The 71,456-nt window shown below is 43.2% G+C and overlaps 1 protein-coding gene across 2 annotated transcripts; it reads left to right on the top strand.

Moving 5' to 3' along the window:
* Nucleotides 1–24,494: 24,494 nt before the first annotated feature.
* On the top strand, nt 24,495–57,196 carry BARX2 (BARX homeobox 2). 2 transcript variants are annotated; one of them, XM_066203550.1, is made up of 4 exons: nt 24,495–24,992; nt 52,340–52,637; nt 55,031–55,115; nt 55,880–57,196. In XM_066203550.1, the coding sequence occupies exons 1-4, from the start codon at nt 24,782–24,784 to the stop codon at nt 56,135–56,137; spliced, it is 852 nt and encodes a 283-aa protein (XP_066059647.1). In that variant the 5' UTR covers nt 24,495–24,781; the 3' UTR covers nt 56,138–57,196. The 2 variants fall into 2 exon arrangements, with proteins under 2 accessions (XP_066059647.1, XP_066059648.1); XM_066203551.1 differs by lacking the exon at nt 24,495–24,992 and adding an exon at nt 50,967–51,023.
* The last annotated feature ends 14,260 nt before the right edge of the window (nt 57,197–71,456 follow it).

The raw sequence follows: 71,456 nt of genomic DNA, 5'->3' as shown, positions 1-71,456 counted from the left end.
CTTTTGAGCAATTTGGGGCAATACAAGCCCAGACTTCAGTTAATACTTTTATTGCTGACTGGCTGCCACATTGTCACTCTGACAGTGTTGTCTTTCAGGTCCAAGCACTGCCAGAACTCTGCTCTTTGTACAGCAAAAACCAGGCTTGATGGAAATAGCCTCATTCTCCTTTATTTGGGCAATAAAGTGAGTGTGTAGGGAAAATCTCACCCCAGTCTTGTTTTGGGTCTCTTCCAAAGTTTGGCATAAATGTTGAAGCAAGATATTTTTCTTTTTATCACTATGAAACTCCAGATCTTGATGGTTTTATGCATGCTGAAGGCTTTCTTTGAGTCTTGCTACCACAGCTTTGACTCGTTTAAGTTGGTCTGGAGCTTCTGCCTTCAATAAAATACTGGTAAATTACACCTGGTAAGATTTCAGTCCCTTATTGCTGTGTGATTTTTGCCTGACAATAACTGGTAACTCAATCTCAGCAGTCTGTGGTCCAGCACCCTGCGTAACCTCAGGTATGACATTGCGAGGTTTAGCATTTTAAGCACTGCTTTGGAGTGCAGCGTTGGGGATTGATGCAGTCTGATGGTCTGTGGGTTTGGAAGGGAAAGGAGAGCAGCAGGGCATAAAGTACACCTGCTTCTTATAAATCAACACACTAGAAACACTTTAATTACTAAGTCGAGAGGAATAAAGAGAAATTAGGCCTTGCTACAATTGTCTGGATATTTGGATTCTGTTCCTAAATGCTTTAGTAACTCCTGTGACACCTGTAAGTGCTTCTTAACACCGTATGGTTGAGATTTCCCATTTACAAAAACACTGGCAAGGGTGTAAGACTTAATTAATGGTGAAGAACACTGCATTGCTTTGAGAGCTGCTGAAAAAAAAAGGACAAGTCTTACCATTATTATTATTAGTATTGTTCCATCTTTAAGGTGTCAGATTACACAAATCTAGGCAGATGCCTTAAAGCATTGCATGCAGAGTAAAGCTCTCTAAGGGAACAAATTTCATTTTGCTTTGTCTTGGACTAAAATATCATAATTGTATGTGATAGAACAGCTATTACTGAAAAGGAGGTACAAAAGGGTAGGAAAGAAGCTAATACAGCCCTAGAAAAAGAAGAGATGGGATACAGCTTCATCCAAACTGATAGTGAAACATAAATTATTCCAGAAGTTTTGAGGTTTTGAGAGTATGCCACAAACGTTTAGACATTAAGGGGCTGTGAGACAATGGCTGTTGTTCCCTGAATGCCAATGTAATACCCTGGAGTCTGAGATATTAGTACTTCCTGCTCTTCCTTTTTTAGCCTGTAAGTCTCAAAAGTGTTTTGAGCATCAGCTGGACACACAAACTCATTTGCCTTTTCAGGCAATCTTGTCCAACTGATCTATAAATTTTGTTTCAAAGGCTGGAAGCCTTGACTGTTTCTGTGGAATTTGGAGATCAGGGCTCCTGTCAGATTCTACAGGGTATTTTAACCTAATGTGAACATGATGAACAGAATTGTACTGGTGATTAATGGATCTGTAAAAGAGAAGTATTAAACCAAGTTGCCCTGTAGTATTATGAGTTACTGATATACATTCTCCTTTCCTTAATCCTACTCCGGGGCCTCATACACAACTTTTTAGGCTCTTTCTCAGGCTGGCACCATTTGTTGCATTGCACTACAACTGATGTGACATATCTGCTGCATTTTGATGAAATTATCGGCACCAGAATCACCAGTGGTGTAATTATTCCTTATACAGATGGTTTAATTACAGCAGCGAGATGTTATAGGGTTAATTAATTGTTGCTTATTAAGTGCTTTGAGACTTTTGAATGAGAGATGTTACATATGGGCAAGGGATGACTTAGTTATTAACAGCAATGCTCCCAGCTCTTTGGAGGGTAAAAATAATTTAGTTTAATTGTGAAATATTAAATTTGCAATCTCGTCAAATCCATGGCACATTTCAAGTTGCAAGTGAAAAGCCAAGTATATACTTAGGTAGTGATGCACTGTGCCTAATTTGGCTTGTGGGAGTGGTTCCCATCAGTTCCTGTTGGAACAGAAAAGAGCTGGAAATGCAGCAGGTTGCAGAAACTGGAGGAGGGGATGGTGTGGGAGGAGGTTTCTAAGCTTTCAGCAAAATCAGTAGGTAATGGAAGAGTTTGCAAGAATATTGAAGCACAGGCTCTAATTTAATTATTTAGCCATGGCTATTGAACAGCATCCATTGCCTTCAGAGCCATCTTCTCCTTTTGAGGCTTTTTCCTAAAAATTTTCTCCACCAGCAGCAACTGTAGGCTTGCCTGAGCCCGTGGACAGTGTTATCTGTGTGAAAAATCAGTATGCCTAAGCTCTGGTATTTATTCTGGCACCTAGGCTGCAGTGCTATGTCTAGAGAAATATTACATCGTTTCTCAAAATTTAATAACTCAGTGTGTCAAAATATGAGCTCTTCAATTACTGAAATTCCTTTATTAATTTCAGAGAGGTCTCTCTTCCCTTTGCTCCTTCTTGCCACACTTATTCTTCCTCATATTGAGGAGTAAACTTATTAACTGATGAGAGCGGAGGAAGAGACAGAATTTTGCCCTCATGTTGCTTCCCATGAAGGAGCACCAAGTGCCTTTTAAGGTTTGTTTCCATTCCTGGAAGTTCAGTACTTGTCTCCATCCCAGAGATGAGCCCACTGACCAGGGGCACTTGTGTGAAGATTCTGCAGTGCCTCAGAGAGGAAGGAGAAAAACACAAAATGAGCTCTGTGAATTGTGTGCCAAGCAACAACAACTGACATAATTGAAATGAAAGTCTGTCTCTAGGAAATTATCTCAGACATGGATAAGTAGCAGCTCTTCAGGGTGCTGACCCATCACAGAGGGGAGGATTGGGCAAGGTGTGAATACAGATGCCTTGAAACATCCCCTGAGCTGGGGAATCCAGGCAGTGGGGGCTGGCAAGGTTGTGATCTGTGGGGGGTTAGTGCCCACAGCTCCTGCTGAATTACACTGGAGGGGCTGCTCAAACGTGGATCTAGGTAGGAGAGAACCAAAGGAGTTGCCAGAGGGTGGAATGGGCCCCTGCAGCATATTTCCAAATTCTTGAACTGTCGAAACCAACCTCTAGATAGAACTGGAGCCCTAAATAGAGTGTCTCCAACTCCTGTACATATTAGGTGCTTGGTTTGTGATTTACAATCTTTTCCCAAGTCCCTGTCACAAGGACAGTGTTTGTCTTGCCAGCAAGATGCAGAACTGCAGCTTTTCCTGCTCAGGTATTTTGTGCAGCTCATTCTGAGCACCATGAGTCACTCTGCATGGATGGGCTGTGAGCTGCATGCTAAATGTCTCCTAAGTTCCTGCATGTCTTTGTCTTGCTCTGCAGGTGCTGTAGGAATGAGTTTTACATACCCAATGGATATGTTCAGGAGTTCTGGAGGCAGAACTGCCTGATCAGAGCTGCTGCAGAATACCCAGAGTCCCAGAAAAATGTGTGTGGTCTTCTGTTCTGCTTCAATAAAATCTCCTGGAATGAAAAACAACAGCAGCAACAACAAAAAAATCACATGTATCTGAGAGCCCTAGATGAAAGCACAGCTTTGGGGGATTTTTCTTTTTTGGGGAGGGGGTGGGGGGTGGGTTTGGGGTTTGTTTGTTTTTTCATCACTGTGCTGTGCAGTGTCCAGTTTAGGCCTGAATTGTGTCATCTAAGTGAGACGATTTTTAAGTGTGCAGGACTGTCTAAAAGGTTCCTCCCAATTAACAGGCATTATCCTCTAGAAAGTTTTGACCAGTTTTAATGGACCTAGACATCTTTCTGTTCTCAATGAGCAAATATCTGGGTCTGTTTTCCAGCTTGGTGGTTTCGGGGAGCTTAATTTTGTATGAACTGGCTTTATTTTTTTGGCTTTATTTATTATTTTATTTTTTTTAAATTTTAAATTATTATTATTATTTTATTTATTTTTATGAAATGGTTTTACTTCCAGAGAGTGAAGATGTCTGTGAATGTAAATCCCTTTCCACTTGTAGGAATTAAATGTGTATATGTGTTTGGGACACAAGAAGGATTCAGCAAGTCTCATCAGAGGAACTTCCTGGGGTGAAGCCTGTTGCTGTTTTTCTGTACAACAGCTGGTTCTGCTGGGCTATGACTAGGATCTGAGATATTCCTGTGACGCTGGTGATGATAATAAAAATACCCCATACATCATTGAGTGAGTCAAGGAAAACTCCACCAAAGATACAGTTAAATCTTTATCTATTCTAATGGTGCGAGCAGGGATTTCTGGCTTCAAAAGCAGGAATGGGGAAGAAGTTAGGGCAAATTCCATTGAATTCCTGCTTACTGTGGGCTGTTATGTAGTATGAGATATTGCAAATGCTGTTGCAAGTAGAGATGTGCATTTGTCTCAGTTACTGCAACAGCCCAGAAATGCAAATGCTTTCTATGCTGCAATTGTTTTGACACTGGAGAATTGTTGCCTTTCCTGTGTTCTGGCTCTTCTGGACTCTGATTGCCTTCAGCCAAGAAATGCTGCTAGGCAAAGAGGAATGGCTTGGTGCCCATCTTTGTGGCTGAAAGATTATTTTATTAATCTTTCTGGACAGTGTGTTTCAGTTTCTATTGCTCCAGGGCTCTGGAATCTGAGCCACTCAGAGAGAAAGGCCTTCTGTTCCTTGAGGTGCCAGGAGTGATCTGAGGGGAAATGAGAGTGGTGACGAAGGCTTGTGTCCCAAGATTCAGCCATTGATTTTCCCACTGTGGGGTGGCTCAGAGACACAGAAATCCCCATGGGGAGATGCTACGTGGGTCGTGTAAGTCACCAAAGAAACACAGCCTCAAAAGACAAGGCAGAAAAGCAAATTGGTTTTCTATGGATGAGTTACCACACAGTGACTTACTAAAGATGATCTATAAAATATGCAGGATCTGGTTTACTATTTTATTCATGAAACTATTCTTTTACTCTTCAGCTCTTTCTCATGAGGTGGAAGGGATGGGAAAAGCATCTGCAGCATTATTAGCCGTCTTAGTGGGAAAGGGATCCTTTAGGTGTTGTGGAAGTCTGTTGTCTCCCTCCTGCTCTAGCCAGCCCCTCCACCCCAATTGCTTCATTCCCCTGCTTAGTCAGCAGGTTCTAAAGCAGATGAAGGCACACAGCCCTAAAAATGCTGACTTCTCAGTGTGCTGCACCCTGTCAGTCAGGCACCCAGGAACAGAAGTACTACCAACATCTTCCTCATTGCAGACTTTAATCTCCTTCTAAAGGCACACATGTAAAAGGGAAAATAATTTACAAACAGTGAAGCTAAAATTAAAAGCTTAGAAGAAATAATTACTTATTCAACCTGAAGTAGTTGGCATGCAGAAGAAAGAGGAAAAAAGCAAAACCAGTCTAATTTTCCCTTTTCTGAATTTATTACTTTTTTTAAAGCTTGGATAAATCAGCCTGGTGTATTAACCTTCCAGAGTGGTGAAAGGAGTGCAAGCCGCAGCCTGGTTTTTGTGTCTCACTCCACTCAAGAGCCTTTGCTCACAGGTCACATCTCTCACAGTTTTGTATTCCTGGGCAGAACAAACTGTCAGCCCTTTACAGCTGGAATGGGAATAGGTCTTGAGGAATGGCTTCTGGTACTATTTTCTCCAGGAATCCCACTGACATTCCTAGCAACAATACCATACTGCTCCTACTATTTTCCATTCCATGAGCTGCTCCAGTCCCAGGGCAGTCTGGCAGCTCAGTGGTGGTGGAGCAGAGAGGAGATCTAAGGCTGCACATCCTGAACTGGCTTCCCAGGAGTGCTTGGAATCTGTACTTGTATGTGGGACACTCGTACAAGTACATGGATTTATTCCACATGAGACTCTTTCCAGCTGCAGAGAGAGGTAAAAGAACCTGGTTAACGTTGATTTAATGTCCGAACTTTTTCTGCCTTTTAGAAAGGCTCTTTCTGTGTAACTCACCTCCCTTTTCTCCCAGAGTAATTTAATTTTAATTGAAAACTCCATTGTACAGTTGTACAGGTACAATTGAGTACAGGTAATATAGTAATATTCACTGAAAAGGAGCTTTATCAAAGCAGACCAGAACAATATTGCGTGGAGGGGTTCTGTTTTATTTGCTTTTGTTTTGCCAGTTGTCTGAGGCACTAGGTTTTGCCTTTCCTGCTGCTGCCCTTCATCCTGGGGCCCGGGCTGTCTATGAACCACTAAATGATGCATCAAGAACACTCTCTTATCTCCCTGCCTTCAGTGGGAGCTTGTTTTTGATGTATCCTAGCTGAATAGGATAAAATAATCCATATTCACTGTGGAACACTACAGCCCAAGCCAGAAAAGGAGCCCAGTAAAAACCCGAACAACAACAAACCCCTTCTTTGAAATTCACTGATGTTTCTTGCCTTCATGACTGCTTGAAGGATCAAAGCTTTTAAAGTCTTGTTTAGAGAAGACTAATAGCACCTTATTCATCCAAAAATGCTTCTTTAAACTGTTTTCCTGTTTTCAGTAGAAAATCTTGGAGTCCTGTACAAAGCAAGGTCAGCATTCTTCCCTGTTGCAGAGCTGAGGAAAATGAGACACAGGCTGAGTGGATGACTTCTGCAAGATCACACAGTGATCACACAGACAACCACAAGAAGATGTCCTGTTTTTGAGCTAATTGATGCAATTTGAAATTCACTTTATTTTCCATAACTGTCCTGGTGTGGGAACTCCAGCCTGCATTGCTGCTTTAATACAAAAGCTGTTTTTTCCTGTTTTTATGGCCAAGATGAGTCTGGGAGATCCTGTGGATCTTTGGGGATGGCAGAGAGCGCTTTTTGTAAGAATAAAGCCTTGTCTTGCTGCTTCCCATGGGTGACCTGAGACATACTCTTCTCAAAACCTCCAAAAGAAGGTAGGACATGAGCCCCTGACACACAGCTTAGGGTGCCAGAAACTAGCCCTTGCTCTGGGACTCTGAAAAATTGCAGAGGGACTGTCAGGAATGGAGGAATGGCTGATGTTCAGGGAAGAGGGAGCTGGAATGGTGGGGGAGAATGAGAAGGAAGAGGGCAAGAAAAATGTGTGAGCACAAGACGTTCAAAGACATTCTTTGACTTCTTCTGCCTCCTGTGCTGGCTCAGCCAGTGCTGGGGCCATGAAGTCACCTCTTAATCTACATTTCCTTTTCCTCTTTCACTGGGAATGGAAGAGTCATGTATAGTTGACCCTGCTCGCCCCCTCCTTCCCTCTCCATTTCCTTTCCCAGCAGCATCTCTCTGGGATACGCAGCCATCTGGCTGTTTATTACAACATGAGCTGAACTCTTAGATGTATCCTTTGGAATTTGGTTCTGGTTTAGTGATTTCTCTGTCATTCGTTTGCATTTTCCATACATCTCGTTCATGCCCTTGGAGCCACTGCTGTTTGAGTGCACTCTGTCCTTTTGTATCCCACATACTTTCATGTTTCCTGTTTGCCCCAGAACTTCTCAACATTCTTGTTTGGTTTCTATTATTGTTATTCCATTTTTTCTCATGTTTCTCTGCTTCCTGTTAGCACAGGGAGCACCGTTCCACTCTGAAACAGTCAACTGAGGGGAGGCATCAGCCTCTCTCCTGCTCTAATCCCATCCACCCTGGGTCAAGACACTGATCTCAGAGGGATTGCTGGAAGCGGAAGGGGAAGGTGCAAACGATTACAGAGGAAGTTCAGCTTGAAAAGCTTTTAAAGTTCAGCACTGGGCTAATCAGCAAGACTCCTTAGCCCTCTCCCTTTGTGCTATGAGTAAAATGCACAGTACAGTCTGCTTCACTCCTTCGCTGCCAGCAGCAAAATTGTTGGTACAGAAATAAGGAAACAAAAAGGAGCATCTTCCATGAAAAATCCATCTGTTCTGTATTGGTAAAAGAGCACGAGATACTGAGAGTATAATGATGCAATAGAAATCTGTCCTGGGTACTTTCATAGTCCTTTCCTTTTCCCGTATTTCTCACAAGAGAATGTTAGCTATTCAGCTCCTGGAAATTGATTTTTTGATGGATTTCTCATGAAAAAATGGATTGATGCTGGGAACGTGTCTGGTGGTGAGATAAATTATGACAGAACCTTTCTCTTCTCTCACTGATTAATTCTCTGATTCTTTGGGATGTCCTGTGTAGGGCTGAGAGTTGGATTTGATTATTCTTGTGGGTCCTTTCACAAGAAAAGTTCACTTTCTATGATTCTGTTAGAGTGTTGTTCTAGGCTCTTTCAGTATGTAAAAGCTTTTCCTTCTCATTTCATTCCTCTTGCTGTAACAGTGAACTTGCCATGGTTGTTTCCTTGTGCTGGACACCATCAGGGCAGGGCTGAAGGTGAAGCTGATGCTGCTGTACCATCACAAGTGTTCCATGTAACGAGGAGCACCGAGGGCTGGAGTGCTGGGATCTGTGCTGAGTAGATTGAAATGGCCACTGACAACTTCTCAGTGGCAAAGGATATGGAATAATTAAACGACTGTGTCTCATTGCAGCTCATGACGTCTTCCAGATGCTGCTGAAAGTGATTCCAGATGTGTTCTTTGGAACCTCTGGTTGTTGAGATGTCCCATGTCTTGGGAGGGTGAGAGCACATCCTCTTCCCAAGATGCACGTGGCATCCCTGCCTTTCTCCCATAGACATGAGAGGTCAGCAGCACTTAGAAATACACTCACAGGGCAAACCCCTGTACCTCCAGTGCCTCTGTCGTTCCAAGAGCTCACAGATGTGCAGTTGAGCAGGGCACAAAGGATTGTCTCTGCCTGTTACCTGTAAACCCTTTTCCTTACGTACAATTACCTTTTGGGCCCACCGTGTCCCATAGTGGAGACACGCAGACCAAAGCGACCTCAATGATTCTCTTGTCTAGCGGCACAAAGCAGGAACTTCTCCTGGTTATCCGCATATCCTTGGTTTTCCTGGCCTGATACCTCCCCCTGCTGTTCCCTGTCTTTTTGGCACTCGGCATCCAGCCCCATCCCAGCTCTCCTTTACTCCTGCTGGTAACTCCGGTAACTTCGGAGCTACGGCCGGACGTTGGCGCGGCAGGAGAGCAGAGGCGGGACAGTGGGTGAGGCTCACGGAGCAGAAGAGCATCTTCAAAGGGAGATTGTGGACTTGGCATTCTGAACGAGCTCTGAGTGGGGAAGGACCCAGAAGTCAGAGGGGTTCAGCTCTGGGAACCCCAAACTCAGGAGCTGAAGGCCACTCCAGTACTGGCTGCAGGCACGTCTCTGTTTCCCCACCTTTAGGAAAACACCATCTTCCCATCTCCCTCTTACTGCTGGGTTTGAGTGATTTCTTAAGCTTTGCATGGTTGATTTATGTTCTTTTTTTTTTTTTTTTTTTTTTTTTTAATGACAGTTTATGCACTCAGTCCTGGTGTCATTAGAATTCTTCTTTTGTCCTTCCCGGCATGAACACTTCTAGGCTGAGACTGGTTCATATTTTAGTGGTTTAAAAGTAACATATGTAATGAGTGCTATAATTACGGGAGAATATAGGGAGGAAGAGGAGTGTTATCAGGGCTTATTCCAGCCCCTTCACTGCACCACGCAAACCACCCAGTATGAAGCAAGCAGGCAGCTTTCCTAAGGCATGTGCAGGGTAACAGTATTCCATCTGACTTCTGCCCAGGAGGTGGCAGGGAAGGAAAGGGGCTTCATCATCTGTGAGGGTGCCCCAGAGAAAAAGAATAACATTAGAGCGAAAAATCTTGGTAAAAGGGTTTTTATTGCACAGGGATTCAACATGCCGCACAAAAGAAGTTCATCTCAACTGGGTGCCAGCCCACTAAAAGCACGTTAAAAAAGAAAAACAACCGAAAAACAACTAAATGCACTACAAAGCAAAATAATAGGTAGAAGTTGGTGCATTACAAATAAAATGCCAAATAATTTTATTAAATCAGCACTTAGATGCCAGAGCTGAATGCTTTCAAATGAGATATAAAACTTTGATGTTGCCGTGGCACATATCAGCAGACGTGAATTCCCTGTTACAGGTCCCATCACATGAAGGCTTTGTGGATGGTTTTCTAAAGATGCTGTTTCACCCCAGAATCACCAACCAAAGCAGTCCAAGACATCTGCATTGAGCCACTGGATAACTCCATGGTACGTGCCTTGACTCCATGAAAGTGCTGCCATTGCTTTGTAGGAGGGTGCCTGGAAAAAAACCAGGGATGAGAAGGTCATGCTGAGAAGATTCAGAACACATGGTCTGCACGTCTGTCCATGGAAGGAAGTGTCTGGTGGTTGTTCCATGAGCCTGGGTAGCCCTGTCTGTGGAGGTTTGTTTAGAAACACAGTTATACCGGTAACAGCACAGTGCTGGGTCAGTTACAATTGGAATTGGCTCTAATGGTTTCCTTTTCAGGTCAAATGTACTGCTACAAACTCACCTGTCCTCCCAAACCCTGAATCAGCCTGTGCCCACCCAACGTTTTCCAGTGCTTTTAGGAAAATTGTACTTTGACTGATGGAAATCAAACAGAGCTGAGTCCCATGTGGACTAAACTGCAGGGAAGACCATTAGTGTCTTCCCCTCTTTCTGGTACACAAGAATGTGATTCATGAGGCCATTCCTGTCTGTGATGAAGAACTATCCAGAAACACGGATATGCAGGATAGTCCTGATATTCCTGATGGGCAGGAACTGAGGATAAGGCTGGCAGTGACTTAGGAACAGAAGGAAGGAATGACCTAGATTTAGGCAAGATGGTTTTTATAACTAGCATAAAATACTCATCCCAGGCTCATTCCCTAGCTATTCCCCAATTTTCTATGGTAGGTCTCTATCCAACACTGTTACTGTGAGCCTATTGCACTTCAAGTGTTTTCATAACTCCTTTGAGCAGAAGCATGCAGACTTTGGCTGTGATTTTATTTGGTTCAGCTGGTGAACCTGTCCTTGGCTTGTCAGGAGACAAGGGAAAATGCTCTATTTAGATGAGCAGAGCTCCTGCAGGGAAGAACTATGACACAAGACATCTGGTTACATTTGGAATGCTGCCATGAAAATCACTCTTATTTCCCTAGACAAATCTCATCCTTCACCTTTGCCTCCAATTCCCCACATGTGAAAAAAAGAAAAAGAAAAAGAAAAAGAAAAAGAAAAAGAAAAAGAAAAAGAAAAAGAAAAAGAAAAAGAAAAAGAGAAAGAGAAAGAGAAAGAGAAAGAGAAAGAGAAAGAGAAGAGAAGAGAAGAGAAGAGAAGAGAAGAGAAGAGAAGAGAAGAGAAGAGAAGAGAAGAGATAATGTTGCCTGATCTGGGTGCTGGGAGAATGAATCCACAACTACTTGCAGGGAACTCAAATGCTGTGGAAACAAGCTCAAAGAAAAGCCAACCAATAAAGAGAGTGATGAAGAACACAGGCCAATGTAAACCATTCCTTGGCTGTGGTACAGCTCAGTTTTAGTGACTCATGTTCTTGTGCGGTGTGAAACAACACCTTGGTTTCTGATAGAACAATAGTTTTGTGTTGCATCCAGTGTTCCCAGACATGCACAAGGAAAGGCAGTTTTATGTTTTATACATGTTTGCTTTTTAACCTTCAGAAAGATTTAAGGGGGTTTATTCCAAATCTGTAGCAAAGCCAGTGTTTCTTCCTGAAGATTAGTAATTAGATCCTGTGGCAGCACTTAAATATTTTGGTCCTTTAAAAGCATCTTAGATTAGATAGTCAGATAGGAATGCACGATAATAAACTGAGCAGACAGGGCCATGTGCCGTGTTACTCGTTATCACTTAAATCCAGGCTGAATTGTGTGAACATGCCAACACTAAAAAGGCAGAAAAGTAAAGTGGGGTTCTCTAAAAATATTCTATTTTTTTGCTCTCCATAATTGATTATATACACGTTACTCTAGAACAATCCAGAAAACAGGACAAGGAATATGTCATTTTATCCTTGCCTGTCTTTCGCTGACTTCCTAAAAAATTGCAGCTTTGAATAGCTATGATGATACTCTGAAAGTCTAAATTGTGTTCTGTTAAAAACTTTATAAATGGGCCTTCCATGAAATAGCAGCTCTGATGGCAACGAGGCAGGCTGTGTTTCAATGGATGTTAGTGGGAGCTCTGCTGCCTCCAAACACAGGATTGAACACTTGTAAAGGGGAACCTGATCCCAGAAAGGCCCTGCGGGATGCCATTCACAGTTATGATTAGAAATGTCCCAGGAATGTATGGGGAAGGATGAGTGCACAGCCTGCCTGAGGTAGTGCCAGCCTGGTCTCCAGCTCTCTCCGGAGGAGCCAGCTGGCATTGTCTCTTTCTCCCCAGTGATCTTGATTCGATAAGGTTGCCGTTTCCATGTGCTCCACAGTAACAGCTCCCTCAGTCTGTCTGCAAAGGACCTGGGAGAAGGGGAACATCTGACTGGAATCTTTGCTGTGGGATTCTCTCAGAATTTGCTGCCGACCACACTCCCCAGTGCTGGTATCCACCGTGCTGCAGCACACCAACAGCACTGAGACACCACCTTGGACCTTCTCAGCCTGACAGCCAGCTTTCCACTCCCATCTTTTTCCAGCTAATGAATCTTTACAAGAGGCTTTCCTTCCTTTTGCCAGTGTAATAAATTTAAAGCCTTGGGATCACTGTACAAAGACCTAACAACACTGCAGCACTAACAATGTTAGCTAACAAGTTACTGGCTGAGTTTAATTTCTTTGACTATTTGTCACTATCTCCCTATATGTTTTAATTACTTTTTTCCTCAACATGTGGACTTTAGGATTTGTCTTACATACTTACCTTTGAGCTTTATTCAGAACGAGCCCTAACCCAGCCTTGGATTAATTGAAAATATTTTTTTTTTAAATTTAAATCCTGTTTTTAAAAGAAACTTGCAACTGCAAATTTTGCCAGAAGGTGGAACTGAAGCTCCATCTCCCAGCAGCTGCTCCAGCACAACTGACAGGAATGCACTTAAAAGCCTTGGATTCAGTTAGTCATTTCCTTCTTTCTCTCGAGGCAGCTGCTGGAAAGAACTGTGTCTACATTCCGAGTGGATTAATTATCCTGTTAGATCCGTTTTACCCAAAGCCAATGATCTAAACATCATATCGGGTCTGAAGGGACTTTTAGTACTCATTTAAAATCGTGACGATTTTATTATTACAGATACTGCCTGAAAGAAGCTTTTTTTGTTCAGTCTTTTGGTACTTTAGTTTCTCAGCATTCAGAGTTTATCAGGCAGAGATGTGACTATTTCTAGTCAAAGAACTCTGGGAGCTGGTACTTTTAGCAGAGTGTCAGCACCTTTTGCAGTGAATTATTGGGTCATATTAGTCAGTGAGAGCCTATTCCAGAGGTATTGATCAAGATGCAGGCCCTGCATGTGAGGTGGTTCCTTTTCAGCTGTATGGAGTTCTCCAGAGAGCTGTCAAAGCAGAGAGCAGCAACAAAAAAGGTGTGCTGCATCTTTCCTGGGCTGACAATGCTGGCAAGTGGCACAGCAAGAATTGCCTCCATCTCCTGAGACAGAGTTGTTTGCAGATGGTACTGTGCCTTCCCAATTACATTTATTAATTGTTCAGTTTAGCAACAGATCCATTATCTGTCCCTCCTGGTTTTTGCATCTCTCTCCCCTCCCTTCACCCAGAATCTCAAACCACAGCCAATTCAGTACCTCTTTTTGGGGAAGAGAACTGCTCAGAGAGACTCACAACCTTAAATGTAATGGAAATATTTGCTAATGAATGAGCCCTCGTTATGCATGTTACAAGGAAACGCTTAATTGACAGTGGCCACCAGATAACGGGGTTTAATTAATAAATCTATGTGGCGTCACATACACCACAGGAAGGGATTATAGGGGTTAAAGTGTCTGTCTGGTGGACTTTTATGGAAGAGTTGTGTTGCCTGTCTTTTAACATGAATAACCCGCATGTCTGTGACCTAACACTTGCAAAGGGAGGGGGTCAGTTGGTTCTGAGAACACGGCAGCCCCATCTGGCTGTTTGAACATGGCTTGGATGGCATCTGAAGCACACCAAAGGCACATTTGTTTTCTTGCCTCTCCAGCCAGCATCTGGATTCCTATGCTGCTGTCTGTTCTATTGCACACACGGCCCTGAGTTGGACAAACAGGCTTCTCAAACTCAGCAGTTAATAACCGGGTCATTAGTGCCTCAGACAGGCTGTCAGCACCCACTCCCCTGTGAGAGCACACTCCTGAAACGGGGACTTGATAACTGTACTGATAAACTAATGAAGCTCTGCTGACCTTCCTCTACTAATACAGTGACTCTGTACCCAGTGGAATATGGCTCTGGTGATCCCACTGTAGTTTGTTAGGGAAGATGGATTACTGTCACTCTGACCTGCAAGCTGTTCTCCACGTTTGTAGTGTCACGTGAAAAGGTAACAGGGAGTCTAGGACTCCTGATCAGTCTGGGTTTTGGTAACACTGGAAGGTTCCATGCCAATGGCAGGGGGTGGAACAAGGTGAGCTTTAAGGTCCCTTCCAACCCAAATCATTCAGTGAGTCTGTGATTGTAATCGTCTTGTATTTGCATGCTCGTTTTAGAGCTGAAAGGTTTTGTTTGTGACACACAAAGGGGTAACATTCACAACCACCACCAGCCCAGGAACACTCACCTTTATCCACTCTGCTCCTGCTCTCATGCATATCACCCTCAGCAACCCCTGCAGAGGGGTCAGAAAGCAGCAGCTGCCCACGTGGACCTTTGCCCAGGAGAGCTGTACCTGCCAGCATTAGCTGGCCAAGCCCTGTGGAACCAAACAGAACCAGCCCCCTTTATCCTAGCCCATGGGCCAGGAAGCACACCTCCTGTTACTTGTGTGTGCAGAGTGACAACCGGGCAAGAGGGGAACAAAGGCTCTCTGCCTCAGGTGCTGCCTCAGACCCAGAGCGCCCTTTGGGACATGGCAGAGTTGTTTGTTCTCCTGCACACAGGAGCATCTTGGAGAAATGTGGCCATACCAGTTCTCCTGAGAACAATTAGGGACAGAAAATCCTTTAACCTATTCTTTGCCTTCCCAGCAATAGTTGTGGCTTACCAATACAACCCTATTCTTTGCCTGAGTGAAGATGTCATTGTCCTGCCTTTAGTATAGATATTTAAAAAATAAATTAAAAATCACACTAAGTTGAAAGGAGCAGCTTTTCTCAAGGATGCAGGTCTTTATTGTTAACCAGTTACTTATTCAACCAAGAAAACAGTTGGACCATGGAGATCTAATTAGCTGGTAATTATACTCAAGCTTTGCCTTATCTGGATCACAAGACAGATCCTTGTCCCCTATCAGTAAAATCCCATTGCAGGCAAAGGAACAGGAATGATCTGTTAAACTGGATCCTGTTCACAAAATCCCAATATTCTGGAACAATGGGTGTTTTCACACTCAGATCTACAGAAATATCTCACTGCAATTACTTTATTACTATTAATCACTATCAGGCTATGAAGGAGTAGTAATAAGTTGAAAAGAAACATGGTTTACTATGAAAGATTGTGTATTTTGATTTATTCTCTAGCTGAAGCTGAATAATTTCTTTCTGCTCTCTTAATAGGAGACTTTCCATAAGCCTTGACCCTTCTTACATGTGTTAATGTACATACCTACTTTAATGCTTCTGTATTAATATTCTTCTAGACTTAGAGCTACAGCTGTGGTAAACCATGATTTTCTTTAATACACAAAGCACAGAATAGGACACAGAGAAGAATTAAGACTAAGGAGTCTCCAAGTGCTCCCTGACCCCTGTAGCTTATAAGACTTCCTTGCCTACACCAGGGATCCAAAGCAAATTGGATTGAATGATCCAAATGAAAATGAATAGCTGATGAAAAGAAAATTTTGTGTGAGCTAGAAAGACTTCAAAAACTAAGTCTTAGAACATTCTTTTTATCAGTGCTAAAAATGCATTCATGGGAAATTTAGAATTTAGAAAAAAAAGAGTTCTGTATAATAAAGAATGATCTATAATAATATGCCCTTACTATAAGAGCTGAGACCTATTTTTTTTCTTCATGGCATCCTTCTAGGCCAACACTGTGCAATTATAACCCACATAAACTCTTTTTACATTAGCCTTGCCTATTTTAACAGTTAAAACACTTTGTTTTCCATTCCTGAGATTACCATTGAGCTATTAACACAATATAACCAGCAACCGTAACTATTACAGCTTTCTTAGACCATCCTGTCCCCTTCTTACAGTGTAGGAGGCACTTAGCACAATGATCCCTAGTTATTGCTTGCAGGTGGAAGTGCAAGGACTTGGACATCTTATGAAAGGGGGAAGATGAGCTTTCCTTCTGTTTGTTTCTCTTTTTTTCTTCTCCTCCTTATAGCAGGAAGACTTGCACAGCAAAACATGAAGTCCTGACTGGGGAAGAAAGGTGTTGCCCCAAAATGAGAGCATGAAATGGAGCTAAGCCATGAAGAATTTAAATGTAAAATATTAGTGCAGTTAAGTAGGAACATCTCTGGAATATGCAGAAATGTTAATGGCAGGTTGGTGGCAGACAGGGAGCAGGGACAAGCTTTCAGGCTGAGCCTAGAGACCTTTCTTTTCTGTGTTAAGGATACTCTGCAATTGCTGCTGCTGTTGTTTCCTGCAGCGGGAAAGTGGAACTTTATCTACCCTGAGAAGTCTTTGAAATGGATGGAAGGCAAATGAGAACAATTCTGCCTTGCAACCAGACACGATGAGGGTCTGTGCAGTCTGAGTTAAGCCCTGAGTGAAAGACCAGGGCTGCTCATTTACCAGCTGAGACAGCCCTAAGGATCCCAGCAGCTGTAAGATCCATGGCAATAGGGATTCAAGTCTCTCAGAATGCCACTGGAAAAGGACTGGGGAGAGCAGGCAAGGAAATTGGTAATGGTGAGAAGAAAAACAGCTCAGGATCAAGCATAAAGCTGAGGCTATGGGCAGAAAAATGGGACAACTGAGTTAAGGGACTTGGGGGTGCTCCTTAAATAAGGGGATTTGTCACACTGGACACATATACCAGTTGTGTGATGTCCTGTCCCCCCCACCACCCCCCACCCCATTGCACTGATAGCACAGCGAAAGCTCTGGGGTTTAACTATTGGCACCAGGGTCTTAACAGCTATGTGTATTTGAACATCCTAATTACAGGGAATGGCAGTGGAATTAGAGCTGATTCCTTTCTGTTCCTCACTGGCTGGTTTGTCTGATCCCAAGGCTGGGGTCAGGGCCTGTCTCTGCATGGAGCTGGGATTACCCAAAAATCTCTGTGTTGCAGGGAAGGGAAGTGAGGCAGAGCCTGGAGCTGAGCAGTGGCACAACCTGATGGATTGCAGATTCCTGTGGGTGCCTCAGTGCTGTTAAGCAATCTAGACTGTGACAGATTTGCTTCCAGAGTGGCACTGGTGCAGCCAGGTCGTTCTTCAGGGTCAAATGTTTTAGTCCAGGGTTGCTCTGAGGGTTTCAGTGTTCTGAGCAATTCTGACTGAGCTAGGACTGAAGAACCTGAGTGCTCTGCAGGCAGCCCCACTGTCAACGCAGAATATCCTCTGCAACATTCCCAAACCCCTAGAGCTGGGTGCTGGCTCCCAGCTCATGTTGAAATATCCAACTGCTGCAACCCATGTAACAAGTCCTTCTGGGAATGGCACAGTTCTCCAGCTCTGGTGATGAAATTGATTCATGAGCTGTTTCAGAGGTAAGGATTCTATGACTTTGTGGAAGGTCAAGGAATGACACAGAGCATCATAGGGAGCCAATCTAGGCACTTTTAATAGGAAAGATACTCTTCTCTGTGTTTCAAGCCCCCAAACCCTGCCTTGGCTGGCTTCCACACACACAGCCAGTTCTCTGCCTGCTCCTTAGGAGGGCAAATTTGCCCAGGACCTCTGGAAAAGGCTTCTCACTCTAGCTGAGGTTTTTCTCTTTCCTTGTTTAGAAGGAATTAATCTATTTATAGGCATCATCAGGCTCTTCATCTCTGTCCTTCCCTTAGCATTAGGCAATGAAAGTTCTGGCCTTACCTGTGGATGCAGGAATGCTACAGTTAATTTTGGTATGCTCTGTTATTTTTGAGTCCCAGAGCCCCTGTGTCTCCTTGTTTGTCCTTGTATTAATCATGTACACGTTTGTCTACAGCAGTGAATTGCAGCAGCACAGCACCTGGTAAGTGAAGAGCAAGTCCTGAGCTGTTTCAGCATACTGGGATAACTGGGGCTTCTGGCTGGCAGCTCCTGACTCTCTGCAGCCTGTCAGGAGGGTAAGCTTGAGTAGTTCCTGTAGGACACTCAGCCCCTGGGAAGGGGGGTCCTGGTTTCTCTTGGATGACTGTACAAGGATCTATCTGCAGGTTTGGATTGGGGTCCTGCAGAGCCCAGAATGATGAAGGCTGTCTAGAAACCATTAATAAAGATCAGAACTTGATGGCGTCAATAACTCTCTTTGGGCTTCTTGCAGGCTGAGATAGTGGCAGCTTGTCAAAATTACTTAACGTCCTGGAACACCACCCATTCCAGTATGAATAGGTTTCTTGTGTACAACTCACATGATCCTGGTGTTTTCCTGGTGTCTCTATGGAGACTGGAGACATTCTTCTGGTCTATTGGTTGGGGATCCTTTCTTTGCTGCTTTCAGGTAAATTGTCTTGTAGAAAAAAAAAAGAAAGCAGAGATAATCCTCTGAATAATGAATAAAGCATCAGTCACAGAACACCAAAACATCCTGGCTGTTTTATAGAAGGAGTTGCAAATATTTTGATTCTTCCTTTTTAGAACACTACCAGCTTGGCAGAGATTTTGCAAGACTTGTGGAAAAATAATTGGCCTTAGGCAAAGCTGGGTGAAGAATTCACATGTAGATCCTCATCCAAATGAGGCTGGAGCATGGATAAAATAGTGAAGCAGTGTTAGATTTGGGAAGCCTTCCCTGCCAAAAATTGGGGGTGTTTTTTGAAAGATGTTCCAATTCCAAACACTCTCATTCTCATGAGATTAGATACTTCCCCTCACAATTGGCTCCAGTCCCTCTAGGAAAGTGAGTTAAATGAGATTGCTGTTACCTTGCCCATGTTAAAATAGTTGTCTCTGTTTTCACTGGCATTTTGGAGAGGACAGCAATGTGGATAGGAGGAGGATGATGGCTGGGTGCTTCCTTCCCTTGAAGCATTGTGGAATTCACTGGAGAAAGGGGGAAAACACTGTTTATTGTCCCAACAATATTTGGGATGACTAGTAGGGGACCAGGTTCTTCTGTCTTGCCTAAAATGGACCCTCAGGTGGCACAGAGTGCTCCTTTGCATTCCTGGTTGCCACTCCTTAGCCCTAGTTTATAAGTCCAGAATGTAGCCTCTTAGCTATAGCCTGGAAAAACAAATCCCACTTGCTGAAAGGTGGGCTCTGTTCCTTGGCATAGCCTCTGGTGTACATGGTGTCTGTGCAACTCCCAGAAAATCAGAGCCACCCCATAAATGTCTCACTAAATGCCTTCAGTTCTGCCAGTGGGTCTGTCTCAGGATTCATACTGACTTACTCCTTCTGGTTTAGTTCCTTGGTGCCCTGTGTAGTGGCACAGCAATGCCCTGGGAGCTCAGGGAAATACTCCAACTCCAGTGTGTTTGGGTTTTGGTAGCAACAGAGCCTACAGAAGGAGAAGCTGCTCAGGTGTTGTATCCTGCAAAGAGGTAATGGGAAAAAATTAACACACTGTCTCACATCCCCCAGTGTGCCGTGGGGGGAAAAAATGAGATCACAGAGGAAAATTCTGGGATTTAGATTCTGCTCTGCCTGGAGAGGACATGATGGTGAGTTAGATCTGGCTCCTGTCCCAAGCATTAACAGAGGGAAATTTTGCCTCAATTTCTCTGCATGTAGATCTGAGGCCATATCTAGGTTTCCTTTCTAAGGGATTTTGTAAGTGTCATGAACTTTATGGCTTGTGTGTTCTGAGCCTGCTATCAGCACCGATAAAAGTGGTTATTAGTTGTACTATTACTTTAAATCAGAGCATCTTAACTAATTTGGGGACTGGCCAGTGGCTCCAGTCACATGACGAATACCCTTATACTCTATTTCTAGATGATTCAAAGTTGGCTCTAGGCAAGGGAGATTAGGTTTAGGGCTTGAGGCAGAGCAGAAAATAAAACAAAGGTGTCCCAATTGATAGTTCAGCTTTCAGTATAATTTTATTGAGGAAAGGAACTCAAGCTTTGGTTTATTCTGGGCATGTCAAGAACACCTTTGTAGTGTTGCGTCCCTGAGCCCAGGGCTGTCCATTAAGGGACAAAATCGGAGCCAGGAATGGTTTGGAAACACACAAATGCTGCAGCATCACAGTGGGGGGATAGGGAGTAGGAGGGGAATCAGTTGGACTCAGAGTGAGGTCTGGTGACACTCAAAGAGACTGCAGACAGATTTAAGGTGACAGGGGAAATAACGTAATTGAGGATTTGAGACAGGCTCCATAGCTTTGGGGGCTGAAAAAGAAATTCCAATGAAAGTGCTGGACTTGGAGCAGTCATATTCCATAGTCACTTAGGCCAGGAGTAAAATTTGGTTGTAAAGATAATCTGGTAGCAAAGAGCCCCCCAAAGGTGATGGGATGTGTGAGCTTATGCAGTTGCTGCTCCACAATTTCTGTTTCCTCAGCTGCTCAGGGGTATCATCTTATCATCTGCAAAGGGGCCAAGGTAAAGTTCAGGGTCAACAAACACTTTCGTTTCTTTTCCATCCTCTGCCTTTACAAGGCTTTCCAGAGATGGGGAGGAGACCTTGGTCAGAGGTGGCTTTCTCTCAACAAGCATTTCTGTCAGGGGAATGCACGTGACGGAGGAGCTGACTTAGCCACCCATCAGGTGGGTTTTCCTTCTATGTGCATGTGTGGGATGTTTTACACTCTCCCTGGCTTAAAAAAAAATCTTCCTGAGCAATGCCCTTTTCTCTGGCATGGAGTAGATATTAGAAACTGACTTTATTTATGTGAGGCAGATGCTGAGATCTTTTACTCAAAGAGATTTTTATGCACTGAGACCTTTCATGCTTAGAGGACAAAGCCTCTGGATTCCCTGGAGCAAAGCACTGGCCCAAATTGTGCCTTCCTCTTTCTAGCCACACAATTGATTTTTCTATACTGGATCAAGTATCAAGCCCAATATCATGCTGAAAAAGGCATACATTTGAGATCAGTATGTCAGTGCTTAGCAGGATTGATTATGTCTGTACAGATCTGTTTTTAAGGTGGTTGCATTTCACTGGAAAAAGGACTTTTCTAGTGAAATGCACTTTTCTTTGGCACTTTAGTTCATCCTGCCCATTCTGACAAAATAGGGTTTTTTAAATTCTTGTGGAAACTGGTGATCTGAAAACCCAACAGACAGAACTCTTCTCTTTCAGCAAACAGTCCCAATGTTCTCAGCAATGTACAAATGCAGCCACAAGTGATCACAACCAGCTGACTTGACTCTGCCCTAAGCAGAGCCACTTGGGTATTATCTAAATCACAAATTTAGTAATGCAGCAGCAACTTAATTCCTCTTGCCTTAATCACTGTCTCTCATGGTAATGTTTGTGCTGGGACTAAACAAGTCAACTCAAAGGTGCTTAATCATTTTCCCAAGGTGCACCACACCTGTGGGGCCCTGGCACTGCACACAAAAGACCTGGTAACACAAATTGACTCTAAATTAAAACTAGCTGTCTCCAGAAACCCCAGTTTAGAGAGTCTGCTGCCATATCTCTCCTGACTGAACACAACTGCCCTCCTGGACAATCTGTTTCCTGCTCTCTGGTCTGGGCTGACCTACCTGCTTTTCCTTAGAAATTACTCGTTACTGACTGACCGGCTCACAGCAGTGCTATTTTCCCCCTCAATTCTGATTGAAAAAAATACTTTAGTCAGTGAAATGGAGGATCGTGTCCCTTGGATTAATACCCTCTTGGAAAAGGGCAGAAATCCTGGTCCCTGTCTGCCCGGTTGCCATTTGTGGTGTGCAGGTGCCGACCTGGCACACACAGACTGTCAAATCTCCTGCCCTCCAAACCTTCCCGAATGTGCCTTTCACTTCCCAGCCTCCCATCCAGTCCCATCTCTCAACCATGAGAGAAACCTCAGGGAGAAGCACTTATCAGCAAGGCTGTCCTACACGGGAAGGGTCCTGGGGCTCTAACAGCTGCTCGGGGTTTGAGTCCCCTTGGCAGATGTTCGCTATTCCAGCCACTTCATTAATTTTGGAAACAAAACCCCTGATTATTCCTGACCAAAGCACTCTCTTTTTGATTGACAGCCAGTGTGTGTTTCATACAACATAACCCAATGTATTGCTCTGGCCACTGACTTTTAAAACACCATTAATACAAAGAAATAAAGTTTCTAGAGGTGTGTCAGTGTGGGCTAATCCCACCTGCCAGTTCATCTGCTTGGGCTCAGGTGAGAGCATTACATTTCTAGAGTATGGATAGAGGTGCCAGCCACACACGTCTGGATATTCAGCCCTTCGGATGTGAGAAACATACATTTAAAGACGTGCAGAGTCTCTTGTCCCGCCGTCACTTGTGTGTGAGCTCGGCGAGCCCGCGGCTTGCTTCCCCTCTTGATTTCTGGGCTGGATCTAGTCAAGCTCCTGAAATACTCTTCAGGAAACATTCCTCTGCTGTGTTGTGTCAGGTTTTGCAAAGGCAGGAAACGCAGGATAAATTTGAATTGGGGGCAGGGGGACTGCAGCTCCTGGCTGAACCCCGAGGAAACACAGAGCAGTAAAATGCCATTTGCTGCTGCTTTGGGGTTTAAATCAGTGGTTTGCTCCCTGTTGCTTCCGAAATATCTTTGCAATAATTATCAGCAAGTACTAATTGCTGAAGTTAATGTTGCTGGTAATTACTTTGTTTCCTAAAAAAAAAGAAAATAAGTGTCTGAAAAAGATGAAGAAAATGTGCTCCTGAAATGGATTATGTCTGAATGAAGGGGTGAGTACTCATAAAACTATATTCATAACAAAGTCAGCTCATCTGCTTAAATATCCATAGTTTGTTTAGAAATTAAAGCAGCAGTCTAAGTAATTTTAAGAGTTATAACATCATGGAGGAGAGAAGTTCTTGAGCTCCTTAGTTGTTATCATTCTAGTTAAATTCCTCATCGTAAGATTGCTTTAGTTTCTCAAAATAAAAAGAAATAAACCCATTTCCAACTAATTTATTTTTAATTATAATGTCATCCCAACCGTTTAAAATGACCCAAATACTTTGCTTTACATTTGTTTTAATATGATTTGCTGTGCTATGTTTTTAAATAAATGAAATGAGGTTTTAAGGAAAAAAAGTTCAATGGATATAGTGAAAGTCTGATATATTCTTGCATCTGCCTTCCAGTTTTGACAGTGTGTGGACAATGCAAATGTCTTATTTTGAGTCTCTATAAATGAGCAACTGTATCACTGAAGTTAAATAAAACTTTGCATTGAAAAAAGAAGTAGTGCTTTTACAAAAGAGGTTAAAGATAGTTTACAGTGTTTTGAAGGCTTTTTAAAAATACAGTTGAAAAAATAAAAGTTGTTCAAATTGTTGATGAGAGTTTGAAATGGTTGTTGCCTTTCACAAACACGGATTGAGTTTTCTGTTGCTAAAATAAGAGTTTGCTGCCATTTGGATTGCCAAAGCATGAGAATCGAAGGATGGCTGATAACTTTTCGCAGATTATATTTAAATCCTTGTGTGAAACCTGCAAATAATTTTTTGGGGGGATGGTAAATCTCCATAATGTGCCTCTCTTTACCCATTTAAAGTTAGTGAGCTGCTGTGGGTTCTAGAAAACCTGCAGCAACCAGTTAATCCAGAGGATTCCCCCTGATACACCTTTCCCTGAGTAGGGTGTCCTGATTATTCCTGTCGGAGGCCACGGAGATGAAAAATAAAACTCTGCCCACAGCCTGTAAGAAAACTTCCAGTGAGGAAGCCTCACCACCCAGCAGAAGGGGCTGAGAGCTCAGTTTCGCAAAAATCCAGCTGAACTAAGCAGGGATCCATCAGAAAATAATCTCAGACTTGGGGTCCAAGCAATTCCGCTCCAGAGAAAAATAACTTCTGCACAGTGCTCCTGCAAGGCACCTATAAAGCGGAAATTTTTCCCCTCTGCCACTCTCCAGCACTTTGCGGCTCGGGAATAGGTTTGGTGCCGGTCGGGGAAAGCTGTTGGGGCTAGGGATGCGGCACTCTGCACCAGCAGGCAGCATTTTAACTTTTTTAGATAATTACAATCTGGGGGAAAGAAAGAGAGAGAGAAAGAGAGAGAAAGAGAGAGAGAAAGAGAGAGAGAAAGAGAGAGAGAAAGAGAGAGAGAAAGAGAGAGAAAGAGAGAGAAAGAGAGAAAGAGAGAGAAAGAGAGAGAAAGAGAGAAAGAGAGAGAAAAAGAAAAGAAAAGAAAAGAAAAGAAAAGAAAAGAAAAGAAAAGAAAAGAAAAGAAAAGAAAAGAAAAGAAAAGAAAAGAAAAGAGAAAAGAAAAGAGAAAAGAAAAGAAAAGAGCCTCACACCCCGATATCTTAAAATAGCGAGCAGGGAGGGGAGAGGAGCGGCGGATCCTCCCAGCCCGACGCAGGGTAACAATGCTGCTGGCGGGGAGCAGCGGGCGCCCTGATTGACAGCCCGAGCCTCCTAAAAAGGCCGCGGAGCGATGGGAGAGATGCTTATCGGCGGCTTTATATAGCGGGGAGCCGGCGCGGCGCAGCGCGGCCGAAGCGGTGGGGACGGCGCGGACAGAGCGGGCACAGGCTCGGCCGGCCGGGCGCCCATGCGAGCCGGGCGCGGCTCTGGCCGCCCCGCAGGGGTCCCGCCATGCACGGCCAGCCCCAGCCCCAGCCCGGCCCGCAGCCCCCGGCGCGGCTGCCCGCGCCCGGCCGGCCCAAGGCAGGCAGGAGGCGCTACAAGACCTTCATGATCGACGAGATCCTCTCCAAGGAGACCTGCGACTACTTCGAGAAACTTTCCCTGTACTCGGTCTGCCCGTCGCTCCTGGTCCGGCCCAAGCCGCTGCACTCCTGCGCCGGTAAGCGTAACCCCGGCGGCGGCCGCGGCGAGGATGCGGCGGGAGCGGGGTCGGGGGTCTCGGGCGAGCGGGTCCTGCATCTCCCACCGCATCCCCCCCCAAACCCTGCCTGAACGAAGCCTGGCTTTCGCGCTCCAGCCCCGCTCCCTGGGTTTGTCAGTGCAGGGATCGTTGTTAGTTACTATCAGTTAGTATCGGTTTTTAGTTACTACAAGTGTGTAGTGGTGGGGTTCAGCCTAATTGTCGTCGGGGTGCGCATTGTAGCCAATATATAACCAGTGCTAATGATAATGAGTTGAGGAGCTCTACAGGAGTCCGGATCCTGCAGAAATCGTCCTTAATCTTATGCTCATTAAAACCTCCGCTGTTTTTTCCATGTCTGAGTACGAAGAAATAGAAATATTGTGAAAAGGAGAAAAAAAATCTATAGAAGCACAGGTTTTCTGCCCTAAATTCTCTTTTTCTTTGAAATAATATCGGTTATTTCTAACAGCAAAGATGGGAAAATACTTGTAAGGACTTTGCAGACGCCGCAAATAAATACACGCAAGCGGCTCTGCCCGGAACAGGCAACGCGATGAGCAATCAGGTCTTGACCATGGGCGTTATAAAATTTCACAAGCGGACTCGTCTAATGTGGGCATTTAAAAATCCACATTAAAAGTAAAAATAGTATTCGTAGAATACGTTCCAGATTTTAAAAGATATATTTTTAAATCTCTTTTTCTGGTGAAGCAGGCAGTTTTCCAGATTTCTGTTCTTCCCATAAGGCCATTCTTCAAGTGGTGGCACATAATGTGTCAAGAGAAATGAGACGATGAAATTGCAACTTAAAAATGCATTCTTCAAAAAAATCTTATCTATTGAAAAATATTTGTAAAGGACTAATTACCAATAAAAATAATACCTATTTCAAGGTAATGGAATTCTAGTTTTCCTATTTCTCTTTGCTGGAAAAACTTCATTTTGCCCCTGTATTAGGTTGTGTTTAAAACCTCAAGGCCTGTACTTTGGCTTAGGTTTACTGGTTTAGTTTGTGGTTTTTTATTGCTGAATTTACATAAGAAAGATCTCTTCAGCTCTTGGCAGAGCTGTGCTGATAGAAAACTTGCTGTTAGGGTACCCCAGGGGTTTGACAAGTAGAGTAAATCCTTGCTCCAACCATAAATCTTCCTTCAACCTCAATATTTATTTTGTAAATACTAGTTATTAAAGATCCAGGAGGGATTCAGAGGCTGGCTCAGAATTAAGACCCATGATGACCAGCTTTTGGGAAGAAGTTCCATGAACATTGTGATCCTCCATCAGTATTTATTTCTTTCAACTGATTTGTGTGTGATGTCCCTCACCTTGTAATTGCTGACATATTTTATGTAAGAACTAGTTGTTAATCAAGATATTGCTGACAACTGTATTTTTGAGAGCTGATCCCTCGCTACTGTGTAGTGAAATTAGTGCTTGGCCAAAATGTCCTGAACGTCCTGAAGGGGTTTGGTGCGTGGCAGCAATGCACGGAGCGCCTATTCTGTCTGCAGACCTCAATCCACCAGGACAAGGAAAGAGGCTTTTCTCTCTTTCTGTACAAGAAGAGGAAGAATTAGAAAAGAAAGTCCCTTTAGCACCCAAAAGGAGTATTAACCTGGATATTATCAGTGTCCAGAAGCATGTACAACTAGTTCGGCATAAAAAAATACGGTCTGAATTTCACCTAATAGATCGTCGGGATTTTGGATCGGTGAGGTGCTTCCTAGCAACTATTTTGACTCTTGCCACCTATCATGGAAATGAGAGAAATTTTTGAAATCCATAGTTCTGGGTCAAGTATAGCAAGCATTGTGTCTGCAAGAGTGATGTATATTCAGTAAATAATAACTAATAATCCTTGTATGATTCAGCAGTGGATTGAGAGTGATGCTAGTGAATCTCTTGAGGTTACTCTTCAATTAAAGCCTTATTTGTCTTTGTGCCTGGGATCTTTAATGAATTTGCCCTCAAGTTTGTGTTTCTAGCCCAAGCTCTGGCCTGTCCCTGTGTCAGGCTGGGTTGTGAATACCTGCTCCTAATGGACTAAGCTGTATGGAATTGCAGCACTTGTGAAATGAAGTACAGAGAGGTATTTGCTTGTGGAATTAAAATCATAAGGAAACTGCTACTAAAGTCCACACTTCCAAACTGTCAGATTCTAATGTGTATAGGCACAATTCGAGTCTTATGTGTATTAGGCAATGGAAATTTTTTTTAATGAAAGGAAACTATTGGCTAAGAAGTGTACAGTACCACAAAAGATATCTAAATGTGAAAGAATTTGAAAATTACCCAATATAAATCTGTAACTAAACTAAAATAAAATAAAAACCAAACCCACAAAGAGACCCACACAGAGTGAAAATAAACTAAAAACCCCCAAACTACTTGGGGGCTAAAGGTTGCAGAAATATAGCACTATAGAAATACTGTATGGCATTTAACTTACTGCCTGAGTTTCCTTTGACTCCGGAGTTAATCAGGAAGAGAGTGAGCACTTAGTGAGCACTCTTCATGATCCAAGAAAATGAATCTTAACCTAAACCACAGAGATTTGTTACTGTACCGTCATAGCTGGGACTTGGGAGTGTTTGAAACAGTGATGAGTAATGAGTTACTCCAGCTGAACACCTCCTCAGTGACTTTTTCTCAAGGCAGGAGTCAGGGATTGTAGACGTTTTCATGGGCTGAAGAGTTAATGTTTCTTTCATCTTGGGTGAAGTCAGAGAAGGCTGATATGCCTTTATAATTTATTTGGAGCTGAAAGACATAAGATGTTGTATGTGTGCAGCCTGTGCGTTCAACAATATCCCTGGTTAAGTGAAGAGAGATCGGAAAACTTCGCTAACCCAATAGAAAAGAGTTTTTCTTTTGGCTGTGATGAATTGCTGAATATTCAGCAGAGTGCATCTGAATTGGAACAAAAAAGATTTGTCAAGTAGAGGCAGAAGGATGTGGAATAAGCATTTTCTGGTGCATCTTGAGGTCCAAGATTGACATTTTAATTGTGAGGAGCGTTTGTGAGGTCTAATGCAAAGCTCACCAATGTCACCGGGGAGATTCTCATTGAAAAATTGAAGAGAGCTTGGAATAAGCCCCAACCCAATTTCTTTTTCTTTCTTTTTTTTTTTTTTTTTTTTTTTTTGGGAAAGAAAACTACAATTCCCTCTGAAAATGCTCCATCATTTGTTTATAGTTTGGTATATGAACATGTACTGCGGTGTTTATTGAGCCAAAAGAACAAGGCTGAACCAATATGAAATCTGTAACAAAAATGCGAGTCTGGATTCAGAGTCATTATGATTAAAATTTTAAAGACTAGAAATATTTTCAGATGGTGATTAATGCCACTTTGATTTATGACTTTTTGGGCTGTGATGGCTGAGTGAAAATACTATTTATCTTGTTTCATGATACTTATATTTTTATTGGCTTTTCATATTATGTCACAACTAATTAATTTGTTTAAGTTACGATGCATTGTTCATATACTTGCTTTGTTACAGTGATTGCTGATGGTTGCTTTTTAACTGCAGAGTCCTATAGGAATCACTTTTATATAATTTTTCAATTAAAAATATTTGAAGGCAAGCCTTTAAAGCCTACTCCAATTCTAGTTTGTTTCCTCTATTTTTTATTATCTTGGCTTAGCGATAGATTTAAAATCCAGTTACCTTATTGGCAGTTTTGGGCATGATAAAAAAATCAAAGGACACTGTCAATGTGCAGTGTTACAAGGTCAAATTAGTAAAGCTCCTTATTTATCAAAGGAACTAAAATAGTTTGAAAATGAAAACTAGGCTGGGGTGTGGAGGGGAGTTGTGTGTGATCCCTGGTCTTAGTGGAATTTGTGACATTGTGTGTTAGTAATCAGTAATACTGGTCTTGGATGGCCTTTTTAAACTCTTGATATGAATTGAGATGGCTGGATTAAAAATAATCACATTGCCTTCAATTGCAGAGTTCAGTTATTTCAGCAAAGTTGGCAATGCAAATTGTTAATTGTCTGCGCCGTGTATTCATTTGTACCAGGCCCTATTCCAGAGCTCATAAAAAAACCCCGTCAAATTTGAATGTATCCTAGTGGTTTATAATTTAAATCATAATGAGCAGCAGAGTAATTTATGTCTATGGCAAAGTTTCTTACTAGTCCATATTTCAGGTAGGGCCGTGATGATTTCTCTTTAATTGCTATACCAGATTAACACCTTGGAAGGCAAACATATACCTTGCATCAGTGTGGCTTGGCTTATTTTCTGAGAGAATCGTCTGCTAAGATATAAAATGTTTACCCATGTTTTAGGGGAGTTGTGCTGAAGAGAGTTCTACTGCTCTATGTATATTTAAAAGCACCACAACTTTGGGAAGTGAATACAATCTTAAGTTTCTTCACTTTTTTTTGCTTTTTTGAAAACTTACTATTCTGCTTGCTGGTCTGTGCAAAAAGTTTCCTTTAAAGAACATTAATAATTGTTATTATTTGCTCTCTTCAAAATATTATTGGGATTTTTAGTTTGGTGATTGGATTTTTTGGTTTGTTTGGGTTTGTTTGGGTTTTTTTGGGGTTGGTTTTTTTTTGAGTTCAAGACCTTTAGGATTTGTGTGGTTGGGATTTTAATGTAGGCAGGTGTCTAGTATGGAATTGTTCAAATATTGAATTCTTCTCTTCCAGCTCCATGTCTGTCTTCTAATGTTTTCTCTTGGGATGAAATTGTGAGCTGGTTATTCCAAAGGGGTCTTTTTAACTGTTATTTTCCTCATATAAATGGTATTTTCTGCATTAAACTCAGCAGTACCTGCAGCCACTGTGGCCTTTGGGGAATCATGGCTTGGGAGATAAAGTATGAGGTTTGGTCCTTCTGGTCCTCACCCAGTCTCCTCAGCCTTTTTAGGAAACTATGGTGAGAAAGTAGATTTATTGTTACTTAAAATAGCTCAGTTTTTATGTGTGACCTCACAACGAGATTCCTTCTGATTATCTTCCAAAAGGCCTTGATATTGGCAAGGCTTGATTTTGCTGTGAGGCATTACTTAAAATTGGGGTGGAAGCCATTTCTTTTGCTCAAATACTTGCTGAATCTTTTCCTTTAAATTGAAGATTTTATTATGGAATTCCTGGGGGAAGGCAGAACGCTTGGGAAAGGAAAAGGGAATGCATGTAGTGTGTCTGTTCCAGGATCAGGAAAAATGAGGTGCCATCCATTCATCCTGTTTCCAGTCTGGAACATCACAGCTGGATAAATCCCACTGAATAAAGCTGATGCAGAGTGGTGGGGACACCTTCTGCCAGGCTCACTTGGACTTGAGTGAGTCCCGCATTCCGAGAGCCTGGCATCTGCCTCTGGGGCTGGATTGTCATCCCCCAGGACACTGTCGGGAATGCAATGGCATCCCAGGCAATAGTACAAGGTCTTGGAAAGAGTTTTGCTCCTGTGCTGTGTGAAGTTGGTGCTCAGGAGATCTACATGTCTTAAACGGCTCCTAAGTCCGTGAAAAACCTCTGTCCCGGTATGTTGAGGGAAGCAGGGCAAGATGAATCTGTGTGTTTATGCAATAGGTGCCAACCTAAATTGCAAAGCTGAAAATGTCTCCATGGGGAAGTCTGCATTGCTGCTACACTGTTTGGGGTTTTTTTGCTGATTATTTATGCAAACATATGAAGAAGAAGAAAAAAAAAGATGCTTTGAAAACAGCCTGTATTTATTTGGTTTAGGTTACAAAGATCAGTAAAACTCTGTAGTTGAGTAGCAAAAAGTAAAGGCAAAATTAGAGAGGAATTCTATTAATCCTGAGAAATACAAAGTGCTTCCTCTGTAGATGTCTTTGGTCCAGAATTAGTGAAGCTATTGAGTATTTTTAATAAGATAGTTCAGAGATGACATTTCTGCCTAGAAATGGCAGAAGGTGCAGTCACAGTTACACTGCCCTCTCTGAGCATTCCTCTGAAAACCCAGAAAACTCAGGATTTCCTGCTGGGACTGTGTCCCTGCTGCTGTAGTGGGATATATTCAGACGCAACATTGGTAAAATCTGAGTTTTCTCAAACTCTCCATAACTCCCTGTCTATTTTAGCCCTACAAGGGAAAGCCTGTCTGTGGATGAGAACCATTTTATCAACTGAGGCAAAAGAAAGAAACATATGGATTGAAAGCAGATTCCTCTGTAATTGCTGTAGATTGGGCACAACAGTTAATTTAAAAGAGCCTAGTGTTTTTCAGGGTGGCCATCTTGGGGTTTAAGTGTTTTGATGTTTTTAGTAGAAAATCTAGTTCAGAAATGCCCAAAAGTGGCATATGGGGGAAAATAATGGGCTGGGTGATGATAAATGGATACTTGGAGAAGTGCCTGTTAATTTTCTCAGTTAGATTACAGCAGTACTAGATGCGGCATTTCAGAAGGAAACCCCGATGCAAATCTGGATTTGAAAGCAGGTCTCAGGACTGAGCAGAGAAATCTGTCTCCAAAGAAATTTCGGTGCTAGATATTAAAATATCTGTAATAAATCTGACTTTTGCTGTCTTATCTCGGTACTGTTAATAGTGAATAAAAGGAATTAATGAATGGCAGAATTACAGTGAACAAAGCAGAAGATCACACCCCAGTGATTGCAATAAAACCTACTGTGGAAAATAATCAGCATTTTGGTTGTGGTTGGGCACGAATAAGCATTGTGGAGGAATGCTATAATAGGAGGCATTAATGAATTTGGGATTCCACTGGGAAAATTGACACCTACGCCTCATTCTCTGAAGCCTCACAGCTGGCACTGAAGCACAGTTTAAATCCATCTGCACAGTGAGTTAGGTTTAAATGCAGCACTTTCATTAGAAGTGTTCTCAATTTGGCCACTGCTCACGGAGACTGCGCAATGCAGACCGAGTGCCATTATTATTTTGAGGACTTTTATTTAACTTGCTTCTGTAGAATGCAGGAAAAGACTGTCTTATCCTTTAGAATCAATGACCCCCAGCATCGCTGCCTTCAGGACAAGCTGGGCATGAACAAAGGCAAAAATCCTCAGCGGGGAAGGTGAAGAAAAGGAATCAAGAGTGTTTAGAGCTGATGTGTTGTGTGGAGCTCCTATCACCCCACCAGGCTCAGGGGGCACAGCAGGGCAGTAACTAAGGAGCCTGTATTTTTTCTTCCATTCTGCTGAGCAGTACATTTCTTTCCCATCTGTACGCGGTAACAGACAGCTCCCTAGATCACAGCTCTGGCAATATATGGATCCACCTTCAGGATGGATTTTCTGCTGATAGGAGTGTTGTGAACAGGTTTGGGTGATGGAACAAAATCTGTGCTTTTCTAGCTCAAAGTCACTTCCATGCCCTCGGTGCAGGCCTGTGGGGAAGGCAGATTTGCATGGGATGCACACAATGGATGGCAGAGCCAGAATTGATCTGTCACATCAGGAACTGAGCTCTGGAGGCACTTGCTCAATACAATGGCTTGAGGTTTTTCTAAATCCACTGCTGGGTTGGAGAAAGGCTCTGTTCTGGTTGCTCAGATGATTTAATTGCTGGATTCTGCTCATCTGTTTCTTTTGCTCAGCCCTTGATAATTTGTTCAGTGTTAGAAGTGACTGCGGCCCTGCTTGGAGCCACTGGAAACCTGCATTTGCAGGCCATGTACAAGTGAAAATAGGAGAAGTCAGAAAAACTGATGTTTTGGATTGTTAGTAGAATGAAGAAATAATCATTATGTGTCTTTTTCAGTTCAGAGCAAAGCAAAATGTTGTAAATTTAGCTTGACAAGGGAGAAGTTTAAAAAGTATGGGTATGCGTAAAATCAGATCAGAGAAAATATTCAATCAGGAATAAAATACTGAAAACTTATCTTCTAAAGACTGAAGCCAAACTTTATAGCACTTTCCTTTTTATGAGACATTTGGCAAAGCAAGGAAATTATTTTCAGTATTGCAAAATTTTATTTAGTTTTCTTTTTCAAGGAGAGAAAGTTACAATCAAACATTTTCAGTCATTTCTATGTAAGAATTGCTCCAGCTGGATTGCAGAAGCCAGAATGTGCTTTCAAGAGCTTCATTTGCTAGGAAATAACAGTTCCTTGGAAAATTTGGGACCTATTTTGTGATCTCAGTTGTATTTGTGTAAAGTCTGTGATAGAATAGGATCACAAGGACAAGCTAATGGGAGCTGAGCAGTAAAAGTTATCCGTTATTTCTTGAGTTCCCAGGATTGTGGAAGAATTTAGCTGAGAGACTTCTAACCTAGAATTCCCAAAGCTACATTTTAATGACATCTTTAAAAATATAGAGATTTGGTATTACAACCTGCTAAGACAGTAATACTTAATATTTTCCGTTTTCCAGTATTTTCCCTCTTCCTCTCATGCACCTTTACATTTTGACCAATTCTTGACCAGAACACAGCTCAGAACAACACCCATATACCAGCTACAGGTATATTTCAGGTGTTTGGGAACAGCTGAGATCCATTTAAGTAACTAAGTGAAGGGTGAAGAACAGTCTTTCAAAAAAACCCCATCTTCCCGAACATGGACCCCTGCACTCATATTAAAAATCTTTGGACTGCAGGTAGCACATCCAGAATAATTCAGCTCTGTCTGAAACACAGAACATGAAAGAACTTTAACAGACAGATCTGCTTTGGTTTCAATTTTTCTATTTTTAAGAAATCACACTTTTTTTTTTCTTTTTTCTTTTTCTTTTTTTTTTTTTTTCTTTTAAGGAATGAAACAAAATACCAGATTTTCAGAACTTTCCATGTAACAAAATTACAATTCCCTTTGGAGATGTGATAACAGAAAACTTGCAAATATATGGTCTTTTCTCCAAGCAACAACATTTCAGTGACCTTAATGTGTTTGGATGTGTATGCTCAGGTGCTACCGTGTAAAATTTTTGACATGCCAGTGGTTTCTATTCATGCAGTTCATTGTCTGACTCCAACAAGACAACTCATGCGGACAAGGGGTTGAATCAGGAGTTTTTATATTTGCCCTGTATTTTGGAAAAATCTCACTACTAATTTTTTGGATTTTCATCAGAGTAAGAGAGTTTTCCATTGAGGCACTAAGTCATCTTTAAACAGTTTGCCACCATTTGCCTTTGATTCTTTTAACGATTATTTTGCAAGTCACAGATCAGTTAATGGCTTCTTTTCCGGCCAGTGATTTTTCTTTTATCAAACTGGGATTTATTTCACCTTACAGGGGTTGAATTTCATCCGAATTAAATTTTAATAGATATCTTGAGAGCTAATGTTGAAGCAAGCAAGTTCCTGTACCTTTGAGTGTGCAGGTGCCTATTGCCACATCCCGTGTAGAGCTGCCTACGTTGATCCATTAAAAAACAGAACCCTGTCGTGCAAGCACAAAAGGGTTGAAGATTTAATAAAAACATGTCCTTTCCTTTTAGAAGACAGAGAAATGTGCATGATATGTTTGTGGTTATTTAAACAGGATATTCTATGACAGATTAACCTGTCATCTTTGAATTAAAATCAGCAGTGGTGGTACTTTATTATGGAAAATGTCTCCTTGCATGTTGCACATAACATGATATGTCTAGGAAGGCCTAGCGCTTTGGATGGTGTTTAATCCTGTGGCTCAAAGAGGAAAAGTAAGAAAAGGCTCCCTGAAACAGAAACCAGTAATGTGATCATTGATAGAAGAAAATGGTGAGAAGTCTGAAGCAAATGAGATTTTTTTGGCAAAAAAAAATTTGTGTTTGTGAATGCATTTCACTTCACCCTTTTGCCTGTTTTGTTCCAAGCCTCCTACTGACAGTTTTGCTAACACCTCATTTTGTTCCTGTGGTGACTAAGCCGTGGAGGAGCTGATATTTGGAGGTTTCTGTGGATAGTACCAGGAGGTTTGGGGCTCAGCTGTGTTGTGCTCTTGGCTTTCCACGAGCAGATCTGGTTTAGGTGGATGCATGTGGTGAAATTCTCCACCGAGGGTCAGGAAGCCGTGCCCAGAAGTTAAAAGGGTTCATTTCACCTTGTTACGATAAATTACAGAGCAATTATAAATGATAGGAAGGAGTTTGATGAAGTGGGTGAGGAACAATTGATGGATTACTTTAGTTAAAATTACTTAGAGCCCAGTCCAACTCCCACTGAAGTCAATTAAATCATAGCTGGATCAGGGCCAGAATGTGTCAAATTCAGTTATGCCTTAACTGTAAGTGTAAACATTTTAAAGCACATTACTGTAAGGTAGTTCAGCGCTTAAACTGCATTTTAAAAAAAGCATGTATGAAATCCCAACTGATTTATCTTATTTGTAAAGCCCTATTAAAGGTCTTTTTCTTGTGGCTGCGACACAGACCTCTTTGGCCTAATCCCCAGAGCACCTGTCTGTTGTGAAGAGATGTCACAGCCATTGATACGGTAGATGAATTTGTCCATCACAGACTTGCTGCTGAAGTGATTGCATCAGAAGAGGTAGCAAAGATGACTGAAAGGAGACTGTAGAAATCCCACTGCTGTTTCATCTGATTGTCAAGATTTAGAGAGCTTACTTGGGTAAGCATGATGCTCCTGAATTAATGAAAATTTTACATGAGCTGATCCCAAAGCTGGAATGGGTATGAGTATTCATCTGTTTCTCAGCTGAACAAAGTACAGCATCCAAAATATTACTTAAAAGGAAATAATCTACATGATAAAATAGTGGATTTGTAAATAAATTCAAGTATGGTGGTGTTTTCACAAAATTGGGCAGATTATCTTTTAAATTGTGATTCACAGGCTTCCTTTAAGAAAATTTATATATTTTTAATACATTCTGGATTGATTTTTTTTCATTCTGTCCTCAGAATTTTTCCTCCCTGTCCATTTTCCATCAGAGTCAGAAAGCAGCTCCAAGTTGCAGATGTAGGGTTTCCTGGCTTGCATTTGTCTGACTGTGTTGGGAGGTTAGAGCTCCACGTCCCAAGTGCTGTCCCATCCAAACTTTGGGTTATGGCAAGCTGCGCAGACAGCAGGGAATGTCTGTTCACTGGGTTCATCCCAATCTCCGGATGAACTAAATTCATCTCTGCACAGACAATCTCCCAGTCCATGCCAAGTGTTGAACTCCGCAGGTGTGGGATAGGTCTGGCTTGGTTTCTGTCTTTGTAGCAGTTGTGCTAAAATGAAAGATACAGCCTGATCCTGATTTTAATGGCACGACATTGCTTTGGCTCTGTGAAGGGTTCTGTGTAGGGGACGGAGGTGCTGAATATGTGTGGAAATGGAAAAGATGGATTTGATTCCCTGCCCAGCTGGCATGGGAGTGCTGGAGTATCTTATTGCTGCGTACCTGGCTCATGGACTCGGCTTTGGCCTGGAAAACTCAGTGTGGCAAATAATTTCCTTTTCTTTTATGCTGTCACAGTTTTTGTAATTGTTTTGGCCTTTCTGTTTTCTTTGCTTTCTATTAATAGCAGGATCAATTAACAGCTTCCACTGTCACATTCTACAGAGTTGGCAACTATGAAATAGAAATTTGGCCTTTGAAGAAGGGAAAAATTATACCCATCCAGAAGCTTTAATCAGGAAGGAGGAACAGAACTGTGATAAACGTTAGTACAGGACTTCTGTGGCACATACTCAACCATGGAAAAATACTGTCCCTTTTCTTCCTTGTCACTGAGCAAAACCACTGCCATGAGAGCAACGAGATACTTCAATGGCAACTGGTGACTCTGTGGCTTTAATATGTTTGAAAAAGCTGATTTCTGTGATCCAGGCCTTATTTCTCCCTTTTCATTATCAGCACAATTACTCATGATACAACTTGTAAAAATGCATTAAAATCAGCTGGCAGCTTTTTAAAACCTGAGCATTGCTGTTCCCTCCTCACAGACACTGCTCATCACAGCCTTGTCTCACCACTGAGCTCAGCTTTGGGGGTTCCTTTGAAAAAGCAAACCCATCAATAAAGCTCTCACCTGCTGGTGGTTTTTATCTCTGAGATTCCACCCACGAAATAAAACTGGTGCTTTCCTGTAGCAAATTACAGGATAGAAAATTCTTTTGGCAGTGTAGGATACTGAGAAGCCTTTCATTCATCACAGTGTCTTGACAGTGACTTTCGTCGAAGAAAACGTTTCCTTTAGAAGAAATAGCTGGGGAAAACTCCTGATAGTTCTACTTCTAGGAAGTAAAGCCAATGCTGAATTTCTGAGTACCTCAGGTGTGATTTTGCCCTGTGCAGGGCTGGGAGTTGAACTTGATGATCCTTGTGAGTCTCTTTTAACTCAAGATATTTTTTTGATTTTGGTTCCTTGCTGATGTTTTCCTGGGACATATCCCACTCTACTCTGAACCAGTCATGCCAATGAAGCATTCACTGAGTATTTCTTACATATGGAGTAAATGATAATGGAATTGCTGCCACCACCCATTGTTGCAATGTTAATTAACTGAAAAATCCACCCAGAAGAAAGTGTTCATTCCCAGTACCTGGTGTGTAGCTTTAGTGTAATTTAAAATTGATTGTGGACTATTAATTTGTCTTCTCAAAATGCTTGTTTTCCCCAAAGCAAATCATGGATCATTTGCCTTCAGTAATTGATATCAACATTGGAAATACTTGTCCGGTTGATGACAAACTTAAGTGTTTGACAAATTACAAACTCTGGTTAACCTGGGGCCACTTTACACCTCAGGAGAAAATTCAAATACACACCTCATCTAGTCTTTCTCCACAAGAATTTTCTTCATTCAAGTGTTTCACTTGTTACAGCTCTCAGTAAGTAGTGGGGCTTAGGTATTTTTGCCTGCTGCATAGATATCCAAACACTGCTTTTCTCACTACCTCTGGATTTTCCTCCTGTCCCCACTTCTTTTCTCCTTGAAGCCAATAGATGTTTTGGGTGTGTAGAAAAAGAAAAGGATTTGCATTAGACTGCAAATAAACGACCATTTTCTGCTGAGCATTCATTTATCTGGCAGCTCGGGACATGCCATGTTGGGAGCAGGGATAACTGAGTGGAGTTGGATTTTGCAGAGCCCAGGGAAGAGCTGAGAGCTTTGCAGGCAGCGCTTTGTGCTCGGGCCATCCCTACTTGACTGTGTCCTTGAATTCATATATGTCATTGACCCAGCTGAATTCCTCATCCTTTCCATTTTTTAAAGAAAAATGGTGGTTCCTTACACATTAGTGTCAAGTATTTTAAAATCCTTTCCTAAGAAGTGCAAGAGAAGCCCAAAGTCATATGGTCAGTGGGGACTGTGTGTGTTTAACTGTGTATGTGTAAGTGCTCTTCATGAGTACTAATGAAGTACAAGTAAAATCCTGGGGGTTTTTTCCCAGCAGAGGGAATTCTGTAGGAAGGAAGAGACTTCACCACAAATCACTTTAAGATAGGTGTTAAGACAAAACTGCATTTATTACTTTGCAAGTTTCAACTCTTCCTCGCCATTTTTTATCCATCCCTTGTCTCTTACTGGATTTTTACACTCAGTCCATGCCCTGTAGGGTTCTTCAATTTGCTCTTTCACTGTCTTCCTTCCCTTATCTCCCCTTGAGCTCTTTATTCCCTCAGAACAAAATGCACCTGAGAATGTTCGAGTTCAAGTCGAACTTTTGAACCCATGATGTCAGCTTGGTTCGGAATTAGGCAAAACCAGTTTGCCCATCCCTCACTGCAAAAGGGTTAATCCTCTAAACTATTGAGAGACAAGGGCAGGGAATTGTGAAAGGAGCCCCTGTTTTATAAGCATTTGTATTGCCAGTGCTTGAGTGCCCATAATAAGCAGGTTGTGCTGTGATTAATGACTGTGTTTTACATGCTGACGATGGATGATGTGTCTCATTGGAGAAGCCATTTATTTTTATTCAGGCTCCTTACCCCAGCAGCACTGAAAATGAGATGTTAACATCCTGGTGGGAGTGTGTTTCATTCTCAGCAATTTAATGAAAGGTGACGCACAGAGAAGAGAAAATAATTTAAATTTGCCTTTTCCTTGCCTCCTTTTAATGTGAGAAGACAACTCAATTTTTTTTTTTTTTAAATATGGGATTTTTCTTTTCAAGAGTCTTACCTTGTTCCCTCTAATTGGAAACAAATAGGAATGTGTTGTCATTCTGAAACTTTATGCATTTGGAAGGGGCAAGCTATTCAAATGCCTTAAACTTTATTTTCTTTATTTTTTTTTTAATAATGGACTAAAATAATTTGAAATCTTCAGGTATTTGAGCCAATTTTTGTATCACATTATAAGTTTCTGATTTTGCTGCAGTTTCAATTCCACTTTTCCCTCCACTTTGTAATTTTGTATGTTTAAAGGATGTGGTGGTAGAGTGTTTGTGGTGGTTGGAATACAGAGTAGACACAGAACTCACCTTTTTATTAACCAACTATATATTTATATCCATATGGATTCAACATTGCATCCATCTAATGTCAAGGTTTTAACTACTGTAGAATGGCTTAAAGTAAGGAGGAAAGAGACTTTTAAAAGCACTTTTTAATTAATTGGAGAAAAATTACTTCAAGGCAGTGAAATGGGATGCAGAGTACAAGCAAATATTTTGAAAGCTCTGCATAAACTGAAAGTCCTTGGATCTCCTTCCCAGCAGATCTCCTGGGATGGAAACAAGGACAGCTGTGGGCATGGCATCAATACTTCATTAGAGAAGGAAAGATGAGTAGAATCTTTTTTAAAAATTAAAATTGAAACAGTTTTTTCACATGTGGTTCACCCAATGTGAATTATAGGTTCTTCTGGGCCTCAGAATTTAAAAGCTCCCTCAGAATTATCACGCCATTGCTGAGAAGAGCAAACCAATTCCCATGATGGGTCAGCAGGGTCGGGTGTTTTCATCAGAGAGCAGTAAATGCCAATAATTGCCCAAATTTTCTGGACAGCTTAATAATGTTCTAGGTGGGATACAGCCCCTATTTCAGAGCTTAATGAAAACACTGTCGATGTAAAGATTTTGTCCAGTTGCATGTGGAAATGCCAAATCTAAGATGCGTTTCATCCCAGCGGTGCCAAATCAGAGTCTGGCAGTGGTGAGATTTGGGAGGCATATAAAATATTCCCTGCAGAATTATTCAGATCAGCATCATGTTAAAATTGGCAAGGATGGCTGATCCTGGGCAGAATGTCTTTCTTGAGTGAGGAGAACTTTTTTAAAAATTGAGCTTAAAAAAGCTGTTTTTGTTGGAAAAGCCACATGCTGCATCTGTGCCTGTTACTGGATGGGGTTCCCATGGAAACATTGCTGCTTGCACAAGAGCAGAACACATACATTGCTTCAAAATTAACATATATATTAATGGCACATTAAGGAATTTCATAATCGTGTGACACAAAAGAGAGTTCTCAACACAGCGCTCATGCAATGCATTAATGGGCAATGTCTGCAGTGAGCTGGGAGATGGCAACACCTCTGCCTCCTCTCATGGCTGCTGCTGAGTCCTTCCCAGACCATATTACTGGTGTGGTTGGTGTTATCACCCTCATTTTGCATGTGGGGAAAACAGAAGTCCAGTGGGATTCAGGGAGTTGGTTGAGATTGAACATTAAGGCAGTGTCAGGGATGGAGATGCTGTGCCTGAGGTCCTCTTTCCCAAAAATCTATACCTAGGTGAAGAGAACTTTGTTCTTTTGGTGCTTTTATGGGACAGAGTAAAGTCGATGGGAATGTGACAATATTCCCATCAGGCTGGAGCTGTTTCTTATGCTACTGGGAATCATACACCCACCTACGTGTGAAGGGAAGAAAGGGCTGTGTTGGTTTTTGCCTATTTTATAACTAGCATTGGAAGGAGATTATGAAGCCCCAACATCCCTGTGGAACACAGCAAGGCCACATTTCCCAGTGGCTGTAGGAAACTCGGAGGAGAATCCATGAGTGATGAAACCAGAGGTGGATGATAACCAAAGCTTTGACTTCAAATCTTAGATTGAGGGAGGGTTTTCCAGCTGGATCCTGAAATTTCCCACCTCGATCCCTAAATCAGAGCATTTCCAGGGGCATGTGTGTAGTTCTGGATTGGAGCTGTTTGCAACAGTTGTCCTTCTAACATTTCTGCCCAAAAGAGCATTAATTCACAATTAAGGCCGAATTTGAGCACTGTAGAAAACTAATTCCATCCGTTATTAATTAGGGCCTTATCTCCATCCAAAGTCCAATCTAAATTTGTCTGGAGATGTGAAAACAGTGTTTCCTTGGCTGACCTCCTATCAGAACGGAAAAAATCGCACAGGCTAATGTTGGACATGAGTGAGCATTTGGAGATCATTGAATCATGGAATTCCAGAATGGTTTGGGTTGGAATCTCATCCAGTTCCAGTTCCATGGGCAAGGACACCTTCTGCTATCCCAGGTTGCTCCAAACCCCATCCAGCCTGGCTTTGGACACTTCCAGGGATGGTGCAACCTTAACTCCTCTGAGATGGAGGTGAGCTGGAGATCACCAGGTGGAATCTCTGGCGCATCCTTCCATCAGGACTGTGGTGTGGACAGTCTGGTATGCAGGAAAGCCTTGTCATCACTCTTCTGGCACATACCTTATTTCATGCCTCCAAATCACTTTGCAACTCTGAGGCTGACATTTTTCTCATGCAACTGCTTATTCTGGGTACGTCCATTTGGGGACTGCCCATCCTTCAGACATCTTTCAGCTTATTTTTTGAGATTAGATGAATTTCTGTAAGAGTGAAACTCGCTTTGTGTTTCAGCTGAAAAACCCCAATATACCACTGACCCTGTATGGATGCGCTGGGTCTTAGCTCCCATCAATCCGTTTGGAAACAGGGGTATAGCTGGCGAGAGCACCCACCTCCCCATATCCATATAAGACACTCAGGCTGCAAGGTAGAGGTGGAGATGGAGCCATGACTGGTGGTTCTTGCAACATCTTCAGCTCATGACTGACTTCATGTAGTACAGAGAGTCCTGAAGTCAAGGAAGCTGCTTCAGGAATGTGCAAGGACTGATTTTTATGTTGTAGAATGGTTGGCAGTGAAAAGTTTCTGTAACCTGGAAATCCAGCTGGGTATTTTCCCCCATCCAAAAAGTGAAAGCTTAGTTGTCCTCAGTTCGTTCTCTTTTGGTTAAGATTGGATCAGTGAGGTGACATATTTGATGTGAAGAGGATAAAAAGAGCCATGCCCTGTGCTTATGGAAGCTGTGACATAGTCAGCCTATTGAAACAAAAAGATCAGGTTTGGAGGAAATCTTCTTCCAGGGTGCTCTAGATTCTGTTAATAGGGTTTCAGCTTCCCAGAATAACGCCGGCATGTCCGTTATGCTCAGCTTTATCTCTGTGTGTGTCTTTCCTCCTTAACCCAGCCACCAGAGCTGGGTTAAGACCACTGTCTAAATGGCAACCACAAAGGGTAGGCAGGCTGTGAACAAAACCTGCTTGTGTATCATTTGCATCCTCCTAAATTGCATTGTTTGTGCAGCTGTTCATTCAAATTGTCCACAGAGTTTATTTTTGTCCATAGAGGAAAGAGAGATGGCGTTTCTCTGTGTTAGGGCAGATGCAAAACCAAAGAATCATATGTGCAGCTCAAAGAGACCAAGATCTCTGCTAAATGGGTCCTGATGGGGGCAAAATTATTAATAAAGCAGACCTTGAGATTATAAGCCACAGCTATAAGAGGCAGAGGCTTTGCCAAGATGTGACAGGTCCATTTCAGGTTAACACTGGCTCTTGCTGAAGTCCCCCTTTCATTTCAGTGGGGAGGAAAAGAGCGGGATGTCTGTGTATTTTAGACACTGACCCACTATTCTCCTGAGAAGGAAAAAGTGTTTTCTAAAAGATCCATCAGGCAAAATTCACACAATCTGGTCCTGAACAACAGTTGCACTCTCATTCTTCCCATGTGTCACTCAGCAGCATGTTTGAGAGCCTTGGGCAGGAAGAGGTAATGATATTTATGGCCAGCTTTCTGCTGGAGCTCACACAAGGGTGAGCTTGAGAAACCTGAAGGGTGCTTTTGTGTGAACAGCCATTCAGCTGGCCAAAGCTGGTGTTTGCTTATGGATGCTGTGATAATAATTAACAGAGCAGGAAGTGAGCGACTGATTGATTTATGCATCCATGGCACCGTGTGTTTGAAACTTGGCCAGAAACTGTGAAATCCTGAGAGAAGGCTGAATCATTTGTGAGATGTGTGAGGATATAAGAATGGCCATAATGTGTTGGTCCAAGGTCCATATAGACTCAAAGTTTGGGCAGTAGCCAGGGAGAGATGCTCAGGCAGCAGAACAGAGCACAGTACCGGACTTAGCCTTCTATCAAACTCCACCCTTTCAGCTAGGATGAGCTGTTTCCCCATCAAAGTCCAAATCTTGCTCCTTGACCAGGGATACCATCTGGACAGAGAAATCAATTTGGCCTCTCCCAATGTCCCATGATGTCTGGTCATGTCTGTCATTGGTAAACTGTTGCAACTTAGGCTGAGATACCCTGAGAGTTCTGGTGTCTCAGTGCTGTATTCCCCCTCCGTCCCCAATAGCCAAGACCAGAAACTTCCTGTAAAAATCACCCCTTAGAGCTGTTCTATTCTCTCATCCTTTGGCTGCTCCCCATGTGAAGTCTGGGTCCAGTGGGTGATGAGCTCTAGTGCTGAGCCTTCTCCTCAGTGATGAAGGGAATTCTTGGCTGAAGTGTTCAGCATGACTCAGTTCAAAAGAAAGAGTTTCAAGCTGATGTTGGCTTAGTGGACCTGAAGTGTCCCTTGATGCAGATCTGGGCAGGGAGCTGGCAGATTGTATCCCCAAACTTCCCTGCACGGCCTGAGTGTTGCTTATGGAGATGTGCTGGTGTTTGTTTCTCTGGGATTGATGTGGCCTGTGCTTAGAACTCCCTCCGAGTCCAAGCAATAAGGGTCTGGAATGGAGGTTCACTTCCAACCCTGCCTTCCCTTGGGAGCTCTTTGAAGTCACGATGGCCTTGGGCCCATGTATTCAATAAATATTAAGGCAGATATGCTTGTGTTCAGAGCACTTCTTTCCCACTGAGTAGGATTCAAAGGAATCATCAGCTAAATATGACAAATCCCAGACAGAGTCCCTTTTGTGTAGCCTTAGACAATGAGCAGGACCTCTCTGAGCCAAGCTCAGTTTGGCTGGAGGGGGCAGGTTTGAGTCAAAGGGGGCCCCCATCGAAAAGGCAGGTTGTTATTTGAGTACGTGAAGCAGAATAATTTAAAGTACAGAAGTGGTGTCTGTTCTGATTCATTCTCTGCTGATGAAGCCACAGTGCCATTACATTTGCCACAAAGGATTTCTTGAGTGCTGGCCAAACAGATTCTTTAAATGCTTCTTTAAAACAAAATAAATCTTCTTTACATATAAATTTTCCTCTTCACTGGGGATCTGACAAGGTCCTGGCACACTCCTCTACTTGACTGACAGCCTGGAAGAAAGGCTGCTCTGTGCAGGGACAGCAGCCTTTAGCACCAGGTGGTGCTGGCTTGTGTCTTTCCAGCAGCTGGGAATAAATTCGGTGGCTGAGCATTGTTATCCCGGGATATCCCAGTGATCACCCTAGGATACCACAGCCAGGCCTTTCCACTCCAGCTTCAAGGTGCATTACCATCTCCTCCCCCCAGACAACCCTGAACAAAGCCAGTTTGTCAGAATAGTGACCGCCAGCCCTGCCAGAAGATCCCTGGTGCCATCCTTCAGGGATCTGGTATCCCTGGAGACACTGCTGCTCTAGGTCAGTTTTGGATTTTGTTTCTAAGATGGATAATTGTCCCACATCCAGCCCTGTTCAAGGCAAGGTGTTCCACATCTGCCTGTGGCAGCAGGGAGTGAGACAGGTGTTGTTCAGGGAGGCTCTTAGGCTTCTCAGCTATTCAAGGCCAATGACTTACTGTGTGCACGGCCTTAAACACACAAAAAAACCACAATTTGAATATCAAATGTTTTCAATAAGGATTAATTATTTTTCTGTTGGCTTTTGTGGAGGCCTGCAGCATGCACACCTTGCATCCTTCCAACTTATTAATTGCTGTCATTGTTGAGAAATTATACAGCAATGTGTTGATAGACTGCTAATCGGGACAGACTCATAATGGAAAATCTGGATCCTACAGCTCCAAGAGCTGAGAAAATTTTCCCTGTAACTTTGAAATTGGGCTGAACTCAGCCACAGCTCCAAGTGTCCCAGACCACAGGGAACAGAAGCTGGAGCTGTGTCCAGCTCCAGTCATCCCTGGGGAGTTGTACGGGGATTTGCAGAGTGGCGGATGTTTTGGGGAGGAGCATCTTTTAAGTCAGTCTCCACCAACATCAGTGGTTTTGTTTGCAACAGATTTAGCTGAAAACCTGTTCCCCCCAAAAAAGTGATTGAAGAGAAAAGAGACTGCTCTCTTAGGGAAGGTTAAACATGACTCCTGGATGAGCCCAGTTTTTCTCCCACCTGAAAATCTGGGCTCAAAAATTGCCATTTGATCAGATGCCAGGTGTTTTTTTTTTCTCCCATTCCCACTTTGCTCATACAGTGGTGTAGACTCCTGAAGAACTTTCAGTTTTTCAGTCAGAATGCCTTAAAAAAAAGGATCATTTTAGCTGTGCTAAAATTAGCTGCACTAATTTCCTTTCTTTTGTTTTGTCTTCTGTTTTCTTTCTTTGGGCACATGCGGATGAAATCCTGGCTCCACTGAAGCTGATGGACATTTTGCCATAGACATCAGTTATGTCTGGATTTTTCCACAATCAAGAGAAGCCATTTGCTACGCTTTTTGCTGTGTTGCTGAGTTGCATTTAATGTTTGCAAGACTTGTGGTCCTTATCAGATAATTAGGATTCATGGGAGTGGCAAAAGAATCTACTGTGAATGTACTTGCAGTCTTTAATTGAGGAGCAGTTAAACTTTACTCCAAGGAACCTCACTGGTGCTATTTCAGAGTACCAGTGGTGTCTGTTCGTGTTCCAGCTCTGCACTTAACTTTTCAGGGTTTATTGCTCTGCCTTCCTGTAGCTTCCGTGACATTATTCCTATGGAAATTTTGTCTGTGCATTTGGGCTGAGTTTTGAGACTATGTTTGGAAGCTTTCAAAATGTCCCAGAACTGCCCTTCACCTCTGCTCTTGTGCTGAGACTTTAGCTCTAGCTTTGCTACAACTGATTTCCACATGTATCCAAAGAAAGAGAGCAAGTAGGAAAAGAAACCAAACCTCAGACAATTCTCCTCTCCTGAAACAGGGCTAACTCTGCCACTGAGCTTTGAGGTGCTGGAGAAGAAGAATGGCAACAAAGAGTATTTTCAAACACTTGTGGTTCCAGGATTTCCACTTCATATGTAATAGTCACAGAAATATCTGCTTATAGAGCTGAGCTATGGCACTTGTAAAGGCTCAGAGGATTATCTGCGGGTTTTCCAGTTCTTCCAATACAAAAAGAGGTATAGGAAAGATAAAAGAGTATCTGAGGATTGTCTTACAGAAAGACTGGAAAGGATGAGAAGAGAATCAATGCCTGAACTGGTTGATGCAAAGGGTTTCTGACAAATTACCTCGTTAGGTCCCACCTTCTAGGCTCAATTGCCTTGCTCAGGGATGGCTTAGGCAGGTTTTATTGCTGTGCCCGGACTTCCAGCTCTGAAGGACCATCTGTGCCAGTGTATTCTAAGGGCTGCTCCATGCAAATACATGGACTCACAGTTGGGAAGTGGCAGGCTGTCAGCAAAATGATTGCAACCTCATTAGCCCACCTCTGCCCAGGTCAGGACTGGCTCAGGAGCAGCCATCCCCTGGCATGGCTCTGATGCTTCCCATTCCAGAGATAGCAGAGGGATCTGTTCCCATCATGCTGCGTAGCAGAAACATCACCCAGGTCATTTTTTAAACTTGGGATTCAAGTGCTCATGACAGTGCTCTGTGGGCCAGGCACCCTGGAAAGGGCTGGATCAAGGAAGTCTGAGAGACCTGGCAATTCCCCTCAATCCTCTTGTAAGCACTTGCTCCTGAGAGGATGTGAATTTCTCTGGTATATGCACAGCCTGTTGCTGTTCTTCCCTTTCCTCTTGCCTTTATGTCCGTATCAGGATGCTTGGTGGAGCGCCGCGCAAGTCTTGGGAAGAACACGATGCCTTCTAATAGCTAATAAGAAAGAGTCTTCCATGTCTAAGGAACTTTTCAGTGCCTAAGCCTGGTATAGATGAAGCAGAGATTTAAATCTGATGTCATCAAAGTAGATGAGATAAGGTCTAACCTGAGTGCTAGAATTGCTTTCCTGCCCTCAGTGGGGCTCCTAATGGACAAGAGAGCCGCTGCAGTTCCAGGTACTGCCTGAGGAAGCTCAGCAGAGGAACTGAGTCCTTGTACAAGGGTCAGGTTCTGCCTCTGGTCAGCGTTTGGCAGGTCTGGCAACCATGAGGCAAAGTCCCACTCTGACTGAGGGGACGTCATGTGTCCTGCAGCACTCACTGGTTGTTGTCTTTAAGCACTTGGCTCCTGGGCCACATTGAGTTCCTGGATTGTACCAGGTCCAGGCTCAGTTCTGGATGTGGTGGTAAAGTCTAGCTGAGAGCCGTGGAATTGGTATGGTTGGAAAAATCTCTGCTTTTTAGCATCTATGGTGGAAAAAGTCAATGTGATGCCCTCCCCACTAAAGAAACGGTGTGTGGTTCAACTAATTCTCAAGGTTTCCATGCTTCTTTTGTTTTCCTTGCTTCACTCAGGGTTTGCTTATTCTTGTCAAGAAACTGCCTGCTCCTTCAGCAAAATCCGGTTCTTTCCTAAATGAACTCAACTCCTTCTTGCTTCCCTTTGTTTTGACACTCAGGAGATGAGAGATTTATAGACCTCCCTGAGTCATAAATTCATTTTCTTTTATTATTTACCTTTCACTGCAGCCCATTCTGTGTGAGATTCATTCTGCCTCCGAGCAGGGCTGACCTGCCAAGGGAGCTGATCCATAAATCTTTCCTTCCTTTTTCTTTGCTGCTTTTCAAAACAACATTTGGAAACTGAGCTTGCCTGGGAGGAAAACTGTTCTTCCATTGCTGGCAGTCAAACCATGCAACTAATTAGTGCTTTCCCTTTTCTCTTCCCTCTATTCTGTGTCTTCTGCGGTTGAAATTAAGCCAGGAAGGAGGGGAGGAGGGGGTAAATAAGGGGAAAAGATTTGTTTCAAGTATTTATTTTTAATTACCACTTCTGTAAGGTGATCTGGTGCAGTGGTGGTGTATCCGCTGTGTCTTAGGTAGTGGTCAGAAGAAGTTTAAAAGAAGTTTGTTAGAAACGTCCCAGAAGATGAGTGGAGATGGCTTCAGGTTGGTCTTCTTGATGTAACATCTTCTTACTGTTGCTGCTGAAAAAAAAGAACAAGTGACAAAAAATCTTCGGATACATCAAACAACGATACATTTTTTGCAGAAATATCTGACAAACAATTAGAAAACAGGAGTCCAGGGTTCTCCTAGACCTGTGTGGCTTGAGTAAGCCAATTCATGCCAAGGTGATGTGGGCAGTGCTTCCTGCAGATCTGTTATTCACTGTATAGTGGCTGCCAACGCAGATTTAAATAGCAAAGCAAAATGTTTCCGGATCATAGAAAAAGCTCTGCAGTTTCAATGTCTATTTTATTTTTAGCTCTTGGTTAGTTTTAGCAAGAGTGGTCCGATGTTTGCTTTGTGGGATGGACAGAAATAAGACCTTTCTTGCTGCTTGAAACTGAGATTATTCAAATCCTTAAAAAAGAACTACAGGGAAAAATCTGTTGTTTAGGCAGTGCTCCTTCAGTTGTGCATGGTATGAAGTATGGGATATATACTTATTCTTCCCAAGTATTTGAGAAGTATTCAGCAGTAGAGTGAGCCCAAGACTACCCTAGGCTTTGGGGTAATTAAGATCAATCTAGTAGATAAAACTGGGACTTTTCTGTTGAAAACCACATAGTAAGAGACCATTGTTCCTGTGAAGAGCAGTGAAACCTCCTGAGTCCTAAACCACTTGTGGTTTCACCACTGGAGTGTGGCGCCTCTTGACAGCTTTAGATGGAAATAGTAAAATGCTTTAAGTGTGTTTCTAGGGTAGCAAATTCCTTATTTTCTGGTGGGCAGCTTTTTTGGGTTTTCATGTACAAAAGAGCAGTGGGTCAGAAAAAGCGCTCACACAACAGTGCAGGTGAGAACGTGTTCAGTGGAACCATTGTGAAAGGCAGGTATGGAAAGAAAGAGCTCTTCACTCCCATTCATCCCAGTTCAGGAGACAGAGCGTGTCACAACATTGCTGAGCAGACAAGAGCTGCTTGCCAGCATTTAATTTGTTGAAGATTAGGAAATTATTCCATTCTTACAATACCATGTCAGTCTAGAAGTACCTTTGAACTCTGGGGAATGTGAAGTTTAGATCTTGCCTCAGATTTCATGATGTTTGGAAGGCAAGGCTTTATCAGGGTGAAAACTGTATGGATGGTTTAAGGGGAGTCATGTTAACAGTGTACCTAGAGACTATGGACTGGCTCAGCTTTGGGATAACTAGATCCAGAGCAGGACACTGAACTTGGGCTTTTTTCTCTGGGAGCTGAAAGCTGGCTAGTGCAATGTAGAGGTCAGTTATTTCTGGTTTGCTTTACATGCAAGGGGCTGCTAAAGCATTGCCCACTTTCTGACCTGCAGCTTTCCCCCAAAAAATATCTGCAGCCTTGAGGCCCATGTCTTTTCTAGATGCCGTCCTTCCTCCTTGCCACAACCTTCCTGTGTCCTCACCAGGCTGAGGGCACAAAGCTGAGCAGTCTTGTATAAGCTGGGCTGATCATGATGCTTTCATTATTTACCATGGTTTCTAAAAGAACTGTCACAACTGTTGGTGTCAAACCATAAGCAAAGGTTACTCTTACAAGCACAAATGATAAACAAATACATGACACTTAGTGTCAACAGCCTTACAAATCCGTTCAGCACCTGGAACTCAAATCAGCTTGGCAGTTGTGTACCATGACTTGCACATAAGCAGCACCATGGTTTCAGAAGGGCCGTAAATAAATTTGTGCCCAGACATGGGCACCAAAAATAAGCACGTGATGGGCTTTTCTAACTGTTTGACCAGGGCACAGCTGCTGGCTGCTGAGCATTTTGGAAAATGTATCCTTTCATTCAGGTGCTCAGCACTTGAAAACCCAGACCCAAACAATTCCGGTGTCATCTGCTTCTCTAATAACCACTGTTGTACCCTGCAAAATAGCCAAGGCCTTGCTGCTGATCTTGAAAAGCAGTTCCTTTAATCCTAATCTTACCTGACTACTAGAAAAATAACCTGAAGAGACTTTTCTCTCTTCGATAAAGGCAGATCCTAAGCTCTGGGACAATTGTAACCATCCTCCCCTCCCTTCATGCACTCCCACGTGCTGCTCCCATACCATACAGGAAAGCAAATATCCCTGGTTGCTCTGATATCAAATTACTTTGCTGACCTCCCTTGAAGAGAGTTCCTTGTAAAAATCCTTTCATCCAGAGGTGTCAGTCACTTGGAGCCTTGCAGGGGTTTCTGAGCTCTGGTGATTTATTATCCATGAGTAATTCTGTGCTTTATGGAGAGCCCTGCTCAGAATATATGGAGGTACGAAAGTATTGATTAATCAATGATGCGATGCCAAAAGGTACCCATGAGTGAGGACAGGAATGGGCTATGGGATAAGGTTTGGAGGATGAACCTGGAGAGGAGCAGGAGCTCTGTGACGGGCAGGGTTGAACAAGACCCCATAGTAGTGGGATAATGGGATATAATAAGACTGGACTCTCTCTTTTCTGAAGGAAGCTTAAGCTTAAGTGTCCTTATCCAAAACAGAGTAGAACTGGGATCTGAGAAGCCTGTTGGAGCCTGAATGACCAAGAGCAATTGTGTGCTGGGTCTGAGTTCCAGGACTGCTGCAAATGAAGACATCAACACATGATGTCTCCATAAATCTCATGGCACACCCAGGAGTACCTCTCATGGTGGAGGTGACCTCAATGTTCCTGCATAGGATTCTAGAAATGGAGAGACCCTTCAAGGAGGCAACAGGAGATGATTTTTGGGGCAAATTTGGCTGAAAGAGAAGAAATCATCTGTTCCACGGGTGGGTCGGCAAGTTTTTGTAATCCCATAGTGTCAGAAATGAACAGTAGCGGGTTGATAAGGAGAACATAGGCTGTGGGAGCACCTTATATCCCAGTCTGTGGGGATTTAGAGTTTTGACAATAGTTTCCCAAGCTTGCTTTGTAAGTGGCTGGATTTTGCACAGTTTGCTGTGGTTGAGGAGAGAAGCAACGGTACACACCTTGATATTCTTTGATGTACCCAGCTCACCTAGGACCCGGTTCCTGTGATCACAACCCTACACCTGGGGAGAGGACTGAGGAATACAGGTCATCAGCAGGCCAGGCCGACAACTCCTTTCTTCCACTGTGTGGAGTTGCTCATCCCAACACACTCACTGAGGTCTAGAGATCATTATTTTCATTAGTGGTGATTCACGGGAAGGGTTTCACAATTGGGCCTGCTGGTGTAATATGTTCCTTTCCACAGTCCCATTTATGCAAGATCTCCGAATACTTTGTGTCCATTAAATTTTAATCCATGTTTTACTGCCAGTGATGTAGGTAAGGAGGATTGTTTCCATCTTGCAAATGAGGTAAAATGAGGTACGGAGCAATGAAGTGACTTCCCAAGACTCTGCAGGTTGTATATCTTACAGTGAGTTAACATTTCCCGTATGTAGCTCAATTTCCCTGTCCAAACTTTAAAGGAACATTCTATTTCCTGGGGCTAAGGCTGAGCAGAAAATTGCTATAGCTGTAAACCAGAAGGCCTGATGTGGATCAGAACTTCCTCTAGTGTTTGGGATTGTTTGGATTTGTCATCCCAAAATAGCCCTGCCCTGAAAAAATTGGAGCAGAACTGGTTTGTTTTTAGGGTTGATCTCAACTGGTTGGTGGAAGATGCAGAATTCAGTCAGTGAAGATAATCCTCATCTTCTTGCATGGTCAGCGGCATCAGTGTGGGCAATGGAGGAAGAGAGTGGTTCTGATGCAGTTGCCTATTAGGGGATGGAATGAGTTGTGAACTGGACTCGGTTGTCTGTTACCTGCAAGGGGAAGGGAGGTCACTCTCTCAAGTGAACCCTGTCCTATTTTCCCCAGGGAAACAAAGTTGGAAACAGAATGGGGATATATTTCATCTTTTGCTTGGAGTTAAATTTCTTGCGGTAATTAGACAGATTATTTCAATGGTTATAATAGCTCCTAAAAAAGGAGTGGAAAGGCTGTCCTTCCTTTACCTGTCCTAGGGTCAGGGTCAGGGTTAGGATCAGGGTTAGGGTTAGGGTTTGGATTAGGCTTCCCCAGCCGAAGAAACTCTTTTTTGACCTTCATCCACCTGTTTCCTCCCTGCTAGGCTCCTCTTCTCTGCGGGCGTATCCTGTCATCTCCGTCATCGCCCGGCAGCCGCCCGTGCTGCCCCAGCTGCTCCCGGCCGCTGCCAGCTCCCGGGTTCTTCCAGCCCAGCCCTGCGCGGGGGCTGCAGGCACAGACCTTTCCCCCAGCGAGGCCCAGGCCAGCAGTGAGTCTGAGGCAGAGCAGCCCCCACCATGTTCGAAGAAGCCACGCCGGAGCAGGACCATCTTCACTGAGATCCAGCTCATGGGCCTGGAGAAAAAATTCCAGAAGCAGAAGTACCTCTCCACCCCTGACAGGTAGGTCGGTTGCTCACACCAGGAACAGGGATGAGCAAAAGGGATGTTCTAGCCCTGGCCAGCTGTTCCACACTGAACGTTCCCTGGCTGGGGGGTGCTGCCTCCACCTCCACTGACTTGCCTCTGCCATTGGCCGCAGCCATGGGCAACTAACCTTGATTCAAATTCAAGACTACTTTTCCCGGGCTCAAAGGTGACACAAACAGATCAGATCAGTGGATATGTCAGATGATGATACACATGCTTGGGAGCAGGCCTCCAGGCTGAGATCTCCTCAGAGAAGAAGGATCTGTGCCTTTCCCACTCCTGCTGCACACTTGAAATAAGATGGAGCCTGTCTCCCCCTGGGATTTGATGTTTCATGGCCGCGTGTTCATGGTATTTTCATCTGCTCCTGAGCTGGCTTTTTATCTAGCACCCTCGGCAGCAATTCAATGAGGAGGTGGTGGCCTGTCCATAAGCTTGGAAAGCAGAGCCTGGGATTGAAAGCTGCCTTGCAAAGGCACAGGCAAGTTCTTAGGCACTACTTGGTACCACATGGGCAGACCAAACTTAGAGAGATTTTAGTTTTTTTAAGAGCTTTGAATCCTGCTCTGCAAATTTAAATTATGGAAGAATGACCCATCCAATTCCTAGGAAGTTTGTAAACCTAGAGAAGGTTTGAAAGGTATCATTCCCTGCACTCCACAGAGGGCAGTATCCCAGTGTTTAAATTGATTCTGAAGATGGCATTTTCGGCTCCTACTGCCTGTCACCAAATTGCTGAAAGACCAAAATTTCTGGCCGTAGCCAACCTGCCTCATGGAGTTTTGGAGTTCCTGCTGTGCCTGCACTGACTCCTCACAGCTTCACATCACCAGATGGTTGACACTTTGCTGAAGCACTCAAGGCTGGTAATTAATCTCATATGACTGCTCCTTGGTTTCATTGAGGCCAATGAGCAATTCCTGCCCATGTACCACTTCCCCTGTGTTTGTTTCCTTGTGTTTCCAGGCAGTGCTGGTTGCACTGCGGTATGTGGCCAGAGATGGCAGCTGGTTGCAGGTAATCCAGGTATTACCAGACATGTGCACTGAGGCACGGAGGGTTGGCTAAGTCCAGCTTCTCTCCGTCAACTCATGGCTGGAAATGTGGCACAGCAGTCTGTGTTCACTTCTGCAGCTTTTTGCCTGGATGGGAGATTGTAGCCTTGGGAGGGCGCCTGAAACCCCTGCTTCATCCATAGTGAGGGAGGCCAGTACATCAGGGTGATGACTCTGACATGTTCTACTCAATGTGTGTAACGGTGTGTTAGATCAATGGCTTCAGATGTGATGTAGTGGCAGAACAAGCCACCGGGTCCCGAGTGGATCCAGAGTAGGGGAGAAGCATGAATCCTTGAGTGTGAGGTGGAGAACAGAGAGCTGGTGTGTGGTATGTGGGTGTTTACAAATGTAAATCTGGTTGCCCAAGGAGCCCAGCTGTAACAAAGGTTTTATTATGAAAAACTTGGCCCTGACAAATGTGTTCCCCATCCAAAGGCAAGGAGATATTTGCCAAAAAGTCACAGAATGCAGAATACTGTGGAATGTGGCTCTGAGTTGGAGCTGTCCCACCTGCAGGACTTGCATGACTCCGAGGGGCACTTTCCTGGCATGGCTGAGGATTTCCAGCTCCATCCCTTGTGCAACTTCATTACAAAACTGTCAGATGCATGGTGCTATCCCCTGTGGGGAAGGATCAGGAGGTACTCTGAGCTGCATTTGCTTCATATCCTGGGCTTTAATATAGAAATAATGAATGGGTTCACATGAACTTGCATGGGTTGGAGATTTGTAGAGGATGAATCAGGATTATGGGCTGTCTGCCACATATACCCTGCGGCTAAAATGCAAAAACTAAATTCACTTATAAACCTAAATTGCCTAAAAAGCAGAAGGTATATGAAATTAATAGATTTAGATGTACTATTACTCCATGAATGGGCAAGTACCATGATCCCCATTCTGAAGGTAGCAAAGGAGATATATGACAAAGAGTAGCTGATGCTGGGTGTCTGTTCCTACGTGTTTGCTTCAGACACCAGTGACCTGTTTTTCACTGATGTGATGTACCAGTAACTCCTAATTCATGGACAAACATGGAGTGTCATCGGTTGGAGTGCAGCAGGTTCATGTCTCTAAGAGGGCAGACAAAACCTGCCACTTCTAGAAAAGAGAGCTTGCATCTTCCATAGGAGCTTCTGTCTTTGCATCCTAAATTCATGGGTTTTACCACTTTCGTGTGACCATTCGTGAGACAACTGATCAGAGAGACACTGCTGAATTCTCTAACTATGTTGGACTGCCTAGACCTGGCACCTGAGCTCCTCCTGGCTTCTGAAAACTCATTTTGTTGTCTGGTTTGTCTCCCAGGCTTGACTTAGCTCAATCCTTGGGGCTGACTCAGCTCCAGGTGAAGACGTGGTACCAGAACCGTAGGATGAAGTGGAAGAAAATGGTGAGTGGATCCTTGTCATTTCTCCATGGCTCTTAAAAACTATTGCAAAGAACAGATTTGGAAGCTGAACATAGTGGAGTGACTTGTGTCTATTTATACCAAATTTTGTTTTATTCCTGATGATTTTTCACAGAGATGGTCTCTTTTTTTAAAGTGTTCATGCTGCAGCATATGTGGTGGGCTAGAGGGGACCAAAGGCAGTAGGAGGAGAACAAAGCAAAGGGGTGAAAGAAATGAGAATAGAACTGAGGGAAGAACCAAAATATCTCCTTCTGCCTTTTTGGCATTTGTGTGATCTCAGTGCTTCTGGGATTGGTTTTGTGCACAGGCGAAAATGACTGCATTGCTCTATGGAAACAGAGGAGTTTTGAGAGCTGATATCGTTGATTTTTGCTTCTCATATCTTCCTTTCACCTTTCACTTATTCTGATCTACATGGTCCTTTTCCAGTTAAAACGCTTTTTTATAAAGGACAGCCACCCAATAAATGCTGGTGGGAACATGCTGCTGTGACATTCTCTAGTGAAGGTGTCTATGTTTTCTGATTTGGAAGAGGAGATGCAGTTCTAGGCTGTTCATTTGGATGTATGTGGCAGCTGCAGAAGTTACTGTCACTTCAAACAAATTTGGCTTTAGCTTGGGTATAGATCCTTGGCTGGAGTGTCTTGTTGCTGCGGGAATGGTGTGAAGAGAGAGGGAATTAGGAACAGGACATCTCAGACCAACAGAGTTCAGAATCCTTACAGTTCATCTCTTTGCTCCAGGTGTTGAAGGGTGGACAGGAAGCTCCAACAAAGCCCAAAGGCCGTCCAAAGAAAAACTCCATTCCCACCTCGGAGGAGATCGAAGCAGAGGAGAAAATGAACAGCCAGGCTCAGAGTCAGGTGCAGGAGGGATCTCAAGCCTCTGGGGAGCCAAAACTAACAGAGGAGGAGAACGCAGAAGAAGTCCTACTGGAGACAGAGAAGCCTCCACAACATATACCAGAGCCTTCCTCAGAGGAGACTACACCATTAAGTTAAAAGGGAAAGAAAGGAGGGGAAAAGAAAAGCAAAACAAAAGACAAAAGAGAAAAATCAAAACCAAATATATATATATATGTATATATATATTTAAATATGTATGTAATGGTGTGTGTATACATATACATACATACATACATATATATATTAAAAACATATATATATGTATGTATGTATGTAGACCTTGTGTATAAGTCTAAACATTGGTCACTTCGTGCCTTTGGGAATCATGGGCCAGGTGGAACAAAGACATCCTGTGGGAGTGGTGCCAGCCTGTTCCTCTGGCAGGAGCCTGAGCCTTCCTGCAGAGAGGGCTGGGGCCGGGACATGTTTCCAGGGAAAACCACTCCTAGAACCCCAAGGCAGCTCCTCGAGAAGCCCAGGGCTCTCCCAGGCAGTCAAACGCAGGTGTGTGGCTGTGTTAGAAGGTCAGTGTGTTCCCTAGGCTTTATCCTTGTGGGGTGTCCTGGCACCTTCTGTGGTGCCAGTGGACAACGCACTCGGCCTGGGCTCAGATCAGGGACAGCCGAGGAATGGGAACTCTGACAGCACCATTTCCTCGTGTAACCAGCACTAAATTCTGTCAGGGATGGGCCCGACTTAAACAATTGTACGGAACGGTTCAGACCCCCAGGTTTGCTTTGGCCCGGTTAAGTTCAAAGCTTCCGAAGGGAGATCCATACCTGGGTCAGCTCCAATTGCCTCTCCTTGGGTGGTTTGTGTCTGTGAATTTGCAGTGATGTGGGATAAAACTTGGAATGGGATGAGCATTTGGGTATGTCTGCTCCAAAAGCTTCTGGGTGCTTGGATCTGGGACTTTTGCTTTGGGCCCATTTCTAATTTTTGTAGGGATTTTTTAAATGATGTTAAATCTTTTCAGGGTTTGGGGAAAATGATGGATTTCCAAAGTTGCTGCAGGAAGTTGGCATTTGTTTAAGGTGTGTGCCAAGAAAAGATGTGCATCATGTTTCATAGAGTCTTCTTAAGGGTGCATTTTGCCCAAAGGCTGCAAGAGATGTATTAAGATAACCTTTATTTTTTAATTAAAAATAAAATATATAAATCAAACAGTTGTTGCTGTTGTTTCTATTCCAGAGATTCTTATTTCAGAATATCAGGCAGGGGCTTTTCTGGAATAGGGTTTTTTATTCCAACAAAATCTGGAGGAAATGAAAATCATCAGATTTTCCTTAATATCACTGCACAACAATCTCTGTGTAAACTCTTTGTAGCACTTGCTAAGGGAGGTGAAGGTGTTGTAAATGCCACCTTGTCACTGGATGAATGTGTCAGAACAAAGGCTTTTTTCTGTCACCTCTTCCAGTTTTGGACACACATTTAGTGGCTCTTTGTGGCCTTATGGAGATGATTTCCGAATATCCCTTTCTTGGTATGGCAAGGGTGCGTACACATCTCAAACGGCTTATCCAAGGAGTGTTGAGTGGGGAGAAGGGGATTCTCTTCCCTCTAGTTTCTTGCTCAGTCGTGTTTGGAAGTGTCTGATTCCAGATCTGCATTAGCTCTGTGTTTTATCGGGTAACATAAAATAGGTATTTGGTAAAGGATTTAAGCAGTTTATTTTCATGGTTGAGTGTCCCAGCTTGGCAAGACTTTCCCACAGCTGCCAAGCATCAAACCCTGTTGTTTGTTCTCCATCCAGTCTGTGGCTGAAGATGGGCTTTAAAACTTGAAACTGGCTTTCAGAAAGGTTAAATAAGTCATATATGCAACAGTGATGTTTGTGGGACATCCTGTCCTAGAACAGTGCTAATGTTATAAAATGTGGGTAACTCCTTGAAGAAATCAATCTGTATAATCCTGTCTGGATATTGATTTTTGAAATGGCTTAATGGAGAAATACTTTCCAGGTAATTTTCTCTGTGCTACTCACTGTGTGTATTTACAGTGTGTGAGACAGAGATTACAGTTTCATGTAGTGAAACTCCAGCTTTAGCCAAGCCAGGGTGGGACATGCTCTGCTCCCTGTGAGTCCAGTACACAATAATCAGCTTGGAAAAGGCAGCTACTGGTTTAAGTGCATCCACAGGTTTGCACCTAAACCTAAAACAAATTTACCAGAACTGGGCAACACTAATTTGGAAAGAACTTATAAAATACCTGGTATTTGTTACCCTTTAGCTCCTTTTTTTCTGTGTCACACTGAACTCGAAATGGGATGAAACATTTCCCTCTTGCCTGTTCTGTTGGAAACACGGGCTGTGAACCGCAAAGTGTTTCCTCTGCCATTAAATGCATCAGAATTTAGTTATCTTTGAACATTTTTCTTTCCACAGAGCCCTGACATGCTCATGACAGCCCCAGTGAGAGGCAAAGGTGGCAAGGCAGGATTTTGCTGCTTGTCTGGAGCTATGATACAATGTCTAAGTCGTTGCACATTCTTTATCTGTGGATGTCTTTTTTTTTCTCTCTTCTTTCCAGAATTGTGCTGTAGTTCAACTGTATCTATTGGACTAGAAATAACATTTAATTTTAAAAGGCCTATGGCCCGTTTATACAGGAATTAGATTAGATGGTCTATGAAATTTGTAATCAGCCTCTATTGTTCTTGGATAGTGGCATCAGCACTCTTATCTCCACAGAAAATGTTTCCACAAGTCTCAAATGCCGCAGCACTCAGGGAGAGTGAAGAGAGCAACTGAGTGGAAATCTTTTGTCTAATAATGAGTTTAACCATCAAATTGAAAAAAAAACTCTGCAACAGTTTCTACTCAGTTTATTTGTAAGCCTGAACAGCTGATTAAATCAAATTTTGTGTGCAGATGACTCTAGAAACAAAAAGCGGACTGTCAGGGAAGGCATCAGAGATATTTCAAATTGTCTCAGTCAAAGTGAAATATTTTGTAATTAATCTGCAATTAACCCAGGCCATATTGGACAGGGCTTGGAGCAACCTGGGATAGTGGAAGATGTCCCTGCCCATGGCAGAAGGGGGGACTGGATGAGGTCAAGGGCCCCTTCCAACTCAAACCATCCTGGGACCTTTTTAACTGAAAAAAAAAAAAAATCCAATCAGAGATGTACTGCAAAGAGAGCATTTGAAAACCTCAGTGTTTTCTTCAGCCAAAAGGTTTTTCATAAAATGGATCATGCAGATGCATTTCCTGGTTTGTGGGGTTTTCTTTTTCTTTTTTTCTTTTTTTGTTTGTTTGTTTGTTTGTTTGTTTGTTTGTTTTTTGTGGGTTTTTTTTTTCAGTTGGTACCTAGTGGATTTGTCTGATTTAAAGAATTCCAAAAGATTTACATAACAGGGTGGGGAAATAAATGTAGAAACAGGAAAAAAATATCACCTCCTTGCCCTGAGATAGGAAGTGGTGTGTGGTGTTTCTTTGCTGTCCAATGAAACTGATAAATATGAGAACAAAATTTACAAAGATTTTAATGATAGGTTTCTAAGTCACAAGGAAAGCAAAGTTGGCCATTTTCCAACAAAGGGTAAAGTAAGTCTTACAGAATGGCATTTCCTACTTCTCAGATGAAAATAATTGTTTCTGACTCAGCCTCACTTTACAGTGGGAACAGTTCCAGTGATTTTTAAATATTTTTCCCCCTTGTTTATCTCATTCTAATCATTTATGAGTCAGACTGGGTAAAAATGCAATTCTCTTGCTGTCTGGGCTAGTTTCTTATGAGTCCACAAGACAGTGAAGATGTTTTTGTTCCTCTTTTGGCTGAGGAGCAATCTTAACATCTTATTTTTCAACATGGTTATTTAAGTGCAGACTTCGCTCTCAAAGCGCTCCCTGCTGCTGCTCACGCTGGGTGATCATGGAAAGCACATTCAGAATGTGTTTGGAGGGAGGGAAAACAGCATGGAAGAAATGGGGAAATCCTTTTACATCTGCAACTGGAGTAAAATCACATGTTTTAGTAGAACTAAATACAGGGATCCAGCTGCTGTTGGGAGGCAAGTGCTCATTTTCCTCTTGCTTTAAGGTTTTCTCTACTTAGGGCTTATTTTTGGTCTGGTCACTGAAATACCAAGAATTGAGTGACTCTTCCACTGGCTTTGGGCTGAGCTGAGTTGGGTTTGAAGGCTGGGCTGGAATTTAGCCCTTAACTGAGGTTGTGGGCTGAAAGCTGTGTTTGCCTTGTGCTCCTAAGACCCAGGAAAAACAGCACAAGCCTGATTTTAGGCATCTGAGGAGAAATACAGGGACCTCCTCCCTGAGGGAATCTGCACAGTCTCGTCCTCACCCCCAGAGGCAGCCAAGGGCTGCCCCGGGGCCTTTGGGCCAGCCCTGGAGATGGTTTCATGCCTTTAAAAGCCTCTTGACTTTGCCTCTCAGGATCTGCTGTCCCAGGGCTGCTGGTTGCTCCTCCAGAAATCTGACCAGAGACAAGAGCCCTTGGGATTGAGCCCTGATGACGTTCAGGGGTATTTGGCTTCCAGTCCTGACAGAAAGGAACAAGCCTTGATGTCAACATCCCAACTCCCCTACAGGGATGGGAAGCGCTCATATCCGGAGTTCTGGCTGGGACCCACCTTTTATTGTACCCACTCCTGAGATAATTTTGCAAAGCACTGAGCTCATCCTGCAGGATGGTTCCCCCAGGTCCCAGTAAGGATGAATAAGGAAAGAAAAAAGGTCTTTATTCATGTAACTTCAGGCCAGTACAAAGAAATTTGGTGTTTGAGAGGGTTTTCAGTTTCCTCCCTCTCGATCATCTTTCCTCAGCAGCAAAATGGAAAAGGATAGTACACAAGAATGGACTGAAAAAAAAAGAAGAGAGAAGAAGAAGCTGAAAGAAAAAGCAAGGGAGAAGAGCTTAACTGCATCAACCTACATGAAAACTAAAAACTTGGAAGCAAAAAAAATCATGGCAAAAAAAATCTTATTTTTTGGACAGATGAAGCACTAGCTCTGTAAAGAGATATTTTTCTGTGGTTTAGCTGTATGTGCAAGGATGATGAATGACTGGCTTTTTGTGTTTCCTTTTATGCACTATAACCTAAAGATAATGAACAGTTCTGGGATTAGACTTAAGCTACGACACAGGATTTGGGCCCAAATCTTGACAAAGGCAGAGGTTGGTGAAGTCTAGATCCTGAAGTAGAATCTTAGATGCTGGGCATGAATATTGTGTAAGAACCTCGCTTCTCTTTCTTTTCAAGGTCTGGCACTGCCAGATAGGATTTATCAGGTTTTATTCTAAACTGAAGGATATGTGGTTTGGGGGCACTGATCTTTGGAGCACAACAGCTTTCCATTATTATATTGTAGCTACAATTTAAATCTCTTAAAATCGGGATATTTGGGTTAAATTACTATCTAAAAACTGGCCAAAAAAAACCCCCAACTTGTCCCTTGTCTTGTGTCTAGGAATCCACAACTGGGTAGAAGCTTTAGACCTCAAAGTTACAGAGTTAAAGTCCATCAGGGTGATTTTCAATGCAGGGATTTGAACCCTAAAATCTAAATACATTTTTCCTTGGCAGAAATAGATTGTCTGGTGGTTGTTTTTTTTTTTCAACCAGACACCCTGTGGTTTCTAGGCTTTTCCCACTAATTCCAGTCCATTCCTGTATTATAAACCTCCTTGAATGTAGTGTCCCAGTGTAGTGAAATTTTAGTCAGTGGTCGAAAGGAAGCCTCTGGATCTGCTGGGATCCATGGGTAAAATGATCCTCTCCCAAAGGGAGAAGTGTAGGCAGCTGCCAATGGGCAGGGAACCCCTCCAGGCTGCCTCTGACACATCCCTTCATTGCTGCAAACATTGGAGCTCCTGTTTTGTCAAACAATTGAGAGTAATAGGAAGTGTTACTCACTAGGAGAAGTTCCTGAGATCATTTACAGCCTGCCTTCCTGCATGCAGGAGGGAGCGGGGACTTTCCCTCCAGAGATTACTGAGGAACAAATTTATCAAGGTAAAATTTCAGGAGCCAAAATTTCCTGGGGAAGAAGGTGGCGGAGGCTGCGGAGCGCTAACAAAAGCAGAGGAAGTGATGGTACCCCTTTGGCAAATGCTTTTAATATTTGCATAAACCAAAGGAACCAGACCCTCGTGGAGAAAACAGTAGTGAAATATTTCAGGCCTTCTCTGTTTCCCAAACGGACCCTTAATGCTCTTCCCAAGCGGGAGCCAGCCTTGTCAGGTGGAGAAAGTTCTGATTTCCTGGACACTTTAGACTTCACCCTTCATCACACCCAAAGCCAGCTCTCACTTAAGCTGAAGCAAAAACTTTCATTAGTTACTTCAGGGCTGCAATACCCAATTCTGATGCTGAGCCTTGCAGACCACGATGAGTTCAGGCAGGTTTGGTGAGGACAAAGAGTACAAGGGACCCTGAAGCCCCGAAAGGCGTCACAGAGGCTGTTGCAGATGGGGGATTAAGTTAAGGCAGGTCTGAGAACTGTCTAAAATCAATCAGGTCCTGCTATTTATGCTAGAAGGAGCTCAGGGTGAGAAAGCTTCCAGCAGCATCCCTTCCTGTGCCAGCTTGGGTGGCTGTTCTAGCAGTGTCATCTTGTAATTACAGTCCTATAGTAGTACTCACACTTATTCTTATAAAAGTAATGGGAAAAAAAAGAGGAGTAAACTGTCATGAAAACAGCAGCGCTCCATCCTTGAAAGTGCTGGGTAAAAACCCTGCAGGTTTTTGTGGCTTTCAAGAACGTTTTAGCAAGCCAACATTGAGGAAGGGGTGTTGTTTGTCAAGCTAGGTCAGACAGCTCCCTGTGGCACCTCCCTGGTGCCTCTGGAAAATTCACATGATCCTATAGGTCTGGTAGCTCAACGAGGAGCAAACAAGCTGAAAGTGGTGAATTAAAAGTGATAAATGCACAAGTAGGTCACAGGCTGTGAGTTCTTGCACAGAGTGATTCTGCTGAGAGATGGTGGTACCAGATCGGTGAGGAGACACTTCTCCTCCATCATCCATCCCTGCCCTTGGCATGTCAGTGTGTGTACAAGCTTTGGTGCTTTGGGTCCAAAGTTCTGGCAGGAGGGATGGGAATTTTCATCTTCTTATGGACCTTTGGATGGCCCATAAATCTGTATCTTTTCCCAACCTTCCTACTTTGGACACTTCCTGATCCATGTTGCTCCCACAGGAGATCATTTGGGCTTTGGCAGCTAGGGAATTGCACCTTCTGGGATTTCCAGAGCTGTGATCCACCAACGATGTTGGCTTTAGAGTAGCGGACGCCCAAGCGTGCTCTCAAACCACAAGCTGCCACACCAGGTCTGTTTTCCACACCCAGAACAATTGTTCTCTTTCTCCTGTGCTGTGCCCATCCCTCGGTTGGTGTGGGAGGATCAGAGGAACGTGCCTGATCAGAGGATTGATCCCTGCCAAACAAGGGATGCAGAGCATTATTTCTCTGCAAACCTCAAAGAGAACAAAGCTCTAGGGTCTGGGCCACCTAAGGAGGGAGAGCGGCTTTCCGTGCTGCTTCATGGTGAAAATTAAGAGCAGCTAATCCAGAATGTCACCTCTTCCTCCACACAGAGATATTCCTATTATTTGGGTGGGGAGCATGACTCAGAGAAACTATTTCCTCTCCTGTCCATGTTTTTCATTACTGGCAAGACAATGCCATTCCCCCCCCCCCCCGTGTTTCATTTTGTGTTACGTAGGATAATGATGCTGATAATAATCCGTGATAATGGGATTAGAAGCCCAGACTGGGAGTTACCTGCCTTATTCTCCATGTGCCTCAGTGCATATTTACCCCTGAGGTAATAATTAGATCTGTTTCTGCAGTGAAAAGTCACCATCTTCCACAGTGAAATGAAGATGTTAGAGAGCAGAGGACGGCTTGGTGTTTATTCCAAGCTCTTGCCGGGGGAGAGGAAATAGCTCATTTCTGAAGCATCAGCCAGTCCTTTACCTGCTAAATCTGAGGTTCATTGTTCCCCTTCCCCATGCCCTGCCCCTCTCCTTGTGCCGTGTTACTGCCCTGGGATGAGTGAAAGCCCCTGAACTTTATCCTCCCCTTGATAGGAACTGATTAGAAGCTGTGGAAAAGTCTCCCTACACCCTTTCCCAAGGAATGCTCATCTCCCTGGCTCCCAGCCCTAGGCTGGATTAGGGCAAGCGTGCTGACCTTTTGGGCACAGCACAGAGCCCATGTGCTCCAGCAGCAAAGGGAGACTTTCTTTATTTACTCAGCACCCTGGGCACCTTGTGTGGGATATGGGCCTGGAAAAAGGGCCAAGATAAGGCTTTAAAGTATGAATTTGAGACATTTTAAGAGAAACACTGATTTTGAAGCAAAGACAATGCTTCCTCTGAGGGTACAGAGCTCCTTGGAGGGCATCACACACTTCTCCTTGCAGCCCTGGTCTCCCAAAACCAGGAGTTACTGCACATACAGCCTCTGGGCTGCAAAGGCAGAATGCTTTTCTTTCTTTGAGAAACCCAAAGCTTTCTACATTTTAGATATCTTCCAAGATCTGCTCTTAGCAAAGAAACTGAGTTCTTTGCTCAGGGGGGAATTGCCAAACCACTGATGCTCTGTAAGTGCTTCCCACAGCCAGGTGTCCTCTTCGAAGGATCCTATTTTGATCAGTTTCATTTCCTGCTTCTTCTTCCTAAGAGCTTACATTGATGAAACTCGGTGTAGTTACAATAACAACAGAGCAGGAAATGGATGCTTGTGAAACAGAACACAAATATTCCCCTTTTACCTGTGCAGGTTCTGTGCAGGTAGTGCTGGGGATGCCTTCTCAAGCTGGTATCGTGGCAGGAGATAAAAGTCAGGATAAGCAGTGTTGTTTGGGTTACAAGACCAGGTTGTTGCAATTCCATGTTTGTTCATACTTTTTCTTTCATACATATTTCTGTCTCTGTTTAAAAACAAATTAAGGGAGTTTTAGGTTTCTACTCCTCTTGGAAAGCTGTGGCAGAGGCCAGTTCCTATGGCAGCTCTTCATTAAATTTTCTGTCTAGGGCTCTGTGTGTCCCATTTCATGGCCTTTTCTTTTTCCCTGGCAGTGTCCACTGCTACAAGCAGTTCTCCCTCTCTGCTGCTTTTCTCCTTGGGTATTTAAAGCTAGGGATCAGATCTCCATGCAATCTTCATCCTGTCAGGCTCTTGGGGGCTTGTCCCATGAGATAATCTCCTTCCCAGGATCACTCCCATATCCTTTTGCTGTTTCTGTTCCAGGCTGGATTTATCTTTCTTGAACACAGGTGATGAAAACCTTACACACTGCTGTAGTGAAGGTCTTACAGCAGCACCTCTTCCACCCCAGATATCTCATCTGGCCCATTTTGGAGTTAAATTGGTGGGGGTTTTTTAAGGTGGGACACCTGATTTTGGTAGCCAGGGACCTCATTTAATCATTCAGTGATTACCACATGGTTTGCTTCTGCCATATCTTATTTCTCAATCTCCTGTTTTCATGCAGGTTGTACAATTCCTTTGGTAATGGCAATCTGACTCAGCTTTTTGTCATCAGCAAACTTTCGTGGCTCAACTGTGCTTTTACTGCCCAGGGTTTTAATTAAAGACTTACATAAAATTAATCTCAGTTGGAATCCTGAACAACTATATTAATAAACTTCCTTAAGCCCACTAGCCTCTCTCTGAACATGTTTTCCTTTTATCTCCAACCACCTCTGGACCCTCTCGTACAAGCCCTGCTTTTGTTAGTGAACATACTACTTCCCTTTGCAGAAGTGGAGAAGCCATACAAATTGCTGGTGGGTGACATTTCCTTTGTCTAGAAAATCCATTCTCTTATTGAGAAGAGATTAGCCACAGCTGTATCTCTCCTGCTTTATTTTCCTAAGGTGTTAAAATCTGTTTGATCAAATTCTCTTCCCAATTCTTAAATATAGGTGACAATTTTTCATGCTAAGTTGGTTTATTAACACCTTTGCTCTGGGGTTTCTGTGATAAATCATCTCGTTTGTTACATGATATTTGTTTCTTACAGGATTGTCATAGTTCCAAATTTCTGCCTGAATTTCCCTCCCTGAGTCCTGTTGAGCTTTCAACAGTTTGAGGATTTGCACTCATTTTTCCTATATGGAGTCAGGGTTACCATTACCATTTCATAAATTCAAATCTTGCTTTCCATGAGCATGGAGATGTCCTTTATCTAAGCCAAGAGGTGCCAGTGGATGGGGACACCTGCCCGGAGAGATGGATCTGCACCGTTCACAGGAAGTCTGTCTTACCAAACACAGAGTACCCAAACATCAGTCCAGCCTCGTTTCTTCTGAGAATTCAAAGGTCAGGCAAACAGGGGAGGGAAATGGGAGCAATGCTGCTCAATACCATTCCAAACAGTTTTAATAACAATGGCCTTTTATACCTGCCAGTGGGGTTTTAATTTTTTTTTTCTTTTTAGCTCTCTGCCATTGTTAATCTTTTTTTCCCCTCTCATCCTCTCTGTTTATTTTTGTAGCAGATTTATTAGGTTCACAGTTAAGTGCCATTTAGCTTTGCAGAACTGTCATTGCCAGGACTTTATGAATAGGATCATTCACTGACAAACTATTTAAACACTAAAAGGGGGGAAAATTTACTGATCCAAGTCAATGAAGAAGCCAAGATCAACTGAAACTCAGCTGTGTTTCTCCTTGAATACAGGAATATGACGAAGGTGCTCAGAATTTTCTTTAATGTATTCTCATCCCTAATTTATCCTCACACGTCAAACGGAATGTCACTCTGTTTTGCAATGTTACTTTTCTTAAAATAATGCCTTTTTTTTTTTTTTTCTGACAGCTTGCAAGAGCCCAGAAATCTAAAAATATGGCTAAACAGGCAGTCACACACCTGCTAATTAAGGCTATGGATAAGCTGTGACCAGTCATGCAGGCACTGACAACCAATTCCAGGCAGGGAAGTTGTTTCAATAAAAAGAGAGGAGAGTTCTGCAGATCAAATGTAATCCTGGGTGTGGGAGCCTGGGAGTAGCTCTCCCTTCATAATCTTGAAAAAAAAAAAATCTTACTGTATTTTAATATTTCTGACCCAGAGCTGCCACAAGTGCAGAGTGGTGTGTTCTTTCTTCAGCCAGTAGATTCACAAGAATTCCTCCCTGTGAGGGTGGCAGGCCCTGGCACAGGGTGCCCAGAGAAGCTGTGGCTGCCCCATCTCTGGAAGTGTCCAAGGCCAGGCTGGACAGGCCTTGAAGCCACCTGGTCTAGTGCCCCTGCCCATGGCAGGGGAGTGAAATGAGCTGTAATTCCCTTCCAAGACAAACCATCCTGGGATTCTGTGATTCTATAGCAAAGCTGGACTTTTCTCTTGATCGCCTGTTCCACCCCTGGAGCCTGGTGTTAATTCTGTGGGTCAGAATGGTTGTTACAAGTGGTTATCTCTGCCCTCCTTCAGTGTCCTAGCCCAGGGAAGTCCTGCAGGAAGCTGTACTTGCTGTATTTTCCTCGTTCCTCTTGCAAGGGAATTGTCTCACTTTTTTTTTTTTTTTTTTTTTTTTTTTTTTTTTTTTAGCCTTGTAACGTATATAACCTTCAAACAACGGTACAAGGTTGTCTGTTTGCTTATGTGATTTCATGTGTTTAATCATGCCCTTCACATCCTAATCTTTTGGAGTTGTCTTAAGTTCCTTGGGAGTGTGTAAATATACATTTATATGTGTGTGTGACTATAGGTTTGCAAAGGGGCTGGACGAGCTCCAAGAGCGCAGCCGGCGAGGACTGTGGGGTGTTGAGTGAGGGACCAAGGTGGCCTCTGGTTTCCCAGCTCTCCTGCCTCTGATCCTCCAACCCTCTGAATTCCACTGTTTTGTTCCCAAGTGAAATTTTCCTCTCCACCTGATCCCAGGATATTGCCAGGCTTACAGATCATTATACATGAGGGGATCAAGTCGTATTGTAAAGTTGACGAAAGTGGCAACTTTATGTATTTTTCTCCAGCAGGCCCACATTGCTGTGGAAGCTTTTTGACTAATCCACTCAGATTTGGAGTTAATCCTCCTGCACTTGGAATATTTGCGTGTAGGTATTTGAGAGATTTAAATGGACACCACTAACCCCTGTGGGGTTTAGTTTCTTAACATACCTTAGAAACTCTATCTGCGGAGGAAGATGAGACACAAAGGCTTCTTTTTTTGCAGCAATCTGCTTTGATTTTACTCTCTTTACAGAGTGAAATCAAGAAAACAAGAACTACATGGCTATGATTTTAATGCTTTGACAATTTCAGCTAATGCAGAGCTTCAAGTTAGGGGAAGTGCCCTTTTACGGACATGGAAACTAAAGACACAAAGAGATGAAACAGAGTTCTCAAAATAACAAAGACAAAAGTGGCAGGAGTGTAAACCCCAGGGGTCCTCTCTGAGAGCAGTAAGAGTATGGACACGAGTTCAGCTGCTCATAAGAAATGTATTTTAATTCCTTTTAGAGGCTTTACCTGGAGTTTCTCTTAAATTCTCCCAAATTTATGTGCTTTTGGTGCATTGGGAAATATTATAACAGCCTTTATTTTTACCACCTGCAATTCAGCAAATGCAGGACGGGAACAAGCTGGGGAATTCAGGTCTGGAGCTGGATCATAACATCCCAGAGTCGAGTGAAGTTTGCTGTTAGGGGTGAACTGGGGAAAGAACCCAAAGCTGAGTGTCAATAAAATCACTCAAGTGCTCCTGTGGGGCTGTTCTTCAATGCTGGAGAGGTTCAGCTTGAAGCCACCAGCTCTTAATATCTGCAGTTGGATCTCCACCCTCCATGAAGCTTTGCTGTCCAGTTTGGGTCTGAGTCACTTTAGACACTGCAAGTCCCACCACTGTGTTGCTGGAACCCACCTCCAAATCACCTTGTCAGTCATGTTCTTGAGCCCAATGAGCCAATACCAGTGGATTTCACCAGGACTTAATGGATTTAATGTCATCATTTCTTGAAGAAAGTTCCTAATGATTTACACTATTTTATTTCTCCTCCAGTTTTGGTTGGTAGCTGGCTCACTTTGGCAAATTTTTGTTGCTCGTATGGTATGCAAAAATTTAGCCCTTTCAGGACTGACGAATCAAAGGTGAGGAAATTAACTTTTTTCCACTTTTATTTTTTTAAATTAAAGCAGATATTTTCATTCTCATTTTGATAGTCTGTTGACTGACACTACACAACAGCAGCTTGAAACATTTCTTCCTTTGAACGGGCTTCATCCCACCTGACTTTCACCATCTTAAAGTTTGGTGAAGCCTGAGCTGACCATCTCCTTCCATCTGTGGCCAGTGTGGAGAATGAGACAATTTATCCTGTCTCCTGCAGAGGGGAATGACTCTCTGGAGACACTACCAACTGCACACAGAGTTAAGATCCTTTCCCTAATCACCTTCATGTTTCTAGTTAACAGCTGAAGCCACCAGACCTTGATTTGCATGGAAACTGGTGATCACTGGGCAGTTTTAGCAAAAACAGATGTCTTAGAGGTTCTTTTTAGCTGAAGACTAACATAGAATGGTCATGGGGAAGGTGTCCCTGCCCACGGTAGGGGATTCAGTGAGAGGGTTTTAAGGTCCCTCCCAACCCAAAACATTCTGTGGAAATGGAGAATATAGAATATAGAATATGGAGTAGTTTAGAAAAGTGGCTGACTCCAATGTGTCCAGCCTGTGTCACAGTGGCTGCCACAGGAATATGAGGAGCAGTTCAGACAGATGCAAAGCAATCTTTCCTCCTTTTCCTGACCTCCAGCAGCTGCCTTGGCCCTGGTACGTGACACCCTATCTGCCTTCCAAATGCTCCTTACTCCTGGCTGTAATGACCCTAGCTATCATTATCCACAGAAATTACACTTTGGTTCTTGAGTTTCAGAAGCATCATGTGGCAGGGAGTCCTGCAGCTTCATTAGGCTCTCAGTGCACCCTCCCTCCTCCATCCTGTGCGGATCCGCTTCTTGCTTATCGAGGACGGGAACAAGGACCTGCCCTGGGCAACTCCTCATGTGCCTCTGGGTCACAGTCCTGCCCTACCTCCCTCCCCTGGCACTGTGTTCTTGTGCTGTCAGTGGGTGAGAGGAGAACTGAACCCATCATCTCTGTAATTGCTAGGGTTTATGATTAATAAAAATCAATTTTGATCCAGATTTTTTTTTTCAGGAGCTCTTAGTACTTTATTGTATTGACAGATGTCACAGTAAAAATGGATGATCTCGCTGAGCAGGCTTTGAGAGGTGATGATGTGCTCATGCTTTGTTTTTAACTTGGGGAAAGAGCAGAGAAATCAAGGCTGCTTACTGAGGTAATAATCACCTGCTGTTAGAGCCATTCCATTTGGAAATACTCCCCCATGGCCAAGCTCAGGGAGTTTGAATGGAGGAAACGGTGACCATGGCTGAGGCTGTACAAAGCCTTTTATCACGGGCCTGGGCCGAGTCCCCTCCAAGAAGGGCACTTGTACTGTCAGAGAGTTCATCAGCCCTCGGGCTCCAGTCAGAAACAAAGAGCTGCAATTGCAGCCTCCGGAGAATCGTGTCTTTGAGCATGGTTTTTCTTCCTAATGAACATCATACTTTTTTTTTTTTTTGCATTAAAATCTGAAGTGACATGCATCTCATTTTTAAATCTACTGGATTTTCCCTAATGGTGAGGAGGTATAATGGAGACATCAGGGGAGATGTTTTTACAGTGCAGCTAATTGAGCATGGAGAATGTGCCTGGGGTATGGTGAAGTTTCCATTACTGGAAACACTGATATCCAGGGTAAATTTCTCTTCTTAAGAGACTTCCTTTAGTTAAAATTAATTCTGTGATTGTACTCTAAGGAAAATGATAAGAGGGGATCACAGTGGTTCCCCCTCATGCTGTTACGTTGCCTCCCAGCCTGGCACTGCTGGGATAACAACGACTCTTTAGGAAAAGAATGGAATAACTTCCAGGAGATGATGGATGCTCTAAGCTGGGTCTGTGGCCAGTCCCAAGCCCCCAGCTGCATGTGATAGTGGATGCACAATTCCTCTTTCCTGCAGAATAGCCTGGAATTGCTGCAATGAGAAAGGCTTAATCCTGTCTTGGTATCACACTTGATTGGGGTGTGCCTCCCTGGCAATCTTGCTTTATAAATAGAGGCAGCAGGATTGCCAAAATCACAAGCAAGGAGCATTTCGGGCCTGTGACATGGGGTCACCATATGTGAATCCACCAAGGATGAGGAATGGATGGCACAGAGCACATCTTCAGTCCCCAGCACAGCACATCTCCATCAGGTTTTCAGGATCAACAGCAGGAGGAAAAGAGGGAATGGACAGACATCTGTAGGTAGGGCAGACAAGAATGATGGAAAATGCAGAGAGGGAAGCCTCTGTTACTGGGGTTTGCACCTTGCCCCATTCTGATGTTTCTCCAAAAAACCCCAGATTTATTGATCATTTCATTATCT

This window comes from Chamaea fasciata, unplaced genomic scaffold (assembly GCF_029207755.1).
Source record: "Chamaea fasciata isolate MVZ Bird 193981 ecotype frontalis unplaced genomic scaffold, bChaFas1.0.hap1 SCAF_24, whole genome shotgun sequence".
NCBI classification, from domain to species: domain Eukaryota; kingdom Metazoa; phylum Chordata; class Aves; order Passeriformes; family Sylviidae; genus Chamaea; species Chamaea fasciata.
The sequence above is the reverse complement of the archived record's forward strand: the minus strand, read 5'-3'. Positions and strand labels throughout refer to the sequence as shown.

Bases quoted from the DNA above. Each gene is read 5' to 3' on its own strand.
- BARX2 (XM_066203550.1), top strand. From the start codon at position 24,782: ATGCACGGCCAGCCCCAGCCCCAGCCCGGCCCGCAGCCCCCGGCGCGG. The intron at 24,993-52,339 runs GTAAGCGTAACC...CCTCCCTGCTAG, and splicing joins GCCGCTGCACTCCTGCGCCG to GCTCCTCTTCTCTGCGGGCG. The intron at 52,638-55,030 runs GTAGGTCGGTTG...TTTGTCTCCCAG, and splicing joins TACCTCTCCACCCCTGACAG to GCTTGACTTAGCTCAATCCT.